This window comes from Mytilus trossulus, chromosome 14 (genome assembly GCF_036588685.1).
Source record: "Mytilus trossulus isolate FHL-02 chromosome 14, PNRI_Mtr1.1.1.hap1, whole genome shotgun sequence".
Classification (NCBI taxonomy): Eukaryota; Metazoa; Mollusca; class Bivalvia; order Mytilida; family Mytilidae; genus Mytilus; species Mytilus trossulus.
In genome coordinates, this window is record NC_086386.1 from 62,481,826 (window position 1) to 62,553,914 (window position 72,089).

General features: G+C 32.8%; 5 protein-coding genes across 5 annotated transcripts; 3 read left to right on the forward strand and 2 right to left on the reverse strand.

Annotated features, from left to right (window-relative positions):
• Window positions 1-7,937: 7,937 nt before the first annotated feature.
• On the forward strand, window positions 7,938-11,465 carry LOC134696931 (uncharacterized). Its single transcript, XM_063558898.1, has 4 exons — window positions 7,938-8,052; window positions 8,675-8,870; window positions 10,190-10,316; window positions 11,285-11,465. The coding sequence occupies exons 1-4, from the start codon at window positions 7,995-7,997 to the stop codon at window positions 11,285-11,287; spliced, it is 384 nt and encodes a 127-aa protein (XP_063414968.1). The 5' UTR covers window positions 7,938-7,994; the 3' UTR covers window positions 11,288-11,465.
• Window positions 11,466-14,682: 3,217 nt separating this feature from the next.
• Window positions 14,683-19,549, forward strand: LOC134696319 (uncharacterized). The gene is made up of 4 exons (XM_063558043.1): window positions 14,683-14,805; window positions 16,831-17,026; window positions 17,999-18,126; window positions 19,190-19,549. Exons 1-4 carry the CDS (start codon window positions 14,745-14,747, stop codon window positions 19,258-19,260), a joined length of 456 nt encoding a protein of 151 aa, XP_063414113.1. The 5' UTR covers window positions 14,683-14,744; the 3' UTR covers window positions 19,261-19,549.
• Window positions 19,550-21,193: 1,644 nt separating this feature from the next.
• LOC134697196 (uncharacterized) lies at window positions 21,194-28,586 on the reverse strand. The gene is made up of 7 exons (XM_063559290.1): window positions 28,530-28,586; window positions 26,230-26,346; window positions 25,196-25,315; window positions 23,655-23,762; window positions 23,024-23,161; window positions 22,198-22,338; window positions 21,194-21,327 (listed from the first exon to the last, which is right to left on the reverse strand). The coding sequence occupies exons 1-7, from the start codon at window positions 28,582-28,584 to the stop codon at window positions 21,221-21,223; spliced, it is 786 nt and encodes a 261-aa protein (XP_063415360.1). The 5' UTR covers window positions 28,585-28,586; the 3' UTR covers window positions 21,194-21,220.
• An 8,420-nt stretch (window positions 28,587-37,006) lies between these two features.
• Window positions 37,007-44,487, forward strand: LOC134697974 (nuclear factor 7, ovary-like). The gene is made up of 3 exons (XM_063560258.1): window positions 37,007-37,871; window positions 39,339-39,462; window positions 43,988-44,487. Exons 1-3 carry the CDS (start codon window positions 37,007-37,009, stop codon window positions 44,472-44,474), a joined length of 1,476 nt encoding a protein of 491 aa, XP_063416328.1. The 3' UTR covers window positions 44,475-44,487.
• Window positions 44,488-55,115: 10,628 nt separating this feature from the next.
• Window positions 55,116-64,964, reverse strand: LOC134697975 (uncharacterized). The gene is made up of 3 exons (XM_063560259.1): window positions 64,496-64,964; window positions 58,832-59,047; window positions 55,116-55,804 (listed from the first exon to the last, which is right to left on the reverse strand). Exons 1-3 carry the CDS (start codon window positions 64,956-64,958, stop codon window positions 55,116-55,118), a joined length of 1,368 nt encoding a protein of 455 aa, XP_063416329.1. The 5' UTR covers window positions 64,959-64,964.
• Window positions 64,965-72,089: the final 7,125 nt, after the last annotated feature.

A 72,089-nucleotide genomic window follows, 5' to 3' on the forward strand; every position in this document is an offset into this window, starting at 1 on the left:
GACATTTAAGTCCTCTAATATGCGTTGCGGAACATGTTGACTATATACATTTTGTTCCTCTTGTTATAAGCTTTCGAATGAGGTATAAATTTTATCTATAATTAGGGGCTAAAAGGTCGCAGCAGTCCATTCCATTATTCAAAATATCCATTTCATTATTCAAAATTGGCTATTTCTTAATTTTCACGCGTATTTCGACATTTAAGTCCTCTAATATGCGTTGCGGAACATGTTGACTATATACATTGTGTTCCTCTTATTATAAGCTTTCGAATGAGGTATAAAGATTATCAATAATTAGAGGCTAAAAGGTCGCAGCAGTCCATTCCATTATTCAAAATATCCATTTCATTATTCAAAATTGGCTATTTCTTAACTTTCACGCGTATTTCGACATTTAAGTCCTCTAATATGCGTTGTGGAACATGTTGACTATATACATTTTGTTCCTCTCGTTATAAGCTTTCGTATTAGGTATAGATTTTATCTATAATTAGGGGCTTAAGGGTCGCAGCAGTCCATTCCATTATTCAAAATATCCATTTCATTATTCAAAATTGGCTATTTCTTAACTTTCACGCGTATTTCGACATTTAAGTCCTGTAATATGCGTTGCGGAACATGTTGACTATAAACATTTTGTTCCACTCGATATAAGCTTTCGAATGAGGTATAAGGTTTATCTATAATTAGGGGCTAAAGGGTCGCAGCAGTCCATTCCATTATTCAAAATATCCATTTCATTATTCAAAATTGGCTATTTCTTAACTTTCACGCGTATTTCGACATTTAAGTCCTCTAATATGCGTTGCGGAACATGTTGACTATATACATTTTATTCCTCTTGTTATAAGCTTTCGAATGAGGTATAAAGATTATCTATAATTAGGGGCTAAAGGGTCGCAGCAGTCCATTCCATTATTCAAAATATCCATTTCATTATTCAAAATTGGCTATTTCTTTAATTTCACGCGTATTTCGACATTTAAGTCCTCTAATATGCGTTGCGGAACATGTTGACTATATATATTATGTTCCTCTTGTTATAAGCTTTCGAATTAGGTATAAGGTTTATCTATAATTAGGGGCTAAAAGGTCGCGGCAGTCCATTCCATTATTCAAAATATCCATTTCATTATTCAAAATTGGCTATTTCTTAACTTTCACGCGTATTTCAACATTTAAGTCCTGTAATATGCGTTGCGGAACATGTTGACTATATACATTTTGTTCCTCTCGTTATAAGCTTTCGAATGAGGTATAAGGTTTATCTATAATTTTGGTTTAAAGGGTCGCAGCAGTCCATTCTATTATTCAAAATATCCATTTCATTATACAAAATTGGTTATTTCTTAACTTTCACGCGTATTTCGACATTTAAGTCCTCTAATATGCGTTGCGGAATATGTTGACTATAAACATTTTGTTCCTCTCGTTATAAGCTTTCGAATTAGGTATAAATTTTATCTATTATTAGGGGCTTAAGGGTTGCAGCAGTCCATTCCATTATTCAAAATATCCATTTCATTATTCAAAATTGGCTATTTCTTAACTTTCACGCGTATTTCGACATTTCAGTCCTGTAATATGCGTTGAGGAACATGTTGACTATATACATTTTGTTTCTCTTGTTATAAGCTTTCGAATGAGGTATAAAGTTTATCTATAATTAGGGGCTAAAGGGTCGCAGCAGTCCATTCCATTATTCAAAATATCCATTTCATTATTCAAAATTGGCTATTTCTTAACTTTCACGCGTATTTCGACATTTAAGTCCTCTAATATGCGTTGCGGAACATGTTGACTACATACATGTTGTTCCTCCTTTTATAAGCTTTCGAATTAGGTATAAATTTTATCTATTATTAGGGGCTTAAGGGTTGCAGCAGTCCATTCCATTATTCAAAATATCCATTTCATTATTCAAAATTGGCTATTTCTTAACTTTCACGCGTATTTCGACATTTCAGTCCTGTCATATGTGTTGATGAACATGTTGACTATATACATTTTGTTCCTCTTGTTATAAGCTTTTGAATGAGGTATAAAGTTTATCTATAAATAGGGGCTAAAGGGTCGCAGCAGTCCATTCCATTATTCAAAATATCCATTTCATTATTCAAAATTGGCTATTTCTTAACTTTCACGCGTATTTCGACGTTTAAGTCCTGTAATATGCGTTGCGGAACATGTTGACTATATACATTTTGTTCCTCTCGTTATAAGCTTTCGAATGAGGTATAAGGTTTATCTATAATTTTGGTTTAAAGGGTCGCAGCAGTCCATTCCATTATTCAAAATATCCATTTCATTATTCAAAATTGGTTATTTCTTAACTTTCACGCGTATTTCGACATTTAAGTCCTCTAATATGCGTTGCGGAACATGTTGACTATATACATTTTGTTCCTCTCGTTATAAGCTTTCGAATGAGGTATAAGGTTTATCTATAATTAGGGGTTAAAGGGTCGCAGCAGTCCATTCCATTATTCAAAATATCCATTTCATTATTCAAAATTGGCTAACATGTTTAACCCCGTTGAATTATTTATGTATGTGTCTGTCCCAATTCAGGAGTCTGTAATTTAGTGGTTGTCATTTGTCTATGTGTTACATATTAGTTTTTTGTTCATTTTGTAAAATAGATAAGGCCGTTAGTTGTTTACATTGTCTTATTGGGGCCTTTTATAGCTGACTATGCGGTATGGGCTTGCTCATTGTTGTAGGCTCTACGGTGAGCTATAGTTGTTGATGTCTGTGTCATTTTGGTCTTTTGTGGATGTTTGTCTCATTGACAATAATGCCACATCTTCTTTTTTATATTTCCTCATTTTTATGCATATTGTTGCATTTAGGTCGTCCGTAAACCCTCTTATGGTCATTGCAAATCAAAATGTAGCTATAGTGTCACGGTCAATTTTTTTTATATTTTTTTCACTATTCACCGGTTCAATTTGAATAATGAAACATAAACCATTTCATTATTCATTATTCATTTTTCAATATTGAATAGTGAATAATGAACTATTTCATTATTCATTATTGAATAATGAATAATGAACTATGAATAATGGACGTACTTCAGCCCGGTGAATAATGGGATATAAAAAATAACCACGAATAACATAACAGAATAAGGTAATACAGTACTGATTATAGAAGCTACAGATGCGCATAGAAAAAAAGAAGTCACTCAAAAGACGAAAAAAAATATTCTTAAATCATTTCAATGAGATTTTTTTTATAGTTAAATGTAATTAAAAAAAAAGATACAATTAAAGAAAACCGAAATGCACCAGAATATTAAAAACATTCCGAAATGCCTCAAAGCAAACCCATCCAAACTTATTTCTATTATTTTTATTGAATGATGATAATTTGTAGAATCTGATTTATCTATTTATTTCTAGCCAGTGTTTTTGGATAAAAAGATATCAATGACATTTTTAAAGGGCTGTGTACACTACAATAAACAGTCTTAGATTGTTTAAAAAGATGTAGCATTTTCTTTTGAATATTTGTTTGTTGTTTTACTGATTCAAATAATTGTAATAAAATAAGCTTTTATGTTTAAAAACTTATGATTTATATAAATAGCTTTGATCAGAATTTAAAACCTTTTTATTCATTATTTTCATATTCGAAGGACGATACATTGTAGAATTTTCATTTCTTTTACGTGGGTCATCAGTTCACTTGCTATTTCTTTTGATTGTGTGAAACATGTATGCATTTTCATTGACAATAAAACATTTTCTTATATACCAGACTTATAGCTTTCTCTTCACGGCTTACGTGTCGCTTCTATCCGAACATGCTTAAAATTAGTCTTATTTTCACAAGTATATAAGGAGATAAAATGTAGGATACACATGTGATAGTCAATAATTAATCAACTCAAAGACAAACGAATCCAAAAACATTGCATGTCCGTAGACAATTAAGATTTTAGAAACAGAGAAATGAATATTTGTTTTATTACATTTTAAACCTGCACGGAGTGTTTAGTTGTCTACAAAGAAGGCATATTGTATATGTACCGATTATCAGGTTATCTGCATGTTGATATCGTAAAATATCAGCTGCGAGACATAATATGAAGCTTTTTGTCGAGTGAGCGTAGCGAACGAGATCAAAAAGCCTTTATATAATGTCAAGCAGCTGATATTTTACAATATCAATATGCAGAGAATCTGATAATCGATTTATCGGGCTATATTTGCGTGTTTCAGAAGTGTTTTCTTTGTTTGATAAGTTCAGGTCAAAGTTATTAACGTCGGTTCAAACATTATGACGTCGCTGATATGTGCGGGTCAAAGTTATTAAGGCCGGGTCAACGTATTTGACGTCACAAAGACATGATACGGAAAAATATTAAGAGCTGAACAGAGTGATATAGACAGTGGGACGACCGATAAGGTAACTTACTTGTCCGTTGATCACTATGGATAATTGTCTCGTAACAGCAAATACAACAAAGCTCCTCATTTTAATGCCCCATTTGTTGGCATTTTGTTTTCTTGTCTGTGCGTTCGTTCGTCATTCCCACTACAGGTTAAAGTTTTTGTTCGAAGTAGTTTTTGATGAAGTTGAAGTTCAATCTACTTGAAACTTAGTACACATGTTCCTTATGCCATGATCTCTCTAGTTTTAATTACAAATTAGAGATTTAACCCCATTTTCACTGTCCACTAAACATAGAAAAATGATAGTGCGGATTGGGCATCCGTGTACTATGCAGACATTTTTGTTGATAAATAATTGTTAGATGCAGATTTCAGTGCCGCTAACAGCATTTTATATAAGACAAAAATAGACTGACAACGCAATGGCGGAAAAAAAGATAAAAGCCACACCATAGAAACTCCCCGGCAGTTCCAGCTCCGATCCGCAACAAACTACTCTACATAAATAGAGTAAAGGAAATTAGTTTCGATCAGAAACGATCACTGTACGGAGTTTGACACAAAACTAAATACTGAGCAAGACCCCACCAAAAACTTGGGGTTATCTCGGGTCCTTCCGAAGTATTAGCAGGTATTGCTCCACATGTGGAACTCGTCATGCTACTCATGAACGAACAAACTGGTGTTTATTCGATAGACCTCATTCGATGGAGGACGGCATTGCGGTAAGGACGGTTGGAATATATCCTTCGTTGTCTATGAACAGATATTTATAGTGTGTCTTTCTATGTTTTGATGTTTCTCTATTGTTTCAGATAAGGGTAAAGGTTTGGTACCATTTAAACTTTTAAACCTGCTGCAATTGTAAGCACCAGTCCTGTCCTAAGTCAGGAATCTGATGTTCAGTACTTGCAGTTTAATGATGTGGTTCATAAGCGTTTCTCGTTTCTCGTCTTTTATAAAGATAATTATTGTGTTTTTCACTTGTAATTTTTGGGGCCCTGTATAGCTTGCTGTGCGGTGTGAGCCAAGGTACGGGTCGAAGACTGTACTTTGACCTATAATGCTTTACTTTTATAGATTGTGACTTGGATGGAGAGTTGTCTCATTGGCACTCATATGACATCTTCTTGTATCTACAAACAGGCATTTGACTCTGTAACCAGACTTAACTTATGGTTGAAACTATCAAGAGTTGGTATAACAGGCAAATTACTTTCTGTTTTAAAATCAATGTATTCTACAGTAAAAGTATGTGTGAAAGTTGATGGTTTTTATTCTGAGCAGTTTACAAGTTCAGTTGGTCTTATGCAAGGGGAAGTTCTTTCTCCTATACTTTTTTCGTTATATGTAAATGACTTTGAAATGGAATTTCTACGTAATAGTAATATACCATATGAAGTGCAAGACTTGTCATTATTTTTACTTATGTATGCTGATGATATGATTTTATTTTCTGATTCAGTTATTAGCTTGCAAGATATGTTAGACACATTATTATTATATACTTGTAAATGGGGTTGCCAAAACAAAAATTATGGTATTTAGAAACGGAGGTTTTGTAAAAGACGAAGAAATTTGGTATTATGATGGCAATGCTATTGACATAGTGGATGAATTTTGTTACCTTGGTGTACTGTTAAATTTTAACGGTAAATTTGTTAAAGCTCAAAAACATTTAGCTGAGCAACGTAGAAAAGCTGTTTTTGGTTTGAAGTCGAAGGTTTCGTCATTGTATTTGAATGTTTTTACATATTTGAATTTATTTGATACTTACATTAGCAGTATTTTATGTTATGGTTGTGAAATATGGGGCTTCCATAAAGCTCCAAATATTGAAAAAATACAACTTGATTTTTGCAAAAACATATTAGGTGTCAAACAATGTACAACAAATGTTATGGTTTATTTTGAATTGGGTAGATATCCTTTGATATATTTTAGAATGTACAACATAGTGAAGTACTGGTTCAAATTATTATCCACAAGCAATTGTATTCTTAAAAACTGCTACAGGGAACAACTGTATAATTTCTGTAATATTAGAAGCAGTTGGATTTATCAACTACAACAATTATTATTTAACTTGGGTTTAAATGAGATCTGGTATAACCAAGACAATTTGATAATTGATACAAATTTATTATTATTTGTAAAAACAAGGATATATGATCAAGCAAAACAGACTTTGAATGATCAACTGAACGTTTCATCTAAGTGTTATTTATATAAATATATTGTCAATAATGTATGTTTACAGAATTATCTAACTAAACATATGAATTTTAGAGTGTATTTAACTCGCCTTAGATTGTCATCTCATAATTTGTTTGTTGAAGTAGGCCGTTATCATGGAGTAAATAGGTTAGATAGAAAATGTACTCTTTGTAATTTGAATATCACTGAAGATGAATTCCATTTTGTTTTACAATGTGAAAGCTATAGAGACTTAAGGAGACAGTTTATTAAACCTTATTATTATAGACGTCCATCGTCGTTCAAATTAGTGCAACTTCTCAGCACTGAAAATGTAAAAGATTTGCGTAATTTGTGTAAATTCTTGTTTAATGCACATAATCATAGGACCAAACTGTTATTGGTCAATACTTGATATTTATTTGCTTCTCTGATGTATTATGTTATGTTGTGTTATAGAAATGTATTTGTATTTATTGCACTGATAAGCATAATGTGCTTAAAGTAATAAAGAATTGAATTGAATTGAATTGAATTGTATCTATTTTTTAAATATAGAGCAATTGTCGCAATAATTATGCACATGATCGTCACAAAACGACAAAATTCAGATTGTCCCAATCCCAATCTCTTCTAATGTGTACGACCAATTTCGATTACTAAGTTTTTTTAGACTAATTGGAATGATGTTGAAGGCCGTACTTTAACCTATAATGGTTTAATTTTTAAATTGTTATTTGGATGGAGAATTGTTTCATTGGCACTCACACCATATCTTCCTATATATATTAAGGCGCACAAGAGAAACTATTAACACTATTCTAAATTTGAAGATAACATTGTTGTTTCTTCTCCCATTCTTGTTAATTCGTCCTCGATCGAATGATTGACCCTGGCTAGTTAATAGATGTTTAATCAAGCTCTTTTACATTAACACTTAGAATATAAAAGGTAATGCAGACAATCTTCTATTGTTTCTAGGGAAACAGATACTATGTAAATATATAATGACCCTACAAGCAAGGGCTGTAAATAATGCAATGACCTTGACCGTCTATGAAAATTTGCATGTAGGCTATTTTTACCTGATTAAATCAAATACATGTATGTGATAAAAGATTTACTTCATGTGCTACTTTTTGAGGTAATTTAGGTTCAAATTTCATATATTTCCTGAAAATAAGGATTTGTGGACGTATTTTTCCTTTCGATATTTGTAATTGTCATTTGATGATAGTCTTTATTTCAATAAACATTACTTACTTTAATACTTAATTACTTTGAGTGAAGTTGAATTGATCATTTGTTTTGTGAATCGTCGGGAAATCCATTTTTAATTTGAATTAACACAAATCTGAACTGTTGTCACCAGGATCAAATACCAATTGAAATATGACGAGCAGTATATTTTTCTGTATTCTATGTACATATGTTATGCTGGTCTTATGTGGTAAGTTTATTGTGAACGCGCTTTATGTTATACAGCCTCCCTTTCACAAATCTGAAACAGTTGGTCAATTCACAACGATGCATGTACGTATATCAAATTAATTGTTAATGTCATGAATGTGCAACGAACATTATGGGGGACAGGTTCGCTTAAAATTATTATTAAGTGGAGAAAACGGATTAATGGGAGACAGGTTGGCTTAAAATATTGTTATTAATTTGAGAAAATTGAGTACGGTCCAGTGGCGGAACCAGTCATTATTAAAGGGGGCTCCTAAGCAAGGATAAACAGGGACTGTTTCAAACCATATATCGCCATTCTAATCATTGGTCGTAAATAAGAGGGCTACAACCATCGGACACCCACCAAGTTGTGGATCCTTCACTGTGGTCAAAAAGGTTTCACAACGTCTCTATTTCGGGACGCTCTACAAAATGTGTTTTTGTATGCACTGTCTTTCATTGTTACTGCATCAAAAGTGAAACATAATTTTCATCTAGATTGATTGGTTATTGCTTGTTTAACATTCAGTGACAATTTTCATCATAAAAAACTGACATCTGACATTGGACCCATACCGCATCTCATTTGGAATTAAATATTAACACAATTTTCTATACAGTTTCCACAGTATCTGGTGACGAATGTTGCAAAGAATACACAGTTCGAAGTGGTAGAAAAATCGATGCTAAGTGGTGTCCCCGGTACTGTTGTTATGATACCATTTATCATGACTACACATGCTGTGAAGATGAGTCCAAAAGAGCTCTATCTGACCATAGGGAAGAATTCTGCAGCAAGTGGTGGTCAGCTCATGTGTAAGTACATATATCAATGTATTGAGTGCGTATGTAAAGGATGGACAACACATATGTAATAAAATAAATATTAAGTGATTTGCATTACACGTGTAAAAACATTTAAGAAAATGTGGTATGAGTGCCAATGAGACAACTTTCCATCCAAGCCACAATTTCACAGGCACTTGTAACATTAAGGTATATAGGAATTTTTTTCTGAGACAAGTGCCTGTGCACAATTTATAAAAGTAAACCATTATAGGCCAATGTACGGTCTCCAACACGGAGCATAGGGGCACGCTGAACAGCAAGCTATAAACGGCTCCAAAAATTACTAGTTCAAAACCATCCAAATTGAAAATCCAACTGTCTAATCTCTATATAGAAATGAGAAACGAGAAACACTTATGAACCACATCAACAGAACAAAACCACTGAACATCAAATTCCTGACTTAGGACAGGTGAAAACAATTTCAGCGGGATGAAAGTTTGTTAACGGTACCAAACCTTCTCTCTAATCTGAAACAATAGTTTTATCATCACAACATAGAAAGACACACTATAAAATATAAATTAAAGAGGTCAAACTCAATAAAAAAACCGTATTAACACACTATGAACAAATACATTTTATATGTACAATGTAAACACATTTTTGTACACAGTTAATATATAATTGAGTGGCGAGCAGAATGTGTGTAAATGACGGACAGGACATGCGGAGTTGTGATAGGCGATATAAAACTGACATTTCGATTCAAACCTTGTTTTGAAGAAACGTCTATTAAAGTCCTGATTATAGCGTAGTTGAGATCGGCGATACAAAACCGTCCCCTGTTCTAAAAGTACATAATTTTATGAATTTTGATTGGCGAAGTTGTGACTGGCAAAATAAAATCGTACAATTTAATTCATCCAGATTTGTATAGGTATGGCCCTGGTTTTATTGGTGCTGTGATCGGCGGTATAAATCGCAAAATTAATTCTGACTACCTATGCAATTTATATAACGGCTCTGGAAATTTGTTTACCTCTCAACCGGTATTTTTTGCAAATACCCCTTGTAAGCATGATATATTTGTATACAATCCTGTTCTGATTATTGGAGCCGTGATCGGCAGTATATAAAGCGTGAACAAAATTAATTCAATCTATGTGTTATCTGTATGTCCCTGATTGTTTGAGGTTTGATACTAGGCAGTTTATGAATTGAACACAATTAATTCAATCTATGAATGTTTTTTATGTACGATCCTGTTCTCTTCGGTGTAGTGTTGTTTGGCGGTATAAAAGCGTTGAACTTCACAATTAGTTCAATTAATTTATGTTTTATAGGTACGTCCCTGTTCTGGTTGGTGTAGCTGTGTTTGGCAGTCTTGTTATTGCATGTAGTTGTATCTGCTGTTGTGGAATGTCAAGTGGACAGTCCAGTGGATCAAATATTGCTTCCAAATTTAGAAAGGTAAACTCATTATACGAATGAATATAACCTATAAAAAATCTAGAGGGTCTTAGGTTCTGTGTCGCTCACAATGCTTACTCTTTTTTTATGGTAAAAATCATCATTAAATATATAAATATATTCAAATATTTATTTATTGTCATATAAACTCTGAACAATAAGTTTGTGACAAATAATATAAACATATACAAAATACATTTAACAAACAAAACCATGAAAACAAAAAAAGCAAAAAAGCAAAACAATCTATCTATATATAAATAAATCAAGAGTCCCCTGTCCTCAGTTCTAATGCCTGTTTAAAATAGGACCCTAAGCTTTCTACTTCTTTTGAGGTTGATGAACAAAGAAGATATTTATTTTTTTCATTTTCTTGCCAGGACATAAAATCTGGCATATGTTTAATTACATATCCTATAAAGTTATCTCTTAGTTTAGCATTTTTTTTGCAGTATAAAATAAAATGGGCTTCATCATCCATTGTATTAATTTACAGGATGTGCATAGTCTTTTATCTCTAGGTATTTTTAAATGTCTTCCGTTTTCTATCATTAAATTATGATCTCTAATTCTCATTTTTGAAATGTTACTTCTCTTTTCAAAAGATTTACAGTTTAAGTAGTTTTCCATTTCTAAATTTTGCTTTAAACTTTTATATAAGTAGTACAATTTACTTTTTTAATCTTTTTTTTTCGGATAATGCCTAGTATAATGTAACTCTATTAAGAGTTAGCTGACTGACAATTCCAGTCATATTTATTTGAATTATCCTACTGATAAGTTTTCCTTTTTCGAGATGATAATTATGCAAAAGAGAAAAAGAAAACAAAACATGACAAACAACGCAAACAAACTGCTTTGTAGTATTGATCTTTTCTCACACTTTTTGTATATTTTTCATGAATAATGAATTTGTCATTAATTTATTTTCTTTAAACATAATATGATTTGGTTTTATCTACTTTTAGTAATGGATCAACAATAACAGGAATACCTCACAAGTTCAAGACGGATTTGACGATCATCACATTTTTTTCAAGGAACATCATAATCTATATTTCTGAATAAAGGATGTGTATTTTGCAACTCTGAAATATGATTAGTATTGTAAATATATTTTGCTAGTTTGGAATATAATTTTGTTGAAAATATTTCGTTAATGTTTGAAGTTGTATGGATAAAGGAAAATGTTGGCCAACTGACAATGAGACAGCGACCTCGTTAAGACCAAACAATCAACAGTTACATTAAGATTTATGTCACGTGTATGTGTGTGTGTTTGTTTATACAAGTCATGTCTACACTTAATTTCATAGTGCAATCGAGGGCCTAAAATTTCAGGTTCATCTGATGAAAGATTTTGACCACTTTTTAAACACTTAAAAGTGTCTATTTCATTAGATTCAATTAGTTTATGTGAAAGATTTTAACTGATTTAGTCATTAAAAACAATCCAATTCAAGCTCAAATATGAAAAATCTACCAAATATGTTTTTTGTCCTAAATGAAAGTGGCCGCATCCGTGTTCATTCGCAACCTTTATATATGTTATGTATTATCATCAAATACAACTTACAATTCAATATTAAAGATGAACACGAATGCGGCCACTTTCGTTTTACACGTAAACCGTCTTAAATTTAACTAAAAAGCTTAAATTGTGAGAATTTCAGTAATTTAGCATGACTTAATGGTGCTACTACCCAATATATATGCATTGTATTGTCAAAAACAGCCCATATTTTAGTCAGAGATTACTCTGACGTCCGACGGCTGTTTTGCCAGACAAGCTGGGGGCGTGGGACGTCAGAGCTTGTCCCATTTCAAAAAGTGAATATTTGCCCACCCAAAATAGATGCGCTGCTTTGACGCTTCTGGAGCCGACTGAGGGCCTTGGTATTATATAAATCGGGCATCAATCTATTCATTTTTCATTTATCTCTTCATTTATGTAAGTTTCACCTACCTGCAAACCTTTATGTTTCTATATTTTAACAGTTTTCACAGAGAACCGTCGATTTAAACATTTTGACTTTCATTTTCAAAGATTATCACGTGACCACGAGAAAACAGTGCAAATGACCACACAGAAACACCTCCTTCATTTACGATGCAAGTTACATAAATGTCCGAGAGCTGTCGGAACTAACTGCTAATTACCGATCTCCTGTAAAGGAGGTAAAAAAACGTGGTTGCTTCTAAATATTAAAAATTGATCTCCTATAAAGGAGGTAAAAAATATAAATATTGGTATATTTGAGTCTCGAGGCCACGAACTCTCTCGTAACTTGACGTCCATTTGAAAGTGAAAGTCAAAATGTTTAAATCGACGGATCTCTGTGAAAACTGTTAAAATATAGAAACATAAAGGTTGGCAGGTAGGTGAAACCTACATAACTTAAGAGATAAATGAAAAATGAAGAGATTGATGCCCGATTTATATAATTCCAAGGCCCTCAGTTGGCTCCAGAAGTGCAAAGCAGCGCATCTATTTTGGGTGGGCAAATATCCACTTTTTGATATTGGACAAGCTCTGACGTCCCACGGCCCAGCTTGTCTTGCAAAACAGCCGTCGGACCGTCAGAGTAATCTCGGACTAACCATATTTATGCAGCAGAAGCATTCTACTTTCCAATAAATAACTAAAAGTTTACATTTTAACAATTTTGTAAAACTGCTATATTTTTGGGCCAAAAAGGGGTCTTACTGGACCTACAGTACTCCTTTAGTTTCAGGGGTAGAAAATTTCAAATAGTATCATTATTTACACTTTCATAAGTTTCCCCTAAACAACATTGAACGTATGGGGAGAGTTGTCCCATTTTGAAATCATGCCACATACATGTATCCTTATTATGTTCGACCAGTTTCTGCTGAATGATAAATATACCTGCATATTACATTTTATAGCAAATCTGGTCCTAATATGAGATAAATAGATGATGTATGATTGTGGGTCCCCGATGATTCTACTAGCCGAGTAGCCAAAATTCGCTCCTAGTATGAAAATACAGAAAATAAAATTGAGAAAACTTGATTGAAAGTTTGCTGTTATTAAATTTTGGAAATCATTTTTAATCCTCTTCATGCAAAGCTCTGATTTCTTGTTCAAATTTTGCTACAAATGTAGTTTCTTTTTGTTGCGCCTGCGACTTTTGTCGCAAAAGCGAGACATCCTCCATTCCTTCGTCGTGGGAGGCGGTGTCCACAAGTATACACTCTGTTATTTCAGTTTTAAAACGTTTAATAACTTTCTTAAACTATCCTTGATTTGTACTAAAATTGGAAAGAAGAATCAATTTATGATTATGTTTTACTAGAATGGCGGATTACAAATATCTAACTTTTAGCTAATTTGGTGATATCGATAGAAAAACTCGGCGTTAACTTTTAAAATTTATACAAGGATTTGAAATAGTACTATAAAGTACTTGTTTAAACTGAAATAACCTCTAACTTGAAAAGCCTGAAAGATTACTGAAGTACCATAAATGTATCATTAAAAATTATTACAATTTAAATATCAAATGTTTACTATGACAACGTCTTAGCAGGTGCTTTATTTGTACTGCATGTTATAAAATACAATTTTAAGAGAAATCATCTAGGTCAGGTCGTCTTATTTGTACTATTTTTAATAGCGCTGTTGGTGGGTGAATGTTCCCAGTGGCGGATCCAGAAATTTTTGTAAGGGGGCCCACTGATTGACCTAAAAAGGAGGCGCTCCAGTCATGTTCAGTGAATCCCTATATAATCAACGAAATTTTCCCCACTATGCCCTACCCCCTCCCCAAAGGTCCTACTGGATCCGCTAATGGGTTCTAATGACACCCTCAGTCCTGCACGTGCTAACCATAAATATAATACAACTTATTCAAAGGAGCATAAGCTGAGAGAAATAAGGAAGAAAAAAAATTAAAAAAATATGATTTTTTTTTTCTCAATCATTATGAAAGCGAAATTGTGAGATAATAATTCCCTTTTTAACGGACAGTTTGTCAAAAATAAGCTAAAGAACAATGCAAATGAGTTATGAAATTGCAAGTGAATAATTGGACCTCATTGGTTCCGTATTCATGTCACCTTTAATTTAACCCTTTATCTTAAAATTAGTTACTAAATATAAGAGGATATGGTACGAGTGCCAATGAGACAACTTTCCATTCAGGTCACAATTTGTAAAAGTAAACCATTATAGGTCACAGTACGATCTTTTACATCTAAAATATATGGTTTTAATCTATGACTGAACTCCAACATTCCACCGTTCCACCACGCCACTCCACTCCACTCAGCATTTTAGTACATGCCCGAATAAAACGCTAATATATAATCATTTTCTGAAAACGAGATGGTTTATAGTCACGCTTTTATTCACAAAAAGTCTCAACTATGTCAGTGGTTTTAAATTACAAACTGAAATAAAACATGGCGATCAGCACGTTTGTACAATGTATTCTCTTGGTCTTTGTTGTCATTACTTTTGGTGGTAAGTTAAACTGCATTTTCATAATTTGCATGGATACATTTGAAATTACAAATATTCAAATATTGACTATTAAATTACCTAAATGGCAACAATATTTGTGTATTTAACGCGAACAAAAATAAATGTAAATATGTAAATCGGACTCTCATCATGCATCCATGTTTATCTTTTTACGCAGTATAATTTGTTACATTGTAAATAAAATATAAATTTTATTATTAAATAATGTGCCAATTTGGAAAACAGATCATGGGATTTCGATACCACGAGTGAAATCAGAATGTGTATGCACCTTTTTCAATTGAAATAAATGTACCTATGACCACCTATGGGTGCATTGATTTTTTTAAACAATCTAATATGGCGAACACACGCTTGATTGTTAAATGAAGTAGGCGAAGCAAAAGTATAAAACGGGCGGATCCAGTCATTTAAAAAGGAGTGGTCCCAACCCAGGGGAAGAGAGGGGTGGGGGTTCCAACCACATGTCCTAATTCAAATGCATTGATCTTCTAAAAAAGGGGGGGTTGAAACGAAACCATATGATAAGATATAATTGTACAAAAGAGTACACAACCAAATCTTGTTAGGCATTTGCGATTGGTCAGTTTATAAAATCAGAGGAATGATTTAAACGTATAAATTGGAAAATTTTCAGCATTACATGATGATTCAACTCGAATTTTTTTAGAAAAACCTAACAACTTGTTTGAGAGCTATTGCCCCTGAAATATCTGACCAACCCTCCCCGAATTTAATGTAGTTTTCTGTAATCGAAAAACTATCGGAGCTAGGATAAAAGGGAAATTTCAAAATGGTTCATCACAACAGGTGAGGATGCTGCAAATAAGAGAAACGACTGTTTACCTGTTTTGGAGTTACAAATGTATAGATTATTTTTCTGTAATTTTTGCTGTTATCTGGAAAAAAATATGTGAGCTAGCTTAAAAAAGTAAATTGCTCAATAGGTTACACGACAAAATTTATCTATCCTGAAAATTGAGAAAAAAATCTGTAAACCCGTTTTGGAGTTGACCCTGGCATAATGTTTATTCTGTTTTCGTTGTTGTTATTATGGAAAAGGGAACTAGGTTACAAGTGGACGTTTGTAAAAATGCACAGCGTGAAAAGATGTATAACCCTGAAAATTGCTGAAAAAATTGCCGTCCTGTTTTTTTTTTTTTTTAAAGTAACTGATTATATCTGAAATATACAATTCTTCTGTTTTTCGTTTTTCATTGTCGTTATTTTGCAAACTCTTGGGAGTGATTTTACAGGATTAATTTCAAAGATTATCAGCATGATAAGATCTATCAACTTTGATATTTTTTACAGCTCATTTATGAGTTATTGTCCCTGTAATGCTGATTTTTACTCTTTTTTTTTCGTACTTTTTCCTATTACTAGTATATCTTAAAACCCTCAGGACATGTACTAGCTTTGATTAAAATTTATAATTTATTAATGAAATGCACATTTATACCCCTGGGGGTTGAAGGCATATACAAACAATACAATACAATATACACAATAGAAAAATTAACATATTAAACATCATATATAAAGTGGTAATAACACCATTTTTTGCTGTTGCAAAATAGAATGTGACATCACCTTTTCCTCATTGCTATGGAACTTCAACTTTTATTTATATATTATATATATATATAAATAAATGGTGTTATTGCCAAAGACACCAAATGACACAGAAACTTGCAACTATAGTTCATTTCAGTTTTGCACCGGTCCTATGCCTTGATAATTTATGACCGGTCCCTTATTATAAGTATTTCAAAATGATCAGCAACATAAAAGGTAATGTTTATATGTGCATACACAATTCCTAATTAGCAAACGTACGATATTATAATTAGATGAGCAATATATTAATACGAGCACATAATTATGTGCCTCTTTTTTATTTATCCTAAACACAACTGTTGGTGTACAATTTCCTTCTTTTACATTTTGACTGCTTTATATTCTTTAATGATGAATTGATGACATCTACGTGATGTTTTATAGTTTCTGATGTAATTAGTGGGGAATGTTGCAAAGGTTACAAAGACATTACTGGAGACCTCCATTCTTCACAATGGTGCTCAGATTTATGCTGCATCAACCCCTTGGGACTTACCTACTTCTGTTGTAAGAACATCCATCTGCAGGCACCAGATAACATGAGAGACAGTTTCTGTATCCAATGGTGGGCTGCACATTTGTAAGTACAGGATAAAAAAATCAGGGTTCAAATGACCTCATTTGTTTGGTTTATGACTGACCATAAGCTCTCATGGTAAAATCAGTTATGCAATTACGTTAAAATATAAGCGCTGTTTAATTATTAAATGATGCGTATGCTCTTCCGTCAAGATCTAACTGACATTGACCTCATTTTCATGGTTCATTTAATAATGAAAAAAATCCTTATGTTTACGTAGTAAAATGATGTCAGTTGCTCTGAGAAATTCGAAAGTGTATTTGATCTATAGAACATTTTTAAGTTGAGAAGCTAAAATTGACCGACTGAGTGAAAATGTCAGCTAAAAATCCTAGTTATTATCAATGTTTTACGACATTTGTAATTGTACTAGACCTATTCGAACCGAATTTTAAAAGCAAGCAATGTTCTCATATGTATGACATGAATGTGAAGGAATCAATTAGAGCTCATTTGAACATTATTTCAAATTTCATACCGTTTTATAACATTGAGCTCGTCATTTATTTAAGCATCTTACATCTCAAGTATATCATTTTTTTCCTAATACAGACTTTCGTAAGGTGTCTAATGTTTAAAAGGAATTGCCAATGGTTCGTTTTAACCCAGTATAGTTATTTGGTAGCGAAAAAGCGAGTACTGTATAGGTTAGACCTTGCAGTATCCCACGGCCCCAGGTTGTCTGGCAAAACAGCCGTTGGACGTCAGATTAATCTCGGACTAAGTCAGGGATACATGATGCATATACTTTTAGTTCATATGAATATGTATATCACTCAATAATTTTTTTTTATAATCATGATAACTATAATGGTAAAAAGCAAAAAAATGTGCATGAACAAAAGGGAATAAAATAAATATATATTTGACAACAGTCACGGTATAAAAGACCTATTTTTTTATATATAGGTTATGTGATATCAAATTTTTGTATACGAATGTTATTAGACGTGATTTGTATATTTTTTTTAGATACGTTCCCATTCTGATTGGTGTAGGTGTACTTCTCATCATGGCTGTCACGTGCTGTTGTTGTTGTTGCTGCTGCGGTTGCTGCAGACGACAAAGACCAGGATTCATTGTACAAAATCAGCAGCCTGGTATTTGATTTTTTTATACTTAATCATTTCACTTCTTATTGTTTTGAATAATCAAAAACTTCTACTAGTAATATGTTTTATTGGTTAACACTTTTGAACAACTGGGCCCAGATATCAAGTTCTAACAAATTTCTTAATAACGGCATATTAACACATACTTATAGGAATTGTTGGTCTTGAAGGAGACACTAGCTGCAATTTATAGTTTAATCATTAATGAAAGTGAACAAGTAAATAAAAATTCGCTTTTAACAGCCAGTTTGGTCCAGTTTGTTAAAATAAGAGAAACATCACTAATGTATTATTCACTTGCAAGTGAATTATTCGATCTCATGAAATCCGTGTTCATGTTAACTTCAACTGAACCTCTTAGCAAGAGAGAGGTTACGCATGAAATAGACGTGTTCGGCTAGTGAAAGAAAAGGAACAAGGTAAACCATTTGATGGATCTACACAAACCCATTATTATGCAAGTAAAATGAAAGAAATGGACTATTAAAATCAAATTGCAAGATTTCGCTATCTATTTATATCTATGGCTATGTTAATATTTGTTATAAAACTGGCGTCAGTCTTCCGTTATCTCGATATTCATTTAGATGGCGTCTAGACTAAAACAAACATGTAATGCTGATACATTATTCAATTAAAAAAAATATATTTAGATATAAATTTCAGTATGATATAAGTGAAATATGAGAAGTTAAGTCAAATCAGTGAACATGAATTTGACAGCTAGTGCCTCTTTAACACATTAATGACGTTTTTTGACAAATTGTAGAATTTGTACCTTCTTTGAGTTTGAATATTATAGATAAACAGTAAACATTGCATCATTGATAACCATTACAAGATTTATAATAATGTATGAAAATAATGATTGGGCTGCTTTTTATGTTTACATCAACATGGCATATTTTTACCACATAAACGGTTCATGATGTTCCTTTAGAGTTTCTAGTGCCTTTGTAATTTCAGCGAATATGACACATACACATCAACAAAACTACTTGTCAAATATAGAAAAAAACTCTTCTAAAAATTAGCTCCATATTTTTTATAGGTTCATCTGTAATAGTCCAGCAGCACCCAAACACCAATCAAGATCCGTTCCGAACCGGATATGATCAATAATGAATACCGGAACAAAGAATCATTAAAAGCTGAAGAATCAAGCCATCATGATAGAATAATTAATTATCAACACAGGAGTAAAGTCCTGCATTGAGCAAAAACCAATGTATTATGCTACCTTCCAGTGATTAAAGAATTTTGAATTTTTCCACAAATGGACTCAAAAACATTCATTTGTATTAAAACTAAACAGTTTATAGACTAACCTGTATGGCTGAAATATATAGCAACAAGTTGATGTTAATGTAAATGTTAATGTAAACAAAAATATTAAAACATTCGAGTTATATGTAAATAGTTATTGCATTATTTTTTAGTGCATACCAATTGAAGAAGGTTCTTAAAATTGAACACTTGAACATTTTAATATAGAAATAAGAAGATATGTTATGATAGAAAATGAGACAACTCTTAGACTAGTCTAAATTCAACAAATAAAGTCGGTAAGATAAATTCGTTACATAGTGTGCTAGTGATCTAATATGATGTATACGGGGTCAGTAAATTTCATATGGGGTTCGAGCTCCGCTCTCACCCATATGGAATTTACTGACCCTGTATATATCATATAAGGTCATTATAAGGTCACTAACACACAATGTAACTAATAATATTCGCCGTAACTTAGCTTGCATTTTGCACTTTCAGACAAAAAACGATAGTTGATTTTGATTTGTAGATACATGCACAACCTATTGCAAGTGTTAAAACTTACAATTGACTATGCATTTGTTGTTTGTTTTACAAATTACAAACACATGCAAACATTAGTGGTATGAATTTTACTATTTTTGAGTTATGAATAAGCCACAGCAACAAATGAAATACAGTCCAGAAGTGGTATTTTTGGACAAAATAATTATTTTCATGTTTTTAAGGATAACTTTGCTGTAAATTTGACATGTATAGTGATATATGATATATGATGTATATGATAGTTCGTAGTAAAGAAAAGAAAAATATACAATATTATGTATGTTGTCAGAAAATATAAGTTTATTTGTATGAGCTTTAGAAACAGGACAAATGGCGAGGCTCTGCATAGCTTTTCCCTGTCTCGTAGTGCGTACAAATAAATTTTATATTTTCTGACAATGTACATAATATTGTTTTTATCTTGAAATTACTCCCGACACTTAAAACTTTAGTTATTAAAATCAAAATCATTGTCTTCAATTCTTGAAGAAATCAACATCGCTGAAACGCGGACCGCAAGGAGAACCTCATAATGAACTGGTTTGGAAACAGAAAAATAAAATCACATAACCGCTTGCTCAACGTGGAAGTGGGGTAACATGAGACTTTGTTTGTACAAGTACAAATAAAGCAAAAAAATATTTGTATACCCATTATTTGTACAATAGATGGCTAATTGCAGGATAAAAGAAATTAACTTTGGGTTGTAAATTATTTATTCTATTAGATATTGAAAAAAGGTGTTTCCAACCCTCGGAACATCCTTCCACACTTGGATTCGCCACTGTACATAATACACAATTAAAAAGATAATCACTTAATGCCGCTCCATTTGTGGCCATCAAAACCTTCGGGACCTCTCACCTGCTATGTATGCTCGACAGACTAAGGTCCATTTCATTTTGACGTAATTATCCGATAATGCATAGAAATGATTATATATTTATTACAACTATACTATGAATGAATGATATACGGAGCCTATATGTTAAATCGGTATAAGAAAACGTGCAAATGTGGTATGAGTGCATATGAGACAAGTTGTGAATTCTCCATCGGTGACAATTCGTAAAAACATGGAAGTAAAATGAAAGTCAATATAATACTTCCATGGTTAAAATCCGTTGAGTTATTATAAAATGCAACATGATACGCCGGACACAACAAAGAAAAAGAGGAGCAATACGATTGGAAGAAAATTACAAGTGCAATATGACACATTCTTTATTTGCATAAATGTAAATGTCGGTTGTCTGACTTCCGGTTATATTGGCCCTTTGGTACACACCATACGACCTCTTGCACACAAACAACCTGGCATATCTTTTGGTGATTGCCCAAATGGTACACACTGACCTTCAAATGCACAAGCTGTAATAAAAAAGAAACGAACTTACTTTAATTAAGCTAAAACTATTATTGATGTTTTTGCGAAGTCATGTTTGTTTCGTATATGTGACGATTTCTTCTTATTTATATAACTGGCACATCTTCAATGTCATTCTATCTGTAAATATACTTTACTAGTAATGTTTTTTATAAACTAAGTTCTAGGCCGATTTTTGTATGAGCTGGGAGGAAGGGTGCTGTATGTATTACAGGAGACGTACCATATAGACACACTCGGTATCAATCCGTTGAAACCCTATGCAGTTTCTTCAGAATGCTGTTTTTTTTTCTCGATTTTAAATATTTCTAACGGATTTACTAGACTTTAAACTGGGTTAACTACGTACCTACTGTTGACTCAAAATGTAACAAATATATTACAATGGTCTTTGTATGTTATTCATATGATTTCTTCATTTTCTTCTCAGATTGATTGCTGAGCTTTTCATAAATACCAGGAATCAGTTTCAACAACACCATCTTACGACTAATGTTGATTGTAAATATACCGAATTGTTCACGACTTATGACTCACTTTTGATGTCAGATTTTTTATGAAGCTGATCACATATACTTAAGATATTTTATAATTTATGACTGTCATCTTGAAATAAGTCGCCATATTAAATGCTGAGGGTGAGTCAATAGCTAATATTGCTCAGTACACAAAAATGATGTACCAGTTAGTATTTTAAAGTGTGGTATATTGCAATGAAAACGTTCAAACGAGTTCCTTTGTATACTATTTTCTTCCAATTAATGTTTTTTAAAGAACATAATTAATACCACATGAGTCGTTCGAACTAAGAAATATGTTTAGAGTTTTTTTTTACGTATAAAGTCAGAACTAACCTTTCATTCTTTTCATTTGTCTTCGCCCACGTCGACCACACTTTATTCCATGACATTTATCTTCTGTAGAATCATATTCGTGCCAGTTAGTACCTCGCCGATGGCAAACATCAACATTCATTTCTTTGCAATGTTTTGATCCTGTGGAATGAAACAACAACATACTGAGAGATAGTTATAATATCCGAATGACACAATTGTTGAAGGGCAGCTCGTCTCTAACATGCTCATGTTACTTAAAACACAATCGATTGAATATGACTTGAGTGGAGATCCCCATGGAGTGTTTAAAAGAAAACGTGTCATTATGCAGATACGTATTTATAATATAAGAGTGTGGCATATATCAATAAAAACTTTTTTGTTTAAAAGAAATCTCTATAATCCTGACATGTAGATAAGTGTTATCATTTTAGTGTTATATTTAACATTGCCATAAAACCGCGAGGTTTGACTAGCCGCAAAACCAGGTTCAACCCACCATTTTTTCTTAAAATGTCCTGTACTAATTCAGAAAAATGGCAGTTGTTATAAAACCTATTAAACTCAAATTATATATAAGAACACCAATAGAATGAATTGAAAAAATCTGTTACATTCCTGATTTAGAACAGCCATTTTGAACAGAACAATTGTGTGTTATCTTTTTTTTCCCATTATACCTCCCACTTGTTTATAGTTCCGTCATATTGACAAAATTAAGTGAGCCATTACTACAGGTATAATTGGTTAACGTGACAATAATTTTGATCCAGTAGCAACAGTTATGTAAGCATACACTTGTTAAAATTTGAATAATTTTTCTTTTAATAAGGTATATACATACGAGCTAGTGATTCTATTTTGCTAATGAATCTTTTCCCTTTGACCAACCGGCCAACACATTTCTCGGTGACACAGGATTCGCCTTCAACCTTTCCCCATATTTCTTTATTCCTCTTGCAGCCTTCACTTGTATCACAACCTTTTAACAAATGTAAATGTGTAGTAATACAAAGTAATAAGCAGAAAGCATAATCATGATAGAAAAAAATATAACGATCGCCTGTAAGATATGGAAATATAAACAAATAAACTTACGGTAAGTCTATTTCACTTCATTGAGATAAGGAATGTATACTTGTAATCTTAAACTGTATGTACCAGAAAAAAATAATCTGGTATTGAAACCATTTTGCATATGGTAAAACAAAAGTCAGTACAATGATATGTTCATTCCAATAACAATACGAATGAGTCGGTTTCAGAATGCCAACAAAATCAGTATACATATACCTATACTAATAGTAGAGACAGCTTAACAATTTATACAATCTGCGGCTAAGTCAAAATACTTTTTTCCCCGTTGTATATGATTTTTATATATATATTAAAGCTACAGTATCTACTTAGGTATAAACGTGCACTAGTGTAGATAAGAAATATATTTACAAGAGTCATTAAAAATTGCTTATTACCAAGTTTTTTAACTTCTACAATTCCATTTAAACCGCATTTTAGTACTGAACAAGCGTTAGGCATTACTAAATCATCCTGTTCATAACACTTTCCGTCCACTATACATCCTGCAAAGAAATAAGATGTACACACTGCGTTCTTCTCATATGTTTTATAATGGTATAATACTAAACTCATTACGGGAGGAATTGTGCTTGATATTCATATGATGAAGCCATAATCTTTCAATCAGTTTAATTGAAGTCTGGATCTTGCATGGCAAGAACTGCTAGTAGTCCTTTGTTAATTTATGTATTAATATCATTTTGTTAGTTTCTTTTGTGACCTATTCTGACATTGGACTCGGACTTCTCTTAAACCTATCTAAATACTATGCGTATTGTTGTGCGTTTTTTCTAGATTGGATAGAGGTATAGATTGGCGGTTGAGATCTAACAAAAACATGTTTAACCCCGCCGCATTTTTGCTCCTGTCCCAAGTCAGGAGCCTCTGGCCCTGTTAGTCTTGTTTTATTTTTACTTTAAGTTTCGTGTGTAAAATTCAGAGTTAAATATGACGTTCACTATCACTGAACTAGTAACACATTAGTTTAGGTGCCAGATGAATGACTCCTCAGCATGCTGACCCATTGGTGGACTTCGGCTGTTGTCTGTTCTATGGTCGGTTTGTTGTCTCTTTCACATATTCCCCATTTACATTCTCAATTTTATGTGTTATTTCTAACAGAGAAGAATATTGTGTGATATTGTAAACAGATTCTGAGGACAGTGTGTTCCATTGCTAGCATAGTAGGATAGTGGGTGCTTTTTCTAAAAGAACAGAAGAAGAAAAATAAATCACAAAAATATAGAACTCCGAGGAAAATTCCAAAAGAAAAGTCCTTAATCAAATGGCAACTTAAAAACTCAAACGAATGGAGGGAGGTGGTTTATTGCTAACAGAGTAAAGACAGTGTGTGCTATTTCTTACAGTGTAGGAAAGTCTGTTTTATTTTCAATAGGATAGACTAGGAAGGTATGTGCAATTTATAACAGAGTAAGGATAATTTAGGCTATTGTTTGAAGGCTAGGATGGTTTGTGCTATTTCCAACAGATTCGACAGTGTATATTTGGCTAAGTATGAGCGGAATTGTAAGTTTATATTGTCCCCAAAACTATTTCCATGAGGACTAGCCGTTTGTAAATGACTTGGTCAATTTAATACTCCAATAAATTCATTCTAATTATTTAGAATCGGAGATAAGGTGTCTAATTTTCTATCACAATTAAATTGTATATTTGTGTCTTTACATTGACCTGACCCATGGCTTTATTTATGGTAATCGCAAACAATATATTTCATAAAATTTGCATTCATGTTGAAACAAAACCTACACACATATCTAGCTAATATTCAAATGAATATTTTTTGTTTATTATCTGAATCAACGTCGTTGAACGGGAAGGGAAAATATTATTTTTGTTAAGCTTGACGACAAAGTGCACTTTTTTTATTTATTTTATATACAGTTCTCGTGTGGACCAACGTGATAATACTTACCTATGCTTTGTTTGATAACGTATCTTCTTTCTTCCATCGTGCATGCAAAGAATGCACACTCTTTACTATTCATCCAGTGGGTATCCAGGTCAAGACAGAGGCCATTGTCGTTTTCACATCCTGCAAAGTATGAACTTATAGCGTATACTTTTGATTTTGCTTGCATTGAAGAATAGACAAAACCCCAACATGAATGTTTACTCTTAACATCACTTGCGCTGCAACCCGTGTCACCACTCAAAATCAAACGTTTCCGGGGAGGATAGAGCGCTCAAAAGCATGTTACAAATAATTAATCCTTTCCAAGTCAAGGGCTTTATATGATAGTTGAATTCGGCAGTTGTCTGTCATGTTTGTTTTTCTTTAAAAACCTTTTTTTTTTCATTAATCATAAGGTTGTATTTTTTATTTGAATTATTTCATATTTCGTCAATGTGGGGCCTTTTATAGTAAACTTATTGGTATAGGCTTTAACTTGTTCCTTTGTGAGCACCAAACTGAGACACATAGCTGATTGCATCCACGTCATTTCGACCATGCTAGATGTTATGCTCATTCACAATAAAATACTTCGCCTTTTTTTTTTATAATACTGGTATATGGTGAATTAGAATCTTAGAATTAAGGTTACAATCAACCATTACATATAATGGACACAACCATTTATAAAGAACATGGTATTCAGAAGCCTGTATGACTAATCCTGATAAGTCGATGTGTGCACTCGATATTTTCCTTTAATAATAGGTACTACGTGATAACAAACTTAAGGTAAATAACACATTTTTCTTCAGCCTTAACTGAACGGAGAAGAATGGTTTTCTACGGTAGGATGAGAAACATTTTTTCAAAACTTTATTAAAGGCAAGGGATACACGTACAAATTACTTGGATAAAAACAACGATGACCTATTGTTTGGACAACAAATACTGCTAAAAATATAGAAAGGTTTTGTTAAAAAAAGTTTTGTCGCCTATGGGAAAATTAATTGTTTGTGCAATTTTAAAAATGTACGGTTGTAAGAAAGACTTACCGTCGTTGATTACCGTATTGACTTCCCCATCATCACCACAACGGTGAACTTTACATCCTAACGCCCAGCTTTCTCCTGGAGCCTTTCTTTTTCCTTGCCATAGACAGTGATCGGCATCTGCAATATTCATAAGTATGAAATATCATTATACAAATATATATTGGCTATTAGGATGATAAACTTGCTGATGTCCGAATTGTCAGTACAAAAATACTTTTCCGAAAGAAAGTACGCGAAAACGTTTGCTTCGAGTCATTAGTTTTAAAATGATTTATTTACTACAAGTTACTAGCAACAGTTCATAGGGAATATTTTCTTTTAGTAGATAGTTAATACTAAGTCAATATCGTTTGAAACTATTAAGCGATAAAAAGTCTTTTTATGAGATAATGCTTGCTTCCTGCAGGTTGTTCACATGCAGTCACTTTCAATACTAGTGTAAGTATAAATTGTAATCTGCCGTCAAAGTTGGAGAACACTGTATACCATATTGCTATCAATGCTCTAGGAATTAATTAGATTCAGAACACCAAATGCGCATTTCTTCTGTATATAAAACTCAAGGAAAACAATCGATTTTAAAGAGTTAGATCATTATAAAAAATGACGTAGGTAAACATTGATATAACAAAATTTCAGAAACGTTGTTCCAAATGATTGTCAGACCATCTATAAGCGTTGGGATTTTTTGTTAAAGCAGAAATTACTCAGAACTAAATGTAAGTCCTTAATTGTATTTCTGCTTACTACCGACGCAAAGCGCATCATAAATAAGCGAACGTCAACAGTTTATTGAGAATTGATCTGCATAATTCAAAATAACTTAAAAGAATTAAAAACTAAAATTGACTACTGGCCAGGAACTAAGGCTACTACATTTGTACATTTAAAATACCTGTTACAAATCTTTCATATTAGCACAAGAGTGTCGATACAATACAGATGATCGCCCTTGTAAACAGTCAACAAAGATACTTAAAGTCTATAAAAGTACGTTTAGGCAACTATGAAGGCAATTAAAAACCATTATTCATAAACAAAGAAAGGACAGAAAGAAAAACATGCCACTAAACATTAATTAAGTCAGTCAGTCACAGAATCAAGGCTTATAACGTAACCTCACGCTTGAGACCACTGTAGAACATAATCAGAGTCTCCTTTGACTAAGATACCCGAAATCATGATGGTGGCCGTAAAAAATTCAAACGTATTAACTTCCACTTTACCATTTGAAACTGATGGTTCAATACTGTCATTATACATGAAAACATCATAATTCAAATAAGGAAGTTACGACAGAAAGCGGAAGCCCTGTATTATCGTGTGTACTTGAAAATATATACATCAGATGCATAGGCTGCTGGAGTTCTTCTACTCAAAAATAGGACTGAACTTGTTTTGTTGTAAAGTTTAGTTATTAACCGGTTATCTCTGTCAATTTTTAGATATGAAACAGAATGAAACCGGCATCATCCGCCAAGTTTCTTCCCAAAAACAAGTACATATACTACATGTTTTTATAGGAATATACAATTTGGTAATAAGGTATCAACATATGCAAGTGTCACCGATTTTTTTTTGTATATTCATATTTCACTTTAATCAATCTCATTTTTTATAGTGAAGAGATTCCAATGATGTACAGAGTATGAATTAAATGTGTTTTTTTGTTTATATGCTAAATACAGTATTCATGGTATTGTCAACATGAAGTTTTTGGATTCTTAAATCGACCCAAAAAGTGTTTACAAGTTTTTGTATTATGATGAATTGTTTATGAGAGTTTTGTATTCGTTTTCCTTGAGTAATTCTTTAATTACATTTAAATTATACTCATTGAAACTGTTAAATTTGTAATTAGTTCTGTTCGTAAAATTAAAAAAAAACTTAAATAATATGAATAATGTCAAAAAGCAAAATAACAAAACATACCATACTACACGGAAAATTCAAAACGGAAAATCCCCAAATCAATGTCCAAATCGCTACTTATTTTGACATTATTGAACCAAAATAGCTGCTCAAAGAAAATTATAATTATTTTACTATTTCGCGTCTATTAATGATAGAATTAAAAACATTTCTTTATATCTTGTAGATCCTTTAATGGAGTCCTGAATTGTATCATGTGGTGCATAACATGATATTTATTGTACGTAATTACGTTTGGAAAAACATATATAGAAACAAAATCAAATATAAAATAAATTTAAATACAATTAAATATAAAATAAATTTTTAAACTTGCGTAAATGACTTAAAACTCTTGTAAGACTTGTTTATATATAAGAATAACTTACCAGCAAAAACAGCATTTACTGTAGACAGTAAGAAACTTAGAAACAAGATAAACATTTCAAAAATACAACAATATGTGTAAAGTGTCGTAGATCCAATCTTCACTGATCTTTCTTGATTATCAACGACACAATACAACCACATGTTACTTATAACATTTCAAGTATTGTTTATTTGTTCCGCCGTGGATGTCATTTTTCAGCATCTGAATCAATAAGTGGTTTCCGCCTATTCACAGTATTTTAACTGTTTCATGGTTATGAATATCTTGACTCAAATGTCAATATAATATGTGAAGTTATATTTCTATAATTTAAGAACAGAGGTAATTTAGTTTTTCTTATAATTTATCTGATGCAAAAACTGAGGTCGACAATAATCGTTAGAGAACGTTAACATTTAAGTATGAAACTATGATTAGAAATGAGACACCCAGATATAACTTAATGTGAATGTAAGAATTGACGATTGAAACAGGAAGGTGGCAAAACGTATTAAGAGAAAATTGTGTTAGCTATCAATGTAACAATCGACAAATTTGTGACGAATATCATTACATATTTGAATGTACTTTTTTTTTTTTTTTTTTTTTTTTTTTTTTATCAAAAACGTACAAAGTATTTATCCTCCTAATTTGTACAACGACATAATACAGTTAAATTTCTCTGAACGTATGTCGAGTACACGAAAAGCAGTCCCGAAGAAGGTTTGTTTGTTTCTTAAAGATATTAATACTTTTGTTTGTCTTTTGTATTGACTTTTATAACAACTCTCCTTGTTTTGTATATTTGTATATATTGTAAATAGTTATTATTGTTGTATCTGTACTGATGTTATACATTGGCTTTATGAGAATACAGATATATAGAAAGTAAAGACTCCCTTAAGATCTACAACAAAAACACAAGAAAAGATAAACATAAACTGTATAGAAACCCATACAAGGCTTTGACATAACAGATGTAAAAATGAACAAACGAGAAACTAAACCAACGTTCTGATCGATGCTAAAACAATAAAGGAATACATCCGACATACAGACAGAAAACAATATCATTAGTTAAATCATTAAGATATGAACTTTAAACAAAACACATCGACATTCTGCGACGTATCTTGTGATAAACTGACATAAACATGATATTCGTGCCTCTTTTCGCTATTTTTAGTATTTTATTTTAAAATCTATTTTTTCATTCGAAAAAAACGTGCTTCGCGAGAGCACATGAGACATTACCTAATTTGTAAACATAAATTTAAAGATGTTCAGATTTTAATACATTTTTATATTTCAATTTCAGGAAAGAAGCTAACAAAGAGATATTCAAACTCGTATGTTAAATTTATCCTGGCAATATCATGATAAAAAAAACTGTGACAAAGAGACAACTATCGTTTTCTCTTCTATTTTGTCATATTTGGGTAACAATTTGTTTAAAATCGATATCTTTATGATTTATTTTTTGGTGTAATCAACCGTTTTTATCTCGAAAATAACGGTTAATTCTGTGTGTCACACAGAATTTTGAAATTCCGGCAAATTGTCAATATTACATAATTAGGCAGGAATTTAAATTAAATTCATTTAAATCATTAATTTAAAAAGATAACAAAGTGTACAGTTGAAATACGCAAGACCAAGAATAGTTGCTACCACCATGGCATCTAAAAAAAATCACCACGCAACTATGAAGGCGAACAAATGGACAGACAACTACACATCAATCTAAAATTAGAGCAAGTCGAATCTCTTCATAAACTGGTGAGAAACCAAATGCTGTTGGTGGGAAAGCAGTCATGTGGAATCCGTCGTGTTTCTCTTGCACGTACAATTCAGGGGAAGAGTTTCATGAATGTGGAAAAAAACGATATGAACATATTCAAAGTCATCGGTGACGTTGTTATTCGATAACGGCCAAGAAAATCTTGATGACATCCGTAATACTAACAAATGGAAGTCCTCAACTTCCACCACTGTGACTATCTCTCTTGTTAACATCACGTCTATATCTAGAAGGAGAATTAACTCATCTCATTCTACCTTAATATCTTCTTGTTTTATAAAGACGGAATGAGCGTGCTGGGTAAGACTTGTGGTATATACGATGATAGACAAATGTTGACGAAACGTTTGTTGTTTTAAACACTTTGAAAAAGATACAAATAAAAAGTTTTTAGAATGATTTTTGGATGTCAGTTTTATTTTGCTAGGCAGAACGTTGTTTTTTCCTGATTTCGATTACAGTAAACTTAGCAAGAAATATGATAGTTGTTATTTATTCGTTTATTGTGTTTCAGCCTTTTATTTCGCCATTTGATCAGGGACTTTCCGTTTTGATTCTTTTTTCGGAGATTTTTGTTGTTTTATTTTATTCGGGGATCCTTTAGACTTTCAACTCACATAAATCACAATGGCATGATGGTAAATAAAATATTGTATTTAAGATAAATGATAGAAAACGTTACATGTAGCTTTGATATATCGTTTCGAATGGGCTATACTGTGGATTCATTTATTTTCGTGGGTATCAATTTTCGTAGATTGAGGAAAACTTATCAATATTCGTGGGTATTTGATTTCGTGGTTTTAGTAATCACTGCATACACACTGCATATACATCCTATAGAAAATGTGTAATTCGTTGAACATTTTATTTCGTGGTTCAAAAACCACGAAAATCGGTATCCAAGGAATAATAATGAATCCACAGTATATCATATCTATACTCCATTTGCATCTGCTGCTGAAATGCTGCTACATAGAATAGGAATTTAACAATTGGGAAACTGAACTTATTTCTTTTCGGAAAGTTTGTTGTCTACCGACCCTCATTGTAAGTTTCTAGATCTTAGTCAAGAGGCAAACTAAATTGTATCTATGGCATCCTGTATTTTTATTCGATGGGATATGCATTTATCATAGTCACCAAACTTATAACTATTTAGCAGAACATGCATATGATGGGGACGAACATTTTATAAGAACTCGTCCAGGTTTCCTCTAAGATACACTTTTCATACTGTTGTTCAATATTTTCAACAAAGGACGAATAGTATCAACAACTGCTGACGAAGCTATATCTGTAATTAGAACAGATCATTTGTTGCTGTCTGTAAGAAATAGATTGCCTAACTCTTCTATCAAAGAGGCTATATCATTGATAAACGACATTTGAACACTTAGTTCCTGCTCATGGTGAGAATGTCCTCTTCATAAAAAAATAAATCTATGACAGTCCTCTGGTATCTTTCGTCTCTCATACTTTTTAGCAAGTCTTGCCATTTCTGGTCAAGCTATCGTCCATCTTTGCATGGCTAATTGGTTTTATGTTAATTCTCAATCTGACTTAGCAACATATTTGTTTTGTTCATGTGCATGGTCAATAGCTATTACTGAAAACAATTCCTTTGACTTATGAACTACTATCTTCTTGATATTGCTTGGAAAGCAATTTGGTAAGATTTGCGGATACCGAGAACACTTTATCATACGACACCCATAAATCTAAATGAAAAATGTATCCACTAATTAATTTCCATGTTTTCTTGTTTGACAGTTAACCATTAACCCTAAGTGCATTTGAAAAGGGTTTTCATTAGATGCACGAGGAGGGATCTTTGGAGAGTTACAGATTCGTTTGTAGCGGTTTAATATTTTGATCTGAGCAAATCGTTAATGTATATTGAGGAAAAGAGTCAGTTATGATGTCTGGTCAATACACTCTCCCTTGTTTGTCTTCCCATATTTCAGGTAAAAAAGCAAGCATTAAATATGAGGTTGTGGTAATTTGAGTGCCATTGAGACAACTATCCATCCAAGTCTAGAATAAACCTGAGATCTTGAATTTTGGTGCTTAATCTTCCTGGGTTATGGATTCTTTAATGTAGCTGATGAATTTCGCTTATGGATTCTATGGCTTATTCGTGTGTTTCTTCCTATTTAGTCACATCTGCACTAGACACTCTTGATGCCTTTGGATAATGAATAGCAAGACATTGGGCATGATATTTCGTTTCTTGTACAAAAGATCCCCAGCACTGATCGTCTCTAATAAAGTTGTGTCCTGAAGCTTAGTACACATTGACGAACAGGGATATCAACATTTCTTGTTGTTAGTTTGTGGAAGTTTTCGTCTGGTTTATACATATCACAAAAGAAACATACATATACTTTCATTGCTTTTTTTAAAATGGAAAGCTGATGCGGACGAGTGTCCAGCTCAGATTGCCTGTTTTTTTTACAGATCATCTATCTTTTTTTTGTCTTTTTTTAGTTCGTTTTAGTTCTGTTGAATTGAACTTTAGATAGCAGGTATTATGCCATGTGGCATTGTTTTTGTACATAGAAAGTGGAAGACCACTGCCATCATATTGTGTTTTCAGATTGTTCTTAGACGGTGAGCATGAAAGTTCCTTATATTTTACGAGATTTTCCTCCAAAGACACATATCCAGCACCAATATAAATACACTTTGACAATGTAGGGCATTGCAGCAATTTATACTGACAAATTATACATTTAAAATTGAGAATGGGAAATGAGGAATATGTCAAAGAGACAACAACCCGAACAAAGAGTAGACAATTGCCGAAGGCCACAAATGGACATGCAATGTAGAGAGAAATTCCCGCATCCGGAGGTGGTTCTCAGCTGGCCCCTATATATAATCGTGTACCAGTTCAGTGATAATGAACATCACACTAAGCTCCAAAACATATAATAGAACTAAAATAAAGTCCAGTGAACCTCTTCAGCATTTGAGATCTTCCTGGTCATTGATCATCTGATGTCTCAATAATTTAAATCTAAGAGCTCATCTTTGAATTATTATTTAGAATCATGATTTATAAAGTGTTAGTCTATTTACATTAAAATATAATAATGAAACGATAATATTCACCATAAATGAGTTTTAAATACATGATTCTATTACATCCTCACCAAAATGCTGCTACAACTTCATAAACAACTCTGAAACCCATCTGATCCGATTCTGATCAAATTAAAACATCAGTTCTTGTAGTTTAAACTAAAAAAAAGAGAAAATAAAAAAAACCGTTTAGATTTCAACATGAATCCGCCATCATGGATTTTACCTGAAGTAGACTATATTACCAGCTTGACTCCATATCTTAAATTGAAGAGTATAGATAGAAGTATATTTGAGAAAAATTTGGTGTTTTTAACACGAAGTGCAAAAATATTGCACCTATCTGCTGGACTATTACATGTATTAATCAGTATGTGATAAAACCTATAAATAATGAATATGTATTGTCCCGGATTGTGGACATTTTACTTCCCTGTATAAATTCCGCTTAAAGATACACTAAGGTAAAACCATTTATTACTATCAATTTTCTTTTCTTTGATGACAAATTATATGCATACCTACATATTTTTGTTTAGAGTAAAATTCATTGTTAATATATCTATGTTGCTTTCATGGTTTAGGTTTGCATGCGCAGGTAACGCGTTTTTTTAAGGGGGATTATCAAATTAACATACTAGGCAACGGGAGTTTTGTTTTTGTATAATATACGTTTCAAATATATATATAATTTTATCGGTTTACATTTCACACATAAATGGGGCCGAAGAAAGACGTGTACGAAACGATTCAGGATAAGGACATGGACATTGAAATGTTTAAAAAAGTACATCTTATTTACGATGACATGCGCCCTTTTCCTTATAAATCCTTATAAAATCCCAGATAACAATAAAAAAAAATAATCATTTAAATCATACCTAATATGTGCGATAGATTAAAATATACAAGAACCTTAGATAAATATTTATAGATGCAGTCAATTTAATAATAAAGTTTGTAATACAATACCAATATATGCATATTATGAACAAATTAATAGTATAAAAAAAATATATACAGCATCTTCTTATATATGAAATATTTTTATGCGGCTGCAGTACGCAATAATTATGAGGACATTAAGTGTTATGCTTTACCGTCTGTATAATATTGTAATTGCGCAATCGAACCTAAGTTTTTACCATTTGATGACACTCATATCAATGCTTATAACTATAACTAGCAGACTGAACTTTAAATGTGCGTATTGTTATGCGTTTACTTTTCGACATTGGCAAGAGGTATAGGAGGAGGATTGAGAACTCATAAACATGTTTAAACCTGCCTCATTTTTACGCCTGTCCTAAGTTAGGAGCCTCTGGCCATTGTTAGTCTTGTATTATTTTAATTTTAGTTTCTTGTGTACAATTTGGAAATTAGTATGGCGTTCATTATCACTGAACTAGTATATATTTGTTTAGGGGCCAGCTGAAGGACGCTCCTGGGTGCGGGAATTTATCGCTACATTGAAGACCTGTTGGTGACCTTCTGCTGTTGTTTTTTCTATGGTCGGGTTGTTGTCTCTTTGACACATTCCCCATTTCTATTCTCAATTTAAGTTCGAATTTGGGCAGTAAGTCAGTGACCGTTCTAATGTTATGCTGTTTTATAACTTGAAAAATTGCAAGGTTTTTGTCGTTTCCGCAATCTAATTTTATTTTGTCTCATTCAAATTTTATCAAGATTATACACAATGCTAAAAACCACAGCTCCGGTTTGAATTTTGGTCGTGGGTCTTTGCCGTTCTAGGATTAAGCCCCTTTAAACTTTTAAAATTTTAAAATTTGAGCGAATTCGCGGACTTAGACCAATGCCTTTTTTTTTTTAAGCTCACCTGGCCAGAAGGGCCAAGTGAGCTTTTCTCATCTTTTTGCGTCCGTCGTCGTTAACTTTACTAAAATCTTCTCCTCAAAACTGGTCGGCAATCATAATTAGCGTATCTAGTTTAAAAATTGTGTCAGTTGACCCCTTAAGGAGTAATTGCCCTTCATAGTTAATTTTTAACAACTTTTTGTAATGTTTTGTAATCTTTTACAAAAATCTTCTTCTTTGAAGCCTCTAGGACAAATTTAACCAAACTTGTACACAATTATCATTAGGGTATGTAGTTTAAAAATGTGTACGCTGACCCTGCCCGTGAACCAAGATGGCCAACAAGGCTAAAATAGTGCATAGGGTAAAATGCAGTTTTTGGATCATATTTCTGAAACCAAAGCATCTAGAGAAAATCTGCCGGAGATAATTGTTCATAATGTCAAGTTATCTGCCCTGAAACTTTCATACCAATCGGGCACCTTATTGTTGGCTGCTGCCCCTGAATTGGTAATTTTAAGAAAATTTTATAGGTTTTGGTTATTATCTTGAATATTATTATATATAGAGATGAACTGTAAATAGCAATAATGTACAGCAAGGTAACATCAACAAATAAGTTAACTTGACCAAAGTGGTCAATTGACCCCTTAAGGAGTTTTTGTCCTATATCATGTATATAGTCAATTTTTGACGATTTTCATAATTTTGTATATTTTCGTAAATTTATACAAAATATTTTCCACTGTCACTTTCATTATAGATAGAGATAATTATAAGCAGCAGGATTGTTCAATAAAGTAAGATTTATAAACACATCAGCAACACCAAAACAAAATTTTGTCATGAATCTCTCTGTGTCCTTTGCTAAATATGAACATAGACCATGGTGAGCGACACAGGCTCTTTAGAGACTCTAGTTTATATAGTGGATTTGTAATAATTAATTTCCTTAACCCTGTATGCGTTTTTATAGTTTCTGGCCAATTCTTTTACATTTAACTCTTGGCATTTCCAACTTGATTAAAATGGAATATTGGTAACGACAGTTCCCACTAAATCATTATAAAAACAGATTATATCACGTAACTTCATTTAGTAAATCAATAAATAGAAAATCACACTTGATCGGTAAATGTTCAAATTTTTAAATGCATAGTTTATCGAGTTTGAACCGCTGATAACAATAGTTATCAACGAGGTTATACAGATTAATATCTCTCTATATATATCAGAAATAAACTGATCAAATACATGTATTTGAACATTGGACAACGTACAAAGTAATCTTAAAGGTAAGAAAATAAGGAAGTAATGGAGCAATTATATTTGTTTGAGAAACTCAAGAGGGGAACAACATAGTATGTAGGATTCAATTAACCATCATACGAGACTGACATTACAGTTTAAAAAAATGAATAATAATGTACATTTAGTCTCTTCCTTAGGCATGTTTTAGTAAAATATAAATAAGGATTAGTGGTACAACATGACTACAATATTTGCAAGGGAAACATGATGAACATATAAAGGATTAATTTGTTACAAAAGATATTCATATGTTTGAATCATTATATATATAATCGCAGTTAGGGATGACAATAGGTGTTTAAGGCACCAAATATTAGGCTAGCGGTTCAATGAGTTTCCAACGTTCTATGCTTGATTCGATCGTATCATACTCAACTGATATCAGTTTAAAAAAGTACTTATGTGACAAAATACTTACATGACAAAACGAATATCACATGCTACATTACAATAAAATTAAATTTCAGAAACTTTGTAAAAACATGACATCATCGAGTACAGATTTTTGTTCCCTCTGTACAGACGATGACATATCTAGCCATGCAATAAAGTGGTGCACAGAATGTGAAGTTTTTCTTTGTACAGATTGTGAAAAACATCACAAAAGATCGAAGGCATCTAAGGAGCATATTACTTTGTCAACCGTTGATTATCGTAAGTTACCGAAGTCCATTCACCAAACAAGCAATAGGTGCAATGACCATGACAAAAAGTACGAACTTTACTGTTCTGTTCATTCATGCCCTTGCTGCATCCAATGTATCGCTGATAAACACAAAAAGTGCCAAGAAATGAAACCCTTAGCTGACTTTTTGAAAGATGTCAAATCATCCGCTGCTATCCCCCTACTGCGAAATGATTTAAAGGAATTGAAGGAATGTTTTGAAGAAGCCATAAAACACTTAAGATACAAAATTAATACAATAAACATACATAGAGAGAAGGGAATCGAGTATGTAAGATCTATTCGTAAATTATTAGACGATCATTTTGATAAACTAGAAAGGAAAATTATTGACGATTTAGAATCCAAACATTCGGCGTTGAAATCAGACATGGAGGACCTGGTGAAAGAGATTGAAAACCGATGCAAACGAGTTGGTCAGTTGGAGGACGAATTATGTACTATGACAAAATATGCAACTGAAGTGCAACTATATGTCGGTATGCAAGAACTTGAGAAAACGACATCAAAAGAATCGAAATACATAGAAAATTTGAAAAGTAAAAATCGTTTGGATAACAAAATCTTGGAGGTCAACATTTCGTCAGCTGTAGATTCAATATTGCAAGATGACTATTTATTTGGAAATATAACTATCAAGTCTACACCGCATAGTGGCCATGGTAAAATTGGAAGAAAAGAGCAAGCCTAGCGTATAGTTTCTATGGTTCTTAAGACTGAGCAAGTTAAACCTTCACCGATGAATAGCTTGAGGTTTCCAGCAGGTAAACATATTTCCTAATGGTCCATTAGATAAGACTGTTTGTTTGCCTGTTTGAATTATTTAACACTAGTGTTTTTTTAATGATTGACTTTTATAATTGTGACTTGGATGAAGAGTTGTCTCATTGTCACTCGTAGCTTATCTTCCTATATCAAATTAATGGAATTCTTCTTGATACGAACAAGACTGATCTAATCATATTATGTACTCGATTGACACTTTTCTTTCATTTAAGTAATTGTTCCCTTATTACATCAATGAACTTTTTTTGAAAATAAAATAAGATAATATGTTAAAATAGAAAAATGCTTCAAACAGAAATATTCAGACTGGACAACACAAACCTAACTAAAACCGGGGATGAATTCAGACGATCCAGAATAATTAGCAGTTCAAGACCCCGTTAATTCTGAAATCGTACAAGTTACCATCAGCAAATCACATTATATTTAGTAAGATATTGAATAATAGACATTGTAAGAGGAATTAGTTTTATGTATGCAATGCTATTTAAGGGTTATCTTAACGACGTTTGAACATTCTATACTCGATTTGTTTATCTATCTATTGTTCAACAGACAGACGGTTTGTAGAATGATGGTGATGGTGGTAGGGTTATCAATTTCAGATGGCAAATGTTCTACATCCCGTTTAAATTATGTCAAATTCCCAAATTTCAATATTTTTTTTCTTTCGAATAATGCAAATAACGTTGCTTTCACGTTACACTGTGTGGTAAAATTTCCCTAAAAATCGCTAGATATTGACATCGACCTGGTATAAATTCGTTATCAACATTCATATCCGTAGATATGTATATGTTAACCCCTGCTTTACCTCAGGGTGTACTTAGAAACATCAGGGTGTTAAAATATACTTAACGTAGATAATTATACCTTTAATGTGCGGATCTTTGGTTTAAGCCGACCAGTGATCAAAACTCAGACACCCCTTATTCGAGAAAAATCACCCTACCATGAACACCAGGAGGCGGTATTCTATATTTGATGATGCTGCGATGATGCAAGGACAAGCAACTGTTTCTTTTAGTTAAAAAAACCTACACTGGACTGCGTCTGGCGTAAATATAAAATTATAATCCTGGTATCTATGATGAGTCTATTTACGGTGTTTAGCAAGAAAAGGACACAACATCTCTCTTACTATAAACCAATAACTAATCGTGACTTATCTGAAGTTTCAGAGAAGTAATACAGTAAACATGTTTTTTTTAGGATGTACAACATTAAATTACTCTTATGGCGAAAAGTTGAATCCCATAACAAATGAAAATATATGTTAAATTTAAATAATTGACTGCTCCATAAAAATATCAGTTCTAACTTACTCTCTTATACTTGTACAGCATCCAGGGTTTCTCTTGATAAGGAAACTGCACATAGAGAAGTTAGTGTTTCGAAAGATGGAACAACTTTTGTTAACAGAAGGCCATCAATTGGACAAACTTCGCTTTCATTTAATCCAAACAGGTAAGCTGGTGTTGTATTTACTGCTTAAGGATGTATTCCTCTGACTTTTCAGGTATGGTTGAAATCTCGTTATCATTAATTTCCAAACATGCAATGCAAGTGTAATATATCAATGAATTTTTAAAATATAATAATCAAACAAAACTCTGTGAAAAAATGTGTATTTACAATAAATAATTTTTGAGTAATCCAGTTTTCAAATTTTAAGATCAGCCAGCCTGACTAATTAAATCACATAAGCAACACGACAGGTGCCACATGTGGAGCAGGATCTGCTTACCCTTCCGGAGCACCTGAAATCACCCCTAGTTTTGGATTGGGTTCGTGTTGTTTAATCTTTAGTTTTCTAAGTGGTGTCATGTGTTTTTCTGTTGATCTTTTTCATTTTTAGCCATGGCTTTGTCAGTTTGTTTTGGATTTATGAGTTTGACTATCCCTTTTGTATCTTTCGTCCCTCTTTTAGCCAAATTATGAGAAAATGGGTGAGGGGGACAAAAAATGATTAGACTAGAATCATTTTCATCCTATATCATTTCAGTCTTTCCAAATTTCTTAGATATGTTTCTTTTCAATCATTTATAACAAAACAGCTGAAATAGTATGCATTTTGTTCTTAAAACTGAGAAATATCACAAATTTACAAAATTGGTAACATGGTAAATTTGACACAAAAAAGCATCAACATATGATAAAACTTTCTTATATTAACACCAACCTATAGTTTCTTTTAAGTTAAAATTATTCAGATTGGTCCATTTCATCTTTACTGAAAGTAAGAAAAACATTAATTGTGGAACAGTGTTTATTTTTCTCACGATAATAGCACAAAATAGGTAAAAAATCGATGAAAAATGAGAAAATCATTAAAATTGGGCATTTTCAAATGGCCGTAGCAAAAAAAGAAGTGCACCACCATGATTTTTCTTCACCAATTATCTTTTTACAGTCTTATGAACCCAAAATTCAGGTTAAGAAAAAAAGTTTTATTCTATAAATGTTTGACTCCTCAGAGGTGTACACCCTTAAATCTATCATAATATAATTAATCAAAGACGTTGGAGCTTGTGCAAATAGAAGAGTTTTAAATGTTGTGCTTTGTGTACTGTTTTTTTTAGCCTATTTGTCTGTAGCTCATGACAGTTTTTTTTTTCGTTTATCAGTTCATTGTCGACTAATGCATTTGGTATGCTTTTTGTTATCTATTAATCATGCTTTTCTTTGTCTAATATGTTCTGCTTTTTATTTGTATTGTAGTCCTGTAATATTTTGTTTTCATTTCAATGTTATATTTAACTGTGCCATTAAAGTACGAGGTTTGGCATGCCTTAAAACCAGGTTCAACCCACCACTTTTATTCCCCTTTAAAAGTGTCCTGTACCAAGTCAGGAAGATGGCCATTGTTATAATATTGTTCGTTTCTGTGTGTGTGTTGCATTTTAACGTTGAGTCGTTTCTGCTTTCTCTTATTTTTGATATAAGACGTGGCACGGTACTTATCTATCCCATATTCATGTATTTGGTTTTGATGTTATATTTGTTATTCTCGTGGTGTATTGTCTGTTGCTTGGTCCGTTTCTGTGTGCTGTTGCGTTTCGGTGTTGTGTCGTTGTTCTCCTCTTATATTTAATGCGTTTCCCTCGGTTTTGGTTTGTTGCCCCGATTTTGTTTTTTGTCCATGGATTTATGAGTTTTGAACAGCGGTATACTACTGTTGCCTTTATTTATTCCCCACTCTTTTTGGCAAAAAATTTAAAAAAAGGTGAGAAAAAAAAATGAAAGTGAAAATGAAAAGAGGAGACTTATAGACTTTAAAATTATATTTGTTTTTGTTATTGGAATATTTCTTTTTTCATAAATCGGGCCATTAATTTTGTGTAGGGTATGACTTTTGATCATTGTTTCAGGCCGTACGATGAGACATCTAGTAGCAACTACTACGTCACTTGGTCTCAGTTAGGGAGTTGTCTCATTGGCTATAATTATGCTTCCTATATTTAATATTAATATAAGATCAAGAGTTTTTTTTATGGTTGATAGCTGTCATAAGTTCCCCCTTTTCCGTCTATTTTAGGTCAATTGTGAGTTTATACGGTCAATCAAACATGTAGACCTTACAAAAATACTATACAAAAAATATAGTTGACTTAAATACTGATAGTATATGCGAGTAAGCGTAAACATAACGTTGATCAATTCAATGAAACGTCAAATTGAAGTCTAGGTCGGTTAAACCTTGCTCGACAGGCATAAATATCTAACAATCATTCCATGTACCGACTTAAGCTGATCAGCAGCGCATAGAACATTTGCACGTAAGAGAAGGACTTTATGATAAATCCAATGAGCAATCATTCCTTTTATATGGAATGGGGTCTGGTAAAAAAAAAAAATTCCATAAAGACGTGTGCAACTAACAATGATTCTCTAAGCCAAATATTTCGAACATGTTTAACCTTTATAGTGTCGGAGAATCAGAAACAAACACAAAAACTTATGTTAATTACTTGACAATTAAAAGAGGTAAGGTAAACATTTTTGACACTCATGCATACCTTGAATGATTGTAAATATATAAACTTTACTAGGTGTCATATTACTCATAACTTTAAAAAAAAAAAAACACTTGAAAAAAATATGAGCATAAGACCATACAAGAAGAACATGTATATTATTATCCTGGATTCATTTATTTTCTTTTGTATCCATTTTCGTGGATCAAGGAACACTAACATGTTCGTGGATATTTGTTTTCGTGGTTTTGCAAAAGTCTGTATACAAGCCCATAGAAAAAAAAATTGTCATTCGTTGAACATTTCATTTCGTGGTTCATCTTTATTCACGAAATCAACGAAATATCCAACTAATAATATTGAATCTACATTATGCTACACGAAAACGTCGTTAAATATCCGTCCGTATAAAAGATTTGAAGTTTCCGGATCTTTAACAATCTAGTGTAAAAAGATTTCTGCAAAGATAATCATTTCTGTGTCACATCTGAGACAGGAAGACTGTCTGGTTTGCCTGGGACTTGTTTGTTTTAATTAATTTGAAACTTAAATTTATGGCTGGCAAGATTTATAAATGCCAGTTTGGGATTAAATATTCGTCTATTCATGATAATCGTTTATATAATAACGATTTCCCCTTTGATGAAAAATAAGTTGCATAATACATTGGGATATGCAAATACATCAGTTCATTTGTTGTTAAACTGTTTGCTGTTAAAACAATGCCAGATTCTTCTTGATAGAGACTTACTAGTGTTCTACAAGATTTCGGACCTCGTTACTTGAATGGTTACGGTAGGTCATTTTCAAGAATAAAAAAACTTTTCCAATCTACCTCGTGGCAATATGGCGTCGACTTCTATCTTAATTGTCTCGGATTGGCAGTTATCCTGCCAAGGTTTAATGCTTCACTCTTGGTGTTTCGGCTTCCGTCATCCATTTACACGGACTACTATTATGTGTTAAATGGCGTCAGACACAAATAACCAATAGATATATAAGAGATTTATAAAAAAAGTTTAAACCGCATCGTCAACAGTTTGTGTCTTTTTTAAAAAAGGAGTAAAGAGAAACAATCTTAAGCATATAAATCAGAGAGAACTGTGCAAACTATCAAAGTCATCTTTATGGTTTTATAAACTCAGACATGATAAAATCTTAGTTACGAAACTAAAGATGAAATTAAAAAGTTCCTCGGATAAAACCCTGAAGATTTAGGAATGAAACCCTAGATAAAAGTGTCATTACTATGTTTTTGTCTATACGAGTTTTTTTGTCATGACAACGATGGAATTGCCAAATCAAGACTTAAAGATCGATTATGTATCCTTTAAGTTTGTATATATTTTGTATTTAAATAAATTTGTGGTTTCTGAATTTCTTTATTAAGTATTTTGTTCAAGCAAGAAAGTAGATAAATACTTGTTTTGATATAACATTGTATATCTAGTGAAAAGGAAAAAGAATCCAGTTCCTGTTTAAAAAAACTCCCACTTGTTTGTTTTTGGTAGATAACCCACCAATAACATATTAATATCGGTGCATTATGGTACATACGTCTCTTGTTGAATAAAATATCATGAAGTTGTTTTACAAAATGCGAGGAATGCCCTCATAATGAAATATTGATGAACTTGATACACATGCTACATATTTAAATGAATGTTAGGAAACCTTCGGATAATTATTAATTATATCAACATGCATATTGATTTGTATTTTTTCTTGCTGTGGCAAGCATCATCATATTTATATTGTTTATCAAATTAAGATAGGCTTAATGTAATATAATCTTTTAAAAATTAAAGAATGTGTAGGAATTTAAAATGTCAGTTTGATTCATCAAATATAGATTTATAAATAGCTTATTTTTGCTTTCTTTGCAAGGATGACCATTTTATGTTAATTTTTTTTATTTTTTTTTTTATATCTTTAATCAAAATCGTGAGTGCTGTCTTACTTTAAATACGTTTTATAATTAATAACTTTTCTTTTAACATTTTTTTTTATTACAGACACAAATGCTACAAAGGTGCACGGGGGACACATGGTTTCAAAAAGCCTGGGATATATTTTTATGAAGTTATCCTGAGTTTGAAAGTTGTCGCTCCTATGCAATTAAACAGCATTGTCCTTGAAATTGGTATTGCCAGAAAGTCAGCCATAGATAATAATAAATATATTGATGGTCAACAATACGCCTATTCAATGATTGTTGCCCACCATCAAGTGTGTGATGCTGCATGTGTCCATGTGGTCAGAGATAGAAAAGTTAATCTTCATATACCTCTTGTGAAGAACCAGGTAGATGGGGAATGTCGTCTAGTATTTGGTTTCCTCTTGAATACAGATGTTAGTACATGGGAAATCTATAACATGGAAGAAGATGTTTGTATCTGTGTTGTACGTGATGTAAATTGTCACGAGCCTTTGTTTCCAGTTATTTCGGGTTACAATCCCTCACAAGTTCAAGTAACTGCTACATTTGGTTCAGGCCATTAAAAGTGTCTCTAATGATGTATAAGAGCAGTATAATATTATCGAACATATATCTAGTTATATAATTATTAAAATTGGATCTTTTAAATATACCATTTTAAACTGGATTACTGGAAAATATGAAAACGTCAACAACCATAGGTTTCAATTACGTTCACAAATTTAAATCTGATTGTTTCAAAATTAAATGAAGTTAAATTTGTATGCAACAGATGAGACTGAAAACTTCCAAAGGAAATCCAAAAGATAAAGTCGATGAAAAACAGACATTACCATTGTAAACAATAAAACTTTCGTTATTACTTATTTTGTTTTCCTATATTTTAATTTATTAATTAAGCTGTTTATGTATTTATTTATATGTTGAATGCATGTTTTAACCTCTCTGTAACCTTTGTATTACAGTATTTATCAGACAAAACAATTAACCATCTAAAGAAAAGATAAAATAGGGGCGAAAAATACCAGAGAGTCACACTCATAAATCGAAAATAACCTGACAACGCCATACCTAAAAATGAAAAAGACGAACAGACAAATTAAAGTACACAAGAAACAACATAGAAAACTAAAGACTGAGCAACACGAACCCAACCAAAAACTGATGTGATCTTAGGTGCTACGGAAGGATCAGCAGATCCTGCTCCACATGTGGCACCCGTCGTATTCCTCTTGTTATTACAAACCCGGTAAATAGTATGATTTGGTAGGTCATGAAAAGACAAGGGGATAGTAGATATGACGTAAGAAACATATCTGATAGGATAAAATGACAGTAATCCACAAAGCAATACATAGATAAAAGACTGAACAATCCTGAACAAACAAATCAGGGATAAGGGTGATGTGACCTTATTTCCTCCAGAAAGATCAGCAGGTCTAGCTCATTTGGCATCTGTTGTGATACTCGTGATCATGTTGATAAGTCTAATTGTAGAAGAAATCAAGAATGTGTCCATAGAACACAGATGCCCCATTCGCACTATCATGTCTATGTTTAGTGGACCATGAAAGTGGGGCATCAAAATTAGAAAAATCATATCATAAAGGACATATGTACTAAGATTCAAGTTGATTGAACTTCGACTTCATCCAAAACTACCTTGACCTAAAACTTTAACCTGAAACTTGCACTATCATTTTCTATGTTCAGTGGACCATGCAATCGGGATCAAGACTCTAATTTGGCATTGAAATTAGAAAGATCATATCATGGGGAACAGTGTACTAAGTTTCAAGTTGATTGGACTTCAACTCCATCAAAAACTACCTTGATCAAAAACTTTAAGCTGAAGTGGGACGAACGGACGGATGTATACAGACCAGAAAACATAATGCCCCTCTACTATCGTAGGTGGGGCATACAAATGACGCGATTGTGGCTTTGACAATTAGAACAAAATTGTGGTACTCTGTGATGCAGACATTTCTAAACGTATTACTTTAGAAGATATATAAAAGAGAAGATGTGGTATAATTGCCAATGAGACAACTATCCACAAGAGACCAAAATGACACAAACATTAACAACTATAGGTCACCGTATATATGAATGCTTGCTTCAATGGCTACCATGTAAGCAGAAACACTTCATCATGGAATAATAATTGGGAACACAAGAAAAGGAATATTGCATTATCTTGGAGTTATAAATGAGAAATTCACAGTACGAAAATTACAATCATATCTGTTATCGTAGGGTTCAGGGCACATGTTGTTCTCAAAGGCTTTAAGATTGTCTGTTGCTGATCTCGTTCTAAAATTGTTATAATATGATGTCGCTAAAAAATGAAAAAATAATATAAGAGAATAGATGCACTCCAATATACATGTCGTGCATGTGGAGCAAGAATTACTCTTCAGGAGGACATCAGATCACCTCCGATTGTTGATGATGTTCCTGTTACTCACTTAGTCCTTTAAGTTTGTAGTGATTGTTGATTGTTGTTTGTCTTTTCGCTGTTTTGTCTAGGCTGTTGTCAGTTTCCCTTCATCGTCTGTGTTTTGGAGTCTCTTGGGTATGTTCTGTCTGTTTTCTAAGTTGTGCTTATAAAGTAATTATACTAAGGTATTTTGATGACATACTATTTAAAGAATAAGAACAAAGTACAATTTTACTTGAAAAAAAAGCTTCATATATTAAAAGGCAACTCGAATCAATTTAATAGTACTTGAATTAACCTCTAAAATATAGTGACCCTAAATCTATTAATTGAAAGCAATTACAAAAAAAAAACTGATGGATTAAGTCGAGGATTATACTAGGCAATGGTCTAAACGCGAGAAAGAATACGTAGATACTCTTTCCGAATGGATACATGCTGTGAGGTCGTTGATACAAATCAGAATTAAGAAACTGAATGGGTCTTACTCTATTAATACACATGACAGTCAATTTTTAAAGACCCAAATGTTGCAAAACATTTGTCCTACCTCCATGACAAATATATTGTTGTCCCCGCAGATAAAGCCCAAACAACAACGTGTTTGTGTGTAAATATTATTACATAAACTGCTTGATACATGAATGAGTTAATGACAATTCAATGGGAAACTCAACTTATACCCTCACAACACTTGCCAAAGAGGGAATCCTGGATAATCACAGATTTACTATATGTTCTTTTGGAATTCTAACCAATGACGAAGAATGGATCTTTTATCACTGTATTGGATACATAAACTACTCACAACGGTATACTGTGGATTCATTTTTTTTGAAGAAACATGCGTTTCGTGGAAATTTATATTCGTGGTTTGGCAATCTCTGTATACAAATAAAATTGAGAATGGAAATGGGGAATGTATCAAAGAGACAACAACCCGACCATAGAAAAAACAACAGCAGAAGGTCACCAACAGGTCTTCAATGTAACGAGAAATTTCCGCACCCGAAGGCGTCCTTCAGCTGGCCCCTAAACAAATATATACTAGTTCAGTGATAATGAACGCCATACTAATTACCAAATTGTACACAAGAAACTAAAATTAAAATAATACAAGACTAACAAAGACCAGAGGCTCCCGACTTGGGACAGGCGCAAAACTGCGGCAGATGTAAACATGTTTATGAGATCTCAACCCTCCCACTATACCTCTAGCCATTGTAGAAAAGTAAACGCATAACAATACGTACATTTTTTATTTGGTCGGGTTGTTGTCTCTTTGACACATTCCCCATTTCCATTCTCAATTTTATTTAAAATTCAATTCAAGAGAAGTCCGAGTCTGATATCCGAAGATGTAACCAAAGAAAATAAACAAAATGACAATGATACATAAATAACAACAGACTACTAACAGTTAACTGACATGCCAGCTCCAGACCTCAATTATACTGATTGAAAGATTATGATGATTTCATCATATGAATTTCAGGCACAATCTTTCCCGTTAGGGGTTTAGTATCATACCATCATAACATATATGAGAAGAACAAAAACCCGTGTCATGCCAACAACTGTTTTTTTTAATAAATGTGTTTAGTTCCGATGCAAAGACCCTATAAGTGAATCAATATTAACGCCAAAATATGCAATCTTTAATGACCTGACAACCGTTTCGTAACTATGTCCCTTCTTAATAAGTCTATTTTTAAAGGTTTTGTTAGTTTCTGAGGTAAATGCTGACATTTTTGAGCTTTTTGTGCTTTTAAAAGAATATTTCCATAAAAAATGGAAGCCTATATAAAATATATTATTCGTTGAACATTTGAATTCGTGTTCACCTGTACCCACAAAATCCACGAAAATTGCTTTCCAACGAATTAAAATGAATCCACAGTATGGCTGTTTCTTCCAAATGCTCCAGGAAACCTCTTTATAAATTATTATTATCTATTTTATCAGCAACCAAAGTCGGACTTCAAAGTTTTTGTGAAACTGCTTATCTTAAAATTGGCGTGAATCAGATGTGGATACTAAAAAAATCCAAGATCTTTTAATTTCCTAGTGTATCACCAGCCTTTTTTGTTGACTTAAGTTATCATTGATATGTTCATTATCATAAATTAACTGTGAGAAAGACTTTTTTTGTAATACTAAGGAATGTGTGACAGTGTATTTTGGACTTAAATTCAAAATTCTCAATTTTGATATTCTAGACTTCAATTCTCTGTGTTTTATTATTCATTATATTTTATAATTTCATTTCTATTTACATTTCGTATCAAGGACTTAAAATCAACATGCTTTGATATGCTTTTAATTCTCAGTTTGGACATTGAGTGACATGTTGTACTCTGTTAGCTAATTAGTGACATTTTACCTTATTCATAATGTATTTTCTTAATTGTCATAATCAGATTATCATTTACTATCTATTCTTCAAGTTCTAAAAATAGTTTAATCTTTGTCAGTGAACAAAATTACTCGATTTAACTGTGATTTGTTATGTCTATACTTGTTATTCAATTGTGTATAAATACTTGCTTATAATTTTTATCAGCAAGATTCGGACTCAGGACTTTACCCTGAACACAGTCCATCTGTAATAAAAAGTATTAGTATTCCATGCTGAATTATTGGTTCATTCATCGCTAGTTCCAGAGTCTCCGTAGTTAGTTTTCACCAGAGTTTCAGTATTCAGAGTTTTCGTTGCTATTCAGAACAAGCGTTCATTGTGTGATCAGGTGCATCATACAATTTCAGTAACAAGAGACCATTCAGTCAGGCTCCTGTTACACGACCCCACAAGTCACCCAGATTCCCCGGTGACAGATTGGTGGACGACGACGGCGTGCTGATTTCTATGCTCAGCACACGATCCAGAGACCTCAAGCAGTCAAGCGAGTTCCCCAGATAAGTAGCGTTGACAATATTCAGCGATGGAGTACAGCTTCCGACCACAACGAAGACCATGGAACATCCAGTCAGGTTATAGTCCAGCATGTGGGAGGTGTGGCAAATTTCACAAACATTATATTTGTAACTCTTTCAATCAGAGATGTTATTCGTGCGGAAAATTCGGACATTATTCTAGTAAGTGTTTTTCCAAAGTAACAAAGAACAGCAAAAGTAAATCAGTTAGCTAGTGTGAAATCCAGAAAACAGAACAAGCGCGATACAGCTAGGATACATAGCTATATTTAGCGTAAAAATATTATCCGTGCTTTACCGTTCTCTGGTATGAGAAATTTAGCGTTCGTTCATTATTTGGATATTTAAAATGTGCTCTAAACAGAATTAAAAAGTGTCAAGCAGAAAATTTTCAAGGAAAAGAATACAAATCAAGAACAGCAAAAGTACATCGAGGCACTGAAAATTCATTTAAAGAATCAGCAAATCATCGAATCAGAGAGAGACCAGTTCAAGCAAGAACTTGTAAACCTTCGTCAACAGAAAGAAGAAAGTGCTTCGCGCATAAACGTACAGGAATATGTGAATCAAATTCAAGAAGTACGGAAGCAATTGATTGAAAAAGACAAGACTGTTAAAATGGTACAAGATCTATACTATTTACGTTCGACCGAATTTACGGATGAAATCCAATCATTGAAAAATGAAAAACAAGCATTGGAAAAAGAAAAGGCAGACCTATGTTCAAAGATAAATTTTCGAGCAGATTCGATTTCTCAATTGACTTTTCAACTTCAGGACCTTAACCACGAACTCCATCTTGTATCCTGCCAAAACCAACAGCGACCAAATCATAACAGACGCTATAACAACCGAGGAGGCGGCCGATATATATAGTGCTAAGTCCGAGGACGGACTTTATTGAGTGGAGAGGCATATGTGACAGTGGAAAAAGCAGCTTCGTTTATTATTTTGGACTTTAATTTAAAATTCTCAATTTTGATTTGTTAGACTTTAATTCACTGTGTTTTATTATTCATTATATTTTATAATTTTATTTCTATTTACATTTCGTATCAAGGACTTAAAATCAACATGCTTTGATATGCTTTTAATTCTCAGTTTGGACATTGAGTGGCATGTTGTACTCTGTTAGCTAATTAGTGACATTTTACCTTATTCATAATGTATTTTCTTAATTGTCATAATCAGATTATTATTTACTATCTTTTCTTCAAGTTCTAAAAATAGTTTAATCTTTGTCAGTGAACAATATTACTTAAATTAAGGTGGTACTCAACACTTTAACTAAAATTAATTTGACTCGTTTACTTGTCTTAAAATTTTGACAAAGTATTTACTCTGACCCTTTGACAAAAATATAAAAATTTCAAAAAATTGAACCAACCGTTTTATCAGAAACATTACACTGGTTATATAGCAGTTTGACGAACACTTATTTTGATCATTGAGAAGCTTAATATTCCCTTAACAACACAACGTAATCAAAACGTTTAGCTGATTTTACAGAGTTATCTCCCTGTTGTGTTAGGTACCACCTTAACTGTTATTTGTTATGTCTATACTTGTTATTCAATTGTGTATAAATACTTGTTTATAATTTTTATCAGCAAGATTCGGTCTGAGGACTTTACCCTTAACACAGTCCATCTGTAATAAAAAGTATTAGTATTCCTTGCTGGATTATTGGTTCATTCATCGCTAGTTCCAGAGTCTCCGTAGTTAGTTTTCACCAGAGTTTCAGTATTCAGAGTTTTCATTGCTATTCAGAGCAATCGTTCATTGTGTGATCAGGTGCATCATACAATTTCAGTAATAAGAAGCCATTCAGTCAGGCTCTTGTTACACGACCTCACAAGTCAACCAGTTTCCCCGGTGACACATGTCTACCTCAAGAGTAGATTACTTTAGATGTATTGCGCAAACGTTTTAGGGATTTTTGGTCCTTAATGCTCTTCAACTTTTTTTTTTTTTTTGGCCTTTCTAACATTTTTTTATTCGAGCGTCACTGGTAAGTTTCTTGTAGACGAAACGCCCGACTGGCGTAAATATAAAATTTCAATCCTGGTATCTATAATGAGTACATTTAGATTACATAGAATCTTAAGACTCTTTCATCTTGTAATATTTTTTAAATAAGAGTGCACACACGGAAATGCCAGCTAGACATGAACACCTTACAATCATCCATACGCCAAATAAAGTTAACCTAGTGCATACAATATAAGAAAAAGACCAAAACATAAAAACTTAACTATAATCACTGACCAATGAAAATGAGGCCAGATGACACCTGCCAGTGCTTCCATACACCGAATATACTACACCTTTTGCTTATAGTATCTGAGATATGGACTTGACCACAAAAACTTTACCTTGTTCACTGATCCATGAAATGAGCTCGAGGTCAAGTGAAAACTGTCTGATGGGCATGAGGACCTTGCAAGGTACGCACATACCAAATATAGTTACCCTATTACTTACAATAAGAGGGAATTAAACATTAGAAAAAACTAACTTTCTTTCAAGTAGTCTCTGAACCATGAAATTTGAGGTCAATGACATTTGACATGTGACTGACGGAAACTTCGTAACATGAGGCATCTATAAATAAAGTATGAAGCATCCAGGTCTTTCACCTTATAAATAATGAAGCTTTGAAGAAGTAGCCAACGCCGCCGCCGGATCACTATCCCCATGTCTAGCTTACTGCGACAAAAGTCGCAGGCTTGACAAAAAATTGACTATTCTACACTCATGACACAGTACACACGTATTCCCCATTCCAAACTAAAAGACAAAAGAGTTGGTTTTGCTTTGTTTCACAAAAAAGAATGGCATTTAGGGGGATATTTATCCTACTTTGAAATTAATCACTCTGATTCAAACAAAAAAATCTATGAAACTGACTTTACCAGGAAGCTTGATTTCTTGATTGACAACTCATTTTTTCTTTTGGAGGACGTGTTGGCATTTCGATGGGAGCCAATTATGCCCCTCTTTACTTCTACTTGTTTCTTTAATCACCATGAGGCTGACTTCATACAGGCACTTCTTAGGAAGAAAGATAAGAATTTGGCAATATCCTTTAACTTTACATTCCGCTATAAAGATGATGTACATGTTCTCTCACTAAATAATTCAAAATCTGGTGACTATGTTGAAAGAATGGATTCCATCGAACTAGATATAAAGGATACAACAGTTAAGTATGCCTCATATCTAGACTTACATCTAGAAGTTGACAATGAGGGTCGGTTGAAAAAAGACTTTACGACAAAAGAGAGGATTTCAGTTTCCAGATTGTAAACTTTCCATTTCTATGTAGCAACATCCATGTATCTATGGTGAGTTTATTTATATCCAGCAGCGCCTACAGAGTATATATCTCCCAATTGATACAATATTCCCGGGCTTGTATTTCCTTGGTGTAGGATTGCTGCTTACAAGGAAGCTATTCAACCAAGAGTTCCAAATGGTGAAGTTGTAATCATCCCCTCGTAAATTTTACAGACGCCATCACGAGTTGGTTGACCTTTAGGGAATTACCGTTTTAGAGATAATATCGGATATGTTCCCTTTGACCATACTACAATTCCTTCCCTTTTCACATAATAGTATGACCAACCGAATTAGACTATTTACCGGATTTGTAATAACATGAGCAATACGAGGAGTGCGACATGTGTAGAAGGATCTGCGTTCCCTTCCGGAGCACCTGTGACCACCCCCAGTTTTTGGTTGGGTTAGTAATGCTCAGACTTGAGTTTTCTATGTTGTGTCTTGTGTACTATTATTTGTCTGTTTGTCTTTTTCTAATTTAGCCAAGGGGTTGTCAGTCTGTTTTCGATTTATGAGTTTGACTGTCCCTTTAGAATTGTTTGCCCCTCTTAAAATGAACCTGCTCAGTAAAGGCTAAAGAACAGTAAAGATATTTAATCTACCACCCTCGTTGTTCATTTCTATTTAAAGCTATACACAATACATGTCATCCGGACACCATGCCAGATCACATTATCACAACTAACATGCGTATATAGTATGGTATGAGTTGATATGACCACAACATGATGGCAAATTATCTAACAAATTATCTAACTATATCATATTTATAAGACAGACACAAAACTAAAGTTCCTTTGAAAGATGGATAAGAAAAAAGATTTTTAACCCTGCCTTAAAACTTCCTTCATGTCAAACAAGATGTCAGTGTTTGATTAGTTACATTTTTATCAGTTATTTTTTTCCTCTTATCATGGTAATGTCCAATCACAATTTTAGTCAAAGGTTGAATAGTGGTTGTCCATCTTTGCTTTTTTGGGTACCTGTTTTTGCTTATTGTTTGATCTGTTTTACATTTTTTCATGTCAAGGCCTTTGATAGCTTACTATAGGGGATTGGTTTTGTGTACTGTTCTAAGCTGTATGTGACATATATGTGCTATTATCCACATCATTTGTTTTCTGATGGTCAGGGTAATTTTGTATGAGGCACCTAAGCACAAGACATTTTTTCGCGTATAATAATGTTAGATTTGAACTATATAGCAAATATTGAACAAAAAATTTACTATACTTTTCTATCACATTTTTTCTAATCCACATGTAATTCAGTAAGTATAAACATTTTGATTTTTTTTATGTCGATACATGTAGCTTTTCATTGCTGATGTTTTGAAACTCATTTAATCATAGCAATACTACAGACGTTATGAACTTCATGAACTTTGTCAATTGTCAATTGCAGAAATAGCTTAATTTTGTTATTGTTGCATTTCATAATATCCAGAAGAAAAAATCTCTAGTTCCTGAATGCTCTATGCTTTTCATATCTTTGATGTCCAGTATAGATCAGGTCCTGACTGGCAGTTTACTGCTTCTGTTGATCTTGTTGAACTACTATGGTTAAACCTGGAAAAGGAAGTATATTTTCAAAATGGTCTCTTCACTATAGTGCAAAGTATAGACAATATCAAAGCACCATACTATTGAGCATGTTATAATCTAAGGGACTTCAGCAATTGCCAAACACAACAATATCCCTAACTTGATACTCTACACAAAAGGAGATTTGGTCAAATATCTCTTTTGCTGCTGTCAAGAGATTCACTGTGATTCTGGATAGATGCTGATGATTTGAGTATACGTTTCTGATAACATTTTGGTTTACAAATATTTTTATTGAATATTGTGTTTTTTTTAAAGTGAATTCAATTAAGCATTGATTATGATAACTTTTAAGACATCCCCCTTGTCAATCTTTAAAACTTCAAAATATATGTAACTAAAGGCCAATCAACAGAAAGAAGTCAAGTGGTATAATTTTCTGTCATCTGAGTTTTAAAATTTTTCATCATCATGATTATCATGTCAAGTATTCTTTAATGTTTAGGGGCCAGCTGAAGGTATTTGATCACTATGTTGAATATACCCAATAGCCTTGGGCTGTTTTCTGCTCTTTGGTCGGGTTGTTGTCATTTTGGCACATTCTCCATTTCCATTTTCAATTTCTAATTTCAAATAATATAAATCATATTTTTGAATGAACAAATTCAAGTAATGTGATTTGAAATCATTTGTGCATGGAAATTGCACTGTTAAGCTCAAACCTACACAATTGATAGAGATAGACAAATAATATATAGGTATCAAAATGAAAATACTACCAATATGAATAGAGTGTCCAAAGTTCTTTTTTTACTTAACCAATAATCAAATAATCATCTCAAACTCTAAAATTTTAAAGCAAGAATGTATATATATTTAAAAATAGTTGTTTATGATTGAATTAAACATTTCATCTTGTTTATAATCTTACCACATATTTCTCATATTGAATCTTTTTGCTTTGGAAAGTGCAGGATCTTCTCCTGGCTTTGTGATGGAAGAGCATCAATCTCTTTATACCGTCTTGGATAAAACCTGTTCCTCATACTGATAGTCTCTCCTATTATAGTTTTGTGTCCCGATGACAAGGCATGTAAAAAGTCACATGACCCTTTAAGTTCTTGAACCATATTTTCTTCAAGACTTGTTTTGAGTGTTAAATGATTGAAAACCATCCAAATTTTAAGAACCGATGACATATCTAACTCAGCTTTGGGATATTCACATTTCCATAATGAAATTGGTGGTCCTTTATTACGCAAAAGAATATCATATTCATGGTCATATAAATAGATGTCAAAATGAGTTCCTGTAAGGGCTAGCATTGGAACAAGAGTAACAGGAACGACATTTCTCTTGTTCTTATTCATTTTCAACTGATAATATTTTTGGTAAAAAGAAAATGTGACAGCTTGAGCGACAAACTTTGATACATTCCTTTCATATCTTAGAAGTGCAATATTTTCTTCACTTTCAATTATCTGTCTTTCATCAAAATCTGCTTTCAAATAGGTGTCTCCTTCAGCTATTTGTTCATCTCTATCTATTTTTTCAGGCCTTGCAATCATAGTACTTCCTCCAATTGAATTAACCATTATATCAGGATATCCATACCACAGAAATTCACTCCCTACAAAAAAGAGAAAAGAAACAAGTACCTTCTAAAAGTTGAAATAATTTCAAGTAACTTCTGCATCACTGTTTTAAGGATGGTTCATAAAAACTAATACAACTAAAACAAATGCAATTTTTGGTGTTAAGCTATTCATGTTGTATTCTGTACATTAGTCATTAGCAAAATCTTGCTTGCATTGAATACATGTTGTATTGTCAATTTTGTAAAATGTACTTAAATTCAAGATTAAGGTGGTAATTTGGAAGTCTAAAATAAAAATGATAGAATTTGTTCATACTTTGCCAAAACATAGTATCTATTGATATATGTTGAAAAATGTAATAAAAATGATAGGTCACCGCGCATTTTCTCAAGCTTTAGGGCGTGACAAAATGACACATTTTGTAAGGATTATACAGGAAAAAACACAATTTTGTGATTAGAAATTAAACAAAACGATAGAATTCTTAAATACTCAAGGAAAAGATAGCTTTCAGACAATGCTTTGAGAATACCAAAAGAAAAAATAGGGTCACCGTACGTTATTTCCGGCTAAAATACAAAAACTGAAAATTCAATGTAGAATCCTTTAGAAAAAGCACTATTCAAGAGTTACCTACCCTTAAAATGCCAATTTAATTTTTTTTTAAAAACAAAACAAAAATAATCATCATTTGCAAAAATATCAATAATTATAAGTTATATTAATATAAATTGGTTCTTTTAAATGAAAATTCACATTAAATGTCTGCATTCCTGCAACAAATTTTGCTAACTTGATTGAAAATCTGGATCTTTGGTTCTCTGTTTTTTACAATCAAAGATGGAAAAAGACACCCATACGGTCATTCCACCTTAATTAGAAATTTTATGTATATGTATCAATTATAAGAATGCAAGCTCCTATCATCTGATCATTGCGATACAGTCCCATTATTTCCATCAATAACAAGAGTGCATACACTGTCAATTATTGATATTATGTTGAAAGTCCTAAATATTAAGCTTTATTACAACTGTCACATAAACTTAACTGTTAACATTAATCAAAAAGACTAAACATTGACCAATGAACCATGAAAATGAGGTCAGGGTCAGATGAACCATGCCAGGCATGCATGTACAGCTAACAAATCTTCCATACAAGATAGTTGACCTATTGTAAATTATGAATCAAGAAAAACACACCAAAACTTGACACTGAGCTAGGCATGAACCTTTAAAATGAGATCACGCTCAAATAAAACCTGTGCGACTGACATAAAGTTCATAAAATATTTCCATACACCAAATATAGTTGACCTATTGCATATAGTATTAATTAGAAAAAAGACAAAAACTCAAAAACTTAACTTTAACCACTGAACCATGAAAATAAGGTCAGGGTCAGATGACACCTGCCAGCTAGACATGAACACCTTACAATCATTCCATACACCAAATATAGTAGACCTATTGTATACAGTATTAAGAAAAACAGACGAAAACACAAAAACTTTACTATAACCACTGAACCATAAAATTGAGGTCAAGGTAGCAAAACACAGTTAGAAGTTTAGTTTCGCATTATGGCCATGGTGAATTTTTTAAATATGAAAGTTTTTGTACAAAAAAAATGATTTTTATATAATTGAAGAATAATATAGCCTTCTAATAGTGGGTTTATATGAACATTTAGATTTTGTTTTTAACATGTTTTATCATGTTTATAGGCCATTTATATGATTGACAGTCCGTATTTTCCTATCCGTACTGCCCATAGGTCCATAAATTATTGTAGTGTTTATCAAAAAAGATTTTGCACTCGATCTTTTCAATTCAATTTTATGAAAAACAAGCAGAAATACAAATGTACATAAGATTTTTTTTTGGGACCACTTGATAGATATAAACCTATGGTTTCAGGAAAGATATCACTGTATTTGATTGAAATTTCTCTTTGGACCAAATTTTGGAGACTTTTGTGACATGTCCCCCTCCCATTTTTGGCAATATTTTGTATAAAAGAAATGCTGTTTATTGCCATGGTACCACTCAAAAGGGATTATATTTCACCATTATGACCATTAGAAATCAAATCTATGGAAGATTCTCTTTCTATAAATATATACATTCATAACACAAATATTAAGCCTTATTTGTTAGAAAGGAGAGGAAAATGGGTGTTTAAAAATTATGAGTGTCAATTTTAAGTTTTTTTTCTAACTGTGTATTGATACCCAAGGTCAGATGAAACCTGCCAGTTGGACATGTACATCTTACAGTCCTTCTATTCACAGAATAAACTAGATCTATTGCTTAGAGTATCTGAGATATGGACTTGACCACCAAGACTTAATCTTGTTCACCGATCCATGAAATGAGGTTGAGGTCAAGTGAAAACTGTCTGACGGGCATGAGGACCTTGCAAGGTATTAAGTTATCCTAAAACTTATAATAAGAATGATAATAGAGAATTTAACACTACAAAAAATCTTCACTTTTTTTTCAAGTAGGCATGCACTGATCAATGAAAATAAGGTCAAGGACATTGGACATGTGATTGACAGAAACTTCACACATGAGGCATCCATGTACAAAGTATGAAGCATCCAGGTCTTCCACCTTCTAAAATATAAAGCTTTTTAGAATTTAGCTAACGCCATTCACGCCAGATGACTATCCCTATGTCAAGCTTTCTGCGACAAAAGTCCCAGGCTCGACAAAAACCTCACAATTTTGGAATTGACAGTAATGAGTGCCTCTGTGCTAGATATATATGTGTACACAGTGTATTGATAAATCGATTTGAAGTAATAATGTCAGTGATATTGTTTGCCTTAAATACTGGAGAATAAGGGCTTTTTCCCCTGGAGAAAAATTCCAATTTAAAAAAAAAATGACTAAAAATTATTCCCAAAAGACAACTTTTTTTCCCAAACAGTGCAGTCTCAGAAGTAATTGTGCATAAATACTAACTGAAAATTTATGGTCAGAGTGACCCAACATTGATATATGACCCCCACTCCCCCATCATTTGACCTGTGATTATGTGATACATACCTATACCAGAATTGTTGTATAGTATTTTCTCTCCACACTCATCACAAGGACATTTATTGTATATGTCATGTGACCTGTGATCATGTGATACAAAATAATTCTGAACAAAGTTTGCTGCTAGTCTCCCAAACAGATGGTTAGCTAGAAGTACTGTCCTGAATAATTCACTTTCCTCTTTAGTATAAAACATCTTCTCTAAGCATCTTTCATGAAAATCTGAAATGACAGGATTTGAATATTTATACAAATGATGGGATTTGACTTGAAAATTAAAATTTATTGATTAAAGTATTTAGACAGAATGCTCCAACTGAATTTTTAATTTTATAAATAAATATGGATATAATGTAGGAATTTAGTATCAAAACACTTTTTCTCTATAGATGCAAATATGAATGCATAAAAAAGTATTGAACAAATACATGTATCATCCGATCACATAAAATAAATGTAACAAACAACTTTACATGTACAGTGCCAGACCAGGGCAGTGGGGTTTGGAGGTTTGAACCTCCCATTTTTTGGATGGTCTATATGGAAATTGCATAAATTTGAACAGTTCCTACAACTCTGACAACAAAGGAAGATAGAAAAGAAATAGAAATGGTCATTTTATCAATGTCAGCAAAAAAGTTATTCTTTTAGGGAATCAAGTAATTATATATATACCTTTTTTTAATAGAGTTACCAAAATATAAAGTCCTTACATCAAAACTAATGTGTTAAATTATTACTTCTGTGACAAGTTAATCAAAGGGCAGCTTTATTGTGTAATGTCTAGGTGTCGGGCCACCAATTTAACATTTAATAAATATTCAACTTTTACAGACTATAGCTATTTCTTAACATTTTACCTCATGTATCACTTTAAGATTGCTGCAGGGTTAAACATGGTTAACATTAGGCTCTTAATCCTTGCCTTACCTGTATTGTAACAGCTAATCATATGAACAAACTATAAAAATCTTTTATTTCTGTTTTAATATTTCTTTTTAAAATTAGGCGAATTTAAAAATACAAACAAATTCATCAGCATGATTAGCAAATTACCAAATTAACAAAATAATTACATGGTAATATTTTTATAATCATAATCTGACAGATAATAGACAGAAAAACATTCATATTTAGTTTTATATGACAGATTGTGTTTATGAATCGATTTGTTTTTCCAATTGATTAAATTAATATTCATGGAAAAATAGACTGCATGTTTAATTATTTTGAAATTTGTGATTAAAGGGAGAAAACTCAATTTGATTTACCTGTTTCAATATGAAATGTCCTATTTTCTTATCTTTTAAATGAATGATATGCATGTGCTACATGTACATACATGTTCATGTATGCATGCTAGTCATGAAATTGAAGATTTAAGATTTTGAAAAAATGGGCCCAACATTGCAAAGTTTATAACATAATTATATACATCCAAAAATTTCAAGATACAAAATAACTGAAAATCAGTAATTAACATATATTCATGTTATCATGGTTATAAAAGACAGCAACACATGAACTTAGTGTGATGTCAATTTTCACTGAACTAGTACACAATTTTATTTGGGTGCCAGCTGAGGACCACCTCTTGGTGCTGGATTTCTCACTGCTGATGGCCTTTGGCTGTTGTCTGCTCTTTGGTTGTGTTGTTGTCTCTTTGACATATTCCCCATTTCCATTCTCAATTTTATTACCATTAAGGCTTTATGACATATTATTTGAACACTGTCCATGCTGTCATGACTTTTTATAATATAAGTGTATAGTAAAATTTCAAAATATTTAGATTAAATAATTTAGTTATCATGAATATATGGTTATAAAAAATAAAATTGAGAAAGGAAATGGTGAATATGTCAAAGCGACAACCACCCGACCATAGAGCAAACAACAGCCGAAGGCAACCAATGGGTCTTCAATGTAGCGAGAATTCCCGCACCCGTAGGTGTCCTTCAGCTGGCCCCTAAAATATGCATAATAGTACAGTGATAATGGACGTCATACTAAACTCCGATTATACACAAGAAACTAAAATTTAAAATCCCTATTTTCAATCAAACCATAATTGTACAGATAATGATTATGTCCAGCAACTGATATTTGATTATAAAAATACACAGAAAACATGCATGCCATATTTTTCAGTTAATTGTAGCGTTTTACCTTTTTTGATCATTTATTTTCTCCCTTAGAAATTTATCACTTGCATTGGTAGACCAAACAATAGTTTTGCTGTCATACATGTATCATGATGAAGCTGATAAATTTTCCTTACACATTTTGATGTTACAGATAATTGGAATTTATTTCTGCTCACTTTATAAAGCTTTGATACAAAATTTAAGGAGCAGTCTTCCAGAAAGTTTGAATTAAATTTGTGTTGGACCTCGGGGACATTAATAATCATGATAATATAACCATACCATTTCAGAAAATGAAATTTGACTGGCATATAATATGCAGAAAATTTACATGATCATGATGGATATTGTCTAACACTGGCAATACAAAAGTCATGTACTTGTCTGACCTGTGTAAACTGTTATAAAACCTGGTGTGTAACATATTAGGGATGCTGCACATCTAAGAGTGACTGACAATGACTGAGCAGGGTGTCAGATAGGCCAAATGATTATGACATCTTACTTTTAAAAAGAAAAGGCTATTTATTTTTTTCTTCCACCATGTTGATGTGGTTGCAGTAACTAAGGTGTCAAAGCAAAACGATGAGGTCATACTAATCATGCTAAATGGAACTAGGTGTCAGAAATAGGCGAGGTAAGTTACAGTGGAGTCCCGGGTGTACGCACAGCTGATTTCGTCATATCAACACAGTAACACAAAGAAAATTGTTCTTGTTATTGTTTCTAAGCCTTCTGCAGGGATAAAAAAGAATAAAATTGATAAGTTCAAGAGTTAATTAATAACTGCAATCCCGTGATTTATAATATTTGGCCATTTTCATTAAAATTTACATGTACACCATCAGATAAAATTTGTTTTATATAAGTCATAATTTTATCAGATTGAAATAATTTTTGTTCTGCATCCTTGTCATTGCGATTGGTTCAAATTCAGCTATATTTCGTTGTATAAAATCTTTCCTTTATTCAAAATAAGCTATTTTTAGAAAGCATGCACAGATTCACGGGACATTCAGTCAGAGCTCAGACATAAACAAGTCTGAATCTGCTTTTGACTAGTTGAGGTCTAAATTTGTTAGTTTTAGGATTTGTCTCCCTTTAATGCAATACAAAATACGACTTTTATAAGTCAATTAAAAATTGTTAAGCAGGATATAATTGACCAGAATCAAAAAGTACCAAATACCGACTCCTTCAAGTTGATAAGTGATCAAAATTGGTTAACTTCAAGACCCACACATATTTATAAACGGGTCATGCATCTAAATCAAATAATGACAACATTGAAGGACAATGCTTTGTCTTTTAAAGAAAAATATGAATGAGAATCTAAAGAATTCGGGATAATGTTAATTAACCTTACAATGCAACCACCTGGAACCACACTTAATGAGGTAAAAAAATTGTGTTTAGCATTTTAGTAAGAATGTTCAATTAATGTAGATAATTAAATATAGATAGCTCTAGTCCATGTGAACTCTAGATCTCAGACATGTTTTTGCTGTCATAGGTAGTGTATTTTGGCCACCAAGTACAATTAAGTTTATTCATCATTTTTGTTCATCAACATAAATAGACCTAAACAAGTCTGTCATTTTTTTACTTAGATAAGTCTAAAATTGAAAACGCATTTTAATAATAAATACATGTTTTGACTTCTTTAAGTCATTGTAAGTCGAAACAAAATTTATGTCTGAGCTCTGACTGACATTGAAGGAACTCCCACAACAGGGGTTTCCCTAATTTTAGACACACATTACACAAAATATTAAGTGGAACCATGCTAACAGAAGATTTTATGAAATAAAAATATGTTATGAATGTGTTCACACAATGTTTATTTATCCAATTATTGGTTTTATCAGTTGATTGAAGTGAAGTCATAAAAGTCTTTATTTAACATGTTTAATAGGTGCATATCACCTTTAGGCTTAATGTTACAACAAGCAGAAAACAAGAGAGAAGAAACAAATATCAGTATTGATGACATAGAGCCAGAATATCAATTTCAAGGTCTACAAGCATCAAAATCTCCACCAGAATATTGGCGTACTCTTGGTTCCTCAAAAAACAGAACTAAAGAACAAGAAATCACAGGAAAAAATTTAATAGTAAACAAACTTAACACAGTATCTACATCAACAGTTGTTGCTTTTACAGACGGCTCTTGCCAATCCAACCCAGGACCTTGTGGAGCAGGGGCAATTTTAATTGTCAACAATGAAGAAATAGAACTCAAACAACCTGTTTCAAAAAGGGGTTCAATTCTTTTGGCAGAACTTGTTGCAATAAAATTAGTATTAGATTATGTTAGCAGAATTGAAAATAAAACCATTATAGAAGAAGTAAAAATATTTTCGGACAGTCAGTCAGCCATCGGAATTTTAACTCTAAATTAAACCACAGATCCACTTCACATGAAATTATCTCTCTCATTAAATCAATACAAAAACATCATGGAATTAAAATTAATTTTGATTGGACCCCAGGACATGTTGATGTTAGAGGAAATGAAATAGCTGATAAACTAGCTAAAGAGGCAGCCAAAGAAGCAAATCAAATTCAAAAAGAAGCTCATATTACAGTGACTAAACAAGATATTAAAACAGCAGCAAGAGTTTTAGTAAATAAAAAGTGGCAACATAGATGGGATAATAGTGATACAGGGAGATTTTATTACAATTTTCATCAGACTGTCAGCAAAAAATCAACATTTGATTATCCAGATCATAAAACAGCAAAAATAATTAGAAATCTAAGATCCGGATATTATTCAAAAAATTACCTTAACAAAATCAATCAAAATATTGACCCCAAGTGTGATTTTGGTCAATTAGAAACTGTGGAACATTATTTACTATTTTGTGAAAACTATGAAGAGGCAAGACAAAAACTTATACATGAATAAAGGCAACAGTAGTATACCGCTGTTCAAAACTCATAAATCCATGGACAAAAAACAAAATCGGGGTAACAAACCAAAACCGAGCGAAACGCATTAAATATAAGAGGAGAACAACGACACAACACCGAAACGCAACACACACAGAAACAGACCAATCATCAGACAAAACACCACGAGAATAACAAATGTAACATGAGATATACTTTAACACAGGATCGTTGCATATTGATTTAGAACTTTTATTGTCAATGGAAAACGAGAATGTCTCCGTCCCTAATGAAACACTAATGCGTTTGTTGGGTGACTTTATTTGCGAATCGCACCGTTTTGATTAATGAAATAATATTTTATTTATTTTTTAAAAATATCTCTTTTCCTCTTAATCATTTGTTAATTAATAAATGTATATTTTTAATTTTTGTCAAAATATGTTAAGCACAGTTGCCACCTATAAGTATATATTTAAAGTACAAGTGAGGTGTTTACCAGAGTGAAATATATACACGCCATATTTCATAAATTACAAGGGAGACAATCCAGTGTCAACAGCGACACCTACAGAATACAGAATACAGAATAGGTGCATGGATACACTGGATTTTTAAATCAAGTTACCTTGGTTTTCTAAAAATCCTGTCCTGAAAGCTTGAGTTGCAAAGTCCAATTTTGCACTTTTACTTAATTTACCATCTGCCGTATTATACAGGGCATTGAAACCCTCCTTAAAAACTGATGCAAATTTAATTTGATAAGTGTGAATGTTTTTCTCGTCTTCATTTGAAGCAAAATGATCAACTCGTTTTCCTCTCGAATCTTTTATTATTTGTTTAATGTCTATACCAGAGTTTGTGAAGCTTTTTCCCAGTGAGAATTTAACAATCTGATATGGTTCAAGTGTATTATCAGTGTAATTTTCAAGAGACCTGTTTATGACATTCGAGATATCGTCTTCAGAGTGAATTGTTTGTGAAAAGTTTTTGCTGTTTGTTCGCATTAAAATTGGAACAGATCGAAATGACTGTGTAATTACGGCTAGGTAATATTTTCCTCGAACTACGAGTAATGTTGACATTTTCATCAGGGGAATATTTGTAAAGGGGAGAGTAATCAAGTTACTGACGTTGTTTTCTGTAACCGTTACCGTTACCTTCTGTAAATCCCTCTTCTATCAGGAGAACCTGAAGTTCATCCAGTAAAATTTTGTTGCTTTATATTTACATCTGTTTCCAGTCACTATACATTATCTTTAAACAATTTTATCTATTTACAGCCTATGAGTTTGGTAAACCTTACAACTTTTAAATGTTAATTTACTTTCAAGGAGCGCACTACGCTTTCATGTAGCGAGTAAAACAGGCTTCTTTCTAGTGATTGATTCCACCAAATTTATGTCATTTTTCTCTAACACATCGTACCACTCAAAACGACTACAGTCCAAGATTAATTGTATCATTTTCGAGTTGCTAACGCATATGTCAGTCTATGCAGCGGTCCAAATCTTTGGTACAACAACTGTATAAAGCTTTGAGATAACTTGACTCGGATGTCTCTAATACATAAGGGACCGGTCAAAATTTCTTGATGCATGGGACCGGTGCAAACTGTAATGGGACAAGCACTTTTTGCAGTGTTTACAGGAATGGGACTCAATGTTTTTTTCATTATTAGCAAGCATGGGACATGAACTTTTTGAAACAATGTCTGTATATGAAAAAAATAATAATTGATAAATCTATAACAAACAAAAATAACATCATGAACATCTAGCAATGTGAATTTAACAGTTACAACATAGCAAATTCATTTTCAAGATTTAAAGAACAGTGAAGGCAACAACAAAAAATTGTGAAACAGAATAAACATGAAAAAATACTTTGATATAAAATTAAAAAAATATGTAAAAATTTGATTAGATATTTTACATGTATAACTGTTTAACAAATGTAAAAAAAAAAACGAATTCATGGATAGTATTTCTGCACAAAAAAGCATGATTGTCAAATATAAATCTGACCTCCCATAAAGCAGAGTTGTCTCCCATTTACCAGAGTTGTCTTTCCTGACAGAAGGTATTTTTCTATTAAACATCACTTTCATTTCATATGCTTTAGAAGTTTCATTAAAAAGAAATGTGGTGTATAAACCAGCCATACTTTTAAGATAATTGACAAAATGTGTGATTTCCATGTACTTTCTATACAAATTATCTCCCTTGGATTGAGACAGAAATTTTGAAAATGGCCATGCAATATTAAAAGTGCTACTTCAACTATAATTAAACAAAATGAATTGTTTTAATGTTTCTGTTTTATTTTGTACATGTAGACCATAATTCCTTAAATAAAACAAAAATCTAAACATGCTCAGAAATGATGTTCAGTGATGACCCCCTGAACTACCTTAATCATAAATGTTATTATCATGATTATACAAATTCAACAGACATTGTAGAATGAAAACTCTTTTTTTTTAATACATACTGGCTGTAGAAAAAGAATGTTTGTGGAAATTTAACAAATACAGTAGCATACTACCAAAAGAAATGATTGGAATATTCATTCAAAGGTTACAACAAATCTGGAACCCACACCCAACAAGCTCTGAATAGCCCAGATATAAATATATAATCAATCAAGCTGCATATATGTTGAGATAGTAAATTTTACTTTTTTCCCACTTTTAAAAAAAAATGTTTAAAATACAATATTGTTGTAAGTGGAAGTTGGAGATGTTCACTTCTTTAATTTTGATGCTATTTTCACATTCCTCTCGTTTTAAATTTGAAAATTCAACTGTCTCGAGATGTTCACTTCTTCTTGTATGACTATTCAAATAATGGGGATTGTTTTATTCTAAGCAGAAAAAAAAAATCATATTTTTGTAATTTTTTTGGGGGGGAAAATTTACCTACCCACTGTTCATTTAGAATAGTCAGATTCTAAATTAAGCTGCAATTTTTTTGAAAAAAATGTATTCTACACTACACTTCATACATGTTAATTGTTTAATATTGCATGTATTATTTATTATAATCAATAACATATTGTCATCTGTTTGGTCTCCTGTGTTGGCAATAACATATGCTTATGTATTGTTTTGTTTACTATATAATAGAAAAATATATACAGTTCACACATAGTAGCATTATTTTTCAGCTATCCAAATACATTGTTGCATGAAATGTATCCACAACTTTGATCATGTTTTTGTGCTTTAACATGGGACACACACTTTTTTACTAGGTAAAGTGCATGGGACAAGCATATTTTTATTCTGCCAGTAACCATGGGATCAAGAGAATTATTTCAGACAATTTTCTTTTTGCACCGGTCCCATGCATCAATAAATTTTGACCGGTCCCTAAGGCAGAGCATACGACAAGAAAATGTTCTATGTTTTTAGTTCCTTCCTCACATAGCGGACAAATTGAAGTTTTTTTACCATTTGAAAATTTTGAACGGTGGTACTGTAGAATATATGTATCCAATAGCATTTTGATCTTATAAAAGGCTTTACGTATATGATATTTCAGTAAACAGTTTTTCGGACCAAAAGCTATCAACACACTTTTTTACTTTCATTTTCCACTTGTATTTTGTCTCTGGTTTAAGTAAAACTTCTGAGGCACACGCAGGGGCGGATTTAGGCGGGGGCGTGGCGGGCGTGCGCCCCCCCCCTAAAATTTACAAAGCATGGGTCGACTTCAACATATTTAAGTATCAGAAGAGACCATTCATTATAACCAATCTTTTCTAACATTCAAAGTACATAAAACAGTCAGTTTAACAGAATCAACGTGATTACTAATCAACTGACCCACGCTTTATTAAAGTTCTATAAATAATTATGTATGTGAAGTTAGCAGCCGGTTCGTTATTCGTTATTCGATATTCAATATCCAACCGGCTGCTAGCAGCCAGTTTGATATTCAAAATTTAGTGAAAAATCATAAGAAAATTATATACGGGAAATCATAAAAAGCACGATTTTCATAGTCAAAAGGACTGATAAGATACGTAGGAACCATTAAATGACCTTTTCAAGCTGTCGCAATTTCTCGTTGTCCTCGAATATAAACCCTTCTCCGTGCGACTTATTTGTCTGTATGTCATATAGAGTTTTGTCATAAAAACGACTTCAAATATATACTTTTGTGTATAATGTTTCTTACGACAAAAAGAAAAACCAATAACTCTACAAATATTTGTAACTATAAATAGAAATATATATGGAAAGCCAAAAAAACACATTTCAGTCAAAAAATGTCCAAATTTTAGGACAAAGGGCACAGGGTGATGGTGAGAGCCCCCTGATCTCTCAATCTTTCTAATATTTGACAGACATTTAGTCAATAGGTAGATACAAACGTGACGAAAAGGACTTTGGGTACACTTCCTGTCTTCTATGTTTACGGAGCGCCCAAAGTGCCAGTTGGATATTCAAAATATATAGCGAAAACCTACCCGAGACCGCTTAAATGAGGTTGAGACCCCCCTGGTCTTTCAATGTCCATAAATTTCAACCAAATTATTGACTCTGTGTATATATAAAGATTGTATTAGATGGATTTTCCAGAAAACGTCATCTTCAATATCTACGGAGGGCTAAGATTGTCACTTTTCAGTCAAAAAATGTCCAAATTTTAGGACAAAGGGCACAGGGTGATGGTGAGAGCCCCCTGATCTCTCAATCTTTCTAATATTTGACAGACATTTAGTCAATAGGTAGATACAAACGTGACGAAAAGGACTTTGGGTACACTTCCTGTCTTCTATGTTTACGGAGCGCCCAAAGTGCCAGTTGGATATTCAAAATATATAGCGAAAACCTACCCGAGACCGCTTAAATGAGGTTGAGACCCCCCTGGTCTTTCAATGTCCATAAATTTCAACCAAATTATTGACTCTGTGTATATATAAAGATTGTATTAGATGGATTTTCCAGAAAACGTCATCTTCAATATCTACGGAGGGCTAAGATTGTCACTTTTCAGTCAAAAAATGTCCAAATTTTAGGACAAAGGGCACAGGGTGATGGTGAGAGCCCCCTGATCTCTCAATCTTTCTAATATTTGACAGACATTTAGTCAATAGGTAGATACAAACGTGACGAAAAGGACTTTGGGTACACTTCCTGTCTTCTATGTTTACGGAGCGCCCAAAGTGCCAGTTGGATATTCAAAATATATAGCGAAAACCTACCCGAGACCGCTTAAATGAGGTTGAGACCCCCCTGGTCTTTCAATGTCCATAAATTTCAACCAAATTATTGACTCTGTGTATATATAAAGATTGTATTAGATGGATTTTCCAGAAAACGTCATCTTCAATATCTACGGAGGGCTAAGATTGTCACTTTTCAGTCAAAAAATGTCCAAATTTTAGGACAAAGGGCACAGGGTGATGGTGAGAGCCCCCTGATCTCTCAATCTTTCTAATATTTGACAGACATTTAGTCAATAGGTAGATACAAACGTGACGAAAAGGACTTTGGGTACACTTCCTGTCTTCTATGTTTACGGAGCGCCCAAAGTGCCAGTTGGATATTCAAAATATATAGCGAAAACCTACCCGAGACCGCTTAAATGAGGTTGAGACCCCCCTGGTCTTTCAATGTCCATAAAATTCAACCAAATTATTGACTCTGTGTATATATAAAGATTGTATTAGATGGATTTTCCAGAAAACGTCATCTTCAATATCTACGGAGGGCTAAGATTGTCACTTTTCAGTCAAAAAATGTCCAAATTTTAGGACAAAGGGCACAGGGTGATGGTGAGAGCCCCCTGATCTCTCAATCTTTCTAATATTTGACAGACATTTAGTCAATAGGTAGATACAAACGTGACGAAAAGGACTTTGGGTACACTTCCTGTCTTCTATGTTTACGGAGCGCCCAAAGTGCCAGTTGGATATTCAAAATATATAGCGAAAACCTACCCGAGACCGCTTAAATGAGGTTGAGACCCCCCTGGTCTTTCAATGTCCATAAAATTCAACCAAATTATTGACTCTGTGTATATATAAAGATTGTATTAGATGGATTTTCCAGAAAACGTCATCTTCAATATCTACGGAGGGCTAAGATTGTCACTTTTCAGTCAAAAAATGTCCAAATTTTAGGACAAAGGGCACAGGGTGATGGTGAGAGCCCCCTGATCTCTCAATCTTTCTAATATTTGACAGACATTTAGTCAATAGGTAGATACAAACGTGACGAAAAGGACTTTGGGTACACTTCCTGTCTTCTATGTTTACGGAGCGCCCAAAGTGCCAGTTGGATATTCAAAATATATAGCGAAAACCTACCCGAGACCGCTTAAATGAGGTTGAGACCCCCCTGGTCTTTCAATGTCCATAAATTTCAACCAAATTATTGACTCTGTGTATATATAAAGATTGTATTAGATGGATTTTCCAGAAAACGTCATCTTCAATATCTACGGAGGGCTAAGATTGTCACTTTTCAGTCAAAAAATGTCCAAATTTTAGGACAAAGGGCACAGGGTGATGGTGAGAGCCCCCTGATCTCTCAATCTTTCTAATATTTGACAGACATTTAGTCAATAGGTAGATACAAACGTGACGAAAAGGACTTTGGGTACACTTCCTGTCTTCTATGTTTACGGAGCGCCCAAAGTGCCAGTTGGATATTCAAAATATATAGCGAAAACCTACCCGAGACCGCTTAAATGAGGTTGAGACCCCCCTGGTCTTTCAATGTCCATAAATTTCAACCAAATTATTGACTCTGTGTATATATAAAGATTGTATTAGATGGATTTTCCAGAAAACGTCATCTTCAATATCTACGGAGGGCTAAGATTGTCACTTTTCAGTCAAAAAATGTCCAAATTTTAGGACAAAGGGCACAGGGTGATGGTGAGAGCCCCCTGATCTCTCAATCTTTCTAATATTTGACAGACATTTAGTCAATAGGTAGATACAAACGTGACGAAAAGGACTTTGGGTACACTTCCTGTCTTCTATGTTTACGGAGCGCCCAAAGTGCCAGTTGGATATTCAAAATATATAGCGAAAACCTACCCGAGACCGCTTAAATGAGGTTGAGACCCCCCTGGTCTTTCAATGTCCATAAATTTCAACCAAATTATTGACTCTGTGTATATATAAAGATTGTATTAGATGGATTTTCCAGAAAACGTCATCTTCAATATCTACGGAGGGCTAAGATTGTCACTTTTCAGTCAAAAAATGTCCAAATTTTAGGACAAAGGGCACAGGGTGATGGTGAGAGCCCCCTGATCTCTCAATCTTTCTAATATTTGACAGACATTTAGTCAATAGGTAGATACAAACGTGACGAAAAGGACTTTGGGTACACTTCCTGTCTTCTATGTTTACGGAGCGCCCAAAGTGCCAGTTGGATATTCAAAATATATAGCGAAAACCTACCCGAGACCGCTTAAATGAGGTTGAGACCCCCCTGGTCTTTCAATGTCCATAAATTTCAACCAAATTATTGACTCTGTGTATATATAAAGATTGTATTAGATGGATTTTCCAGAAAACGTCATCTTCAATATCTACGGAGGGCTAAGATTGTCACTTTTCAGTCAAAAAATGTCCAAATTTTAGGACAAAGGGCACAGGGTGATGGTGAGAGCCCCCTGATCTCTCAATCTTTCTAATATTTGACAGACATTTAGTCAATAGGTAGATACAAACGTGACGAAAAGGACTTTGGGTACACTTCCTGTCTTCTATGTTTACGGAGCGCCCAAAGTGCCAGTTGGATATTCAAAATATATAGCGAAAACCTACCCGAGACCGCTTAAATGAGGTTGAGACCCCCCTGGTCTTTCAATGTCCATAAATTTCAACCAAATTATTGACTCTGTGTATATATAAAGATTGTATTAGATGGATTTTCCAGAAAACGTCATCTTCAATATCTACGGAGGGCTAAGATTGTCACTTTTCAGTCAAAAAATGTCCAAATTTTAGGACAAAGGGCACAGGGTGATGGTGAGAGCCCCCTGATCTCTCAATCTTTCTAATATTTGACAGACATTTAGTCAATAGGTAGATACAAACGTGACGAAAAGGACTTTGGGTACACTTCCTGTCTTCTATGTTTACGGAGCGCCCAAAGTGCCAGTTGGATATTCAAAATATATAGCGAAAACCTACCCGAGACCGCTTAAATGAGGTTGAGACCCCCCTGGTCTTTCAATGTCCATAAATTT

Coding starts and splice junctions, on each gene's coding strand:
- LOC134696931 (XM_063558898.1), top strand. CDS start 7,995: ATGACGAGCAGTATATTTTTCTGTATTCTATGTACATATGTTATGCTG. Junction 8,053..8,674: donor TGTTATGCTGGTCTTATGTG/GTAAGTTTATTG, acceptor TTTTCTATACAG/TTTCCACAGTATCTGGTGAC. Junction 8,871..10,189: donor AAGTGGTGGTCAGCTCATGT/GTAAGTACATAT, acceptor TATGTTTTATAG/GTACGTCCCTGTTCTGGTTG.
- LOC134696319 (XM_063558043.1), top strand. CDS start 14,745: ATGGCGATCAGCACGTTTGTACAATGTATTCTCTTGGTCTTTGTTGTC. Junction 17,027..17,998: donor CAATGGTGGGCTGCACATTT/GTAAGTACAGGA, acceptor TATTTTTTTTAG/ATACGTTCCCATTCTGATTG. Junction 18,127..19,189: donor TGTACAAAATCAGCAGCCTG/GTATTTGATTTT, acceptor TATTTTTTATAG/GTTCATCTGTAATAGTCCAG.
- LOC134697196 (XM_063559290.1), bottom strand. CDS start 28,584: ATGTTTATCTTGTTTCTAAGTTTCTTACTGTCTACAGTAAATGCTGTT. Junction 22,339..23,023: donor CAAAATAGAATCACTAGCTC/GTATGTATATAC, acceptor TTCATTCCACAG/GATCAAAACATTGCAAAGAA. Junction 21,328..22,197: donor ACAAATGAAAAGAATGAAAG/GTTAGTTCTGAC, acceptor TTTTTATTACAG/CTTGTGCATTTGAAGGTCAG.
- LOC134697974 (XM_063560258.1), top strand. CDS start 37,007: ATGACATCATCGAGTACAGATTTTTGTTCCCTCTGTACAGACGATGAC. Junction 37,872..39,338: donor TACACCGCATAGTGGCCATG/GTAAAATTGGAA, acceptor ATACTTGTACAG/CATCCAGGGTTTCTCTTGAT. Junction 39,463..43,987: donor CTTTCATTTAATCCAAACAG/GTAAGCTGGTGT, acceptor TTTTTATTACAG/ACACAAATGCTACAAAGGTG.
- LOC134697975 (XM_063560259.1), bottom strand. CDS start 64,958: ATGAAAATGTCAACATTACTCGTAGTTCGAGGAAAATATTACCTAGCC. Junction 59,048..64,495: donor AGGATTTTTAGAAAACCAAG/GTAACTTGATTT, acceptor CTGTCATTTCAG/ATTTTCATGAAAGATGCTTA. Junction 55,805..58,831: donor ATACAACAATTCTGGTATAG/GTATGTATCACA, acceptor TCTTTTTTGTAG/GGAGTGAATTTCTGTGGTAT.